General features: G+C 33.1%; 4 protein-coding genes across 4 annotated transcripts in view; all 4 read left to right on the forward strand.

Moving 5' to 3' along the window:
* The first annotated feature begins 3,387 nt into the window (after window positions 1-3,387).
* LOC134710245 (uncharacterized) lies at window positions 3,388-12,902 on the forward strand. Its single transcript, XM_063570520.1, has 11 exons — window positions 3,388-7,003; window positions 7,280-7,615; window positions 8,032-8,197; window positions 8,790-8,974; window positions 9,266-9,516; window positions 9,845-9,947; window positions 10,306-10,426; window positions 10,702-10,871; window positions 11,145-11,475; window positions 12,031-12,230; window positions 12,554-12,902. The coding sequence occupies exons 1-11, from the start codon at window positions 3,389-3,391 to the stop codon at window positions 12,842-12,844; spliced, it is 5,769 nt and encodes a 1,922-aa protein (XP_063426590.1). The 5' UTR covers window position 3,388; the 3' UTR covers window positions 12,845-12,902.
* A 17,980-nt stretch (window positions 12,903-30,882) lies between these two features.
* LOC134710458 (uncharacterized) lies at window positions 30,883-47,994 on the forward strand. Its single transcript, XM_063570821.1, has 20 exons — window positions 30,883-30,890; window positions 31,365-31,524; window positions 31,696-31,944; window positions 32,222-32,374; window positions 32,555-32,750; window positions 33,584-33,836; window positions 34,233-34,398; window positions 34,643-34,816; window positions 34,951-35,097; window positions 35,430-35,999; window positions 36,251-36,594; window positions 37,129-37,311; window positions 37,593-37,854; window positions 38,075-38,222; window positions 38,463-38,711; window positions 39,174-39,431; window positions 39,825-40,059; window positions 40,250-40,466; window positions 40,671-47,804; window positions 47,974-47,994. Exons 1-20 carry the CDS (start codon window positions 30,883-30,885, stop codon window positions 47,992-47,994), a joined length of 11,127 nt encoding a protein of 3,708 aa, XP_063426891.1.
* Window positions 47,995-48,028: 34 nt separating this feature from the next.
* Window positions 48,029-56,768, forward strand: LOC134710246 (uncharacterized). Its single transcript, XM_063570521.1, has 11 exons — window positions 48,029-50,789; window positions 51,064-51,399; window positions 51,823-51,988; window positions 52,581-52,765; window positions 53,053-53,303; window positions 53,632-53,734; window positions 54,093-54,213; window positions 54,489-54,658; window positions 54,932-55,262; window positions 55,818-56,017; window positions 56,341-56,768. The coding sequence occupies exons 1-11, from the start codon at window positions 48,069-48,071 to the stop codon at window positions 56,629-56,631; spliced, it is 4,875 nt and encodes a 1,624-aa protein (XP_063426591.1). The 5' UTR covers window positions 48,029-48,068; the 3' UTR covers window positions 56,632-56,768.
* Window positions 56,769-69,120: 12,352 nt separating this feature from the next.
* The window catches only part of LOC134710459 (apolipophorins-like), a 9,115-nt gene continuing 6,146 nt past the window's right edge, over window positions 69,121-72,089 (forward strand). The window contains exons 1-6 of the mRNA XM_063570823.1: window positions 69,121-69,172; window positions 69,601-69,648; window positions 70,131-70,291; window positions 70,463-70,711; window positions 70,993-71,145; window positions 71,327-71,522. Of these exons, the coding sequence (XP_063426893.1) occupies window positions 69,121-69,172; window positions 69,601-69,648; window positions 70,131-70,291; window positions 70,463-70,711; window positions 70,993-71,145; window positions 71,327-71,522 (859 nt within the window). The remainder of the gene's footprint in view (window positions 69,173-69,600; window positions 69,649-70,130; window positions 70,292-70,462; window positions 70,712-70,992; window positions 71,146-71,326; window positions 71,523-72,089) is intronic.

Consider the following 72,089-nt stretch of genomic DNA (forward strand, 5'->3'; position numbering starts at 1 on the left):
ATATCCTAAAGGAAATATATATTCTATAGACACTTCCGTTAAAAACGCCGAAAGGAAAGACGCTTCCATCACCGTCAAAAGTCCATACAGCAAACCAGTAAGTCTGTCAGTCTATCATCAAGGAAAATATCCGTCAATGGAGACACACGGTGAACTACAGTACCAGGGCAACCAGAAACACATATTGGACATAGCATTTAATAATAAAGCTAACTTTAAGTCATCTGTGTCATACAAGTGTCCATCTATGGACAAAATATCTTTGGAGATAAACCATAAAGGAAGCATGAAACAATTCAATTCTCTCCTCAAAGCACAATACAAGAAGGGCGAGCCACATCAAATCGAAATAATCTTTAAAAATCTGGCTAAAATGCAAGGATCTTTGACAGTCAAATCAGCGTTCATGGATGACTTTAAAGCATCTTTCCATCATACAGGGTCCTTGAGGAATCTTAAATCTCATGTTCAATATGCTTACGGTAAAATGACTCCAGCCTCTGCTGATGTAGCACTTATTTCTGGAAAACGTATCAAGGGATCCGTGAAATTGTCTGCACCAATGTTTGAGGATATTACCATGACTCTTATTCACAAGGGAAATCTGAAAAGCTTCAGAAACAAGATGAACCTAATCTACAGCAAGAAACAGAAAATCAGTACCGATTTTAATTTCCGTCTGGCTAAAGTAATGAAAGCTACATTTATGTTTGTTTCTCCTTTTAAAGGATATAAGAAAGTCATTGCCAACGTGAAACACGAAGGAACATGGAAGAGCTTCAAGTGTGATGCCAATATCAAAAAAGGAAAAGACGTTGTTAAAGCCAACATGAAAACATCAATAGGGTCTAAATTCAATTTGGAAGCAAGTGTAGAAACTCCAGTTGCCGGTTGGAAGAAAATGAATGCTGCTGTATCGCACGAAGGATCACTTTCTAATTTTAAATGCCATGCCGAGATAGGTCGAGGTAAACAAGACATGGTCGCTGCAGACATACGATTTGCAATTACTCCATCCATTGATATTCTGTTGGCTGCACAGACACCTTTTGTTGGCTACAGCAATGTCAAGGCATCTTTGTCACATCAAAAATCAGACAGCAAGATAAAATCTCATGCTGAAATAACATACTTCAAGAAAGATACAATATCTGCAGATATCTTGATAAACAAACCAACAAGAAGTGCTGATATTTCCATAAAGACTCCATTCAAGAAATATGAAAAGATGGCAGGTTCCTTCTCACACACTGGTTCATTATCAGAATTCAGTACAAAGATGGATTTGGCAGCAAACAAAGATAAGTACTCAGCTCAGATCAATTTGAAGACTGTAGGTCAACTGTCAGCAGAGATGAAAATATCAACACCCATCGTCGGCTATCAAGAAACCGATCTTTCCTTTACTCATAGTGGAAGCTTAAACAATTTCCGTTCACGAGCAAATATTCTTTTTCACAAGAAGAAGAGTGTCGCTGATGTCTCATTTAACTCACTCAGTGGTGTAGAAGGACAATTGACATTGCAGACACCCTATACAGAAACTGTAAAAGCTACAATTATGCATAGCAATGAGGGAAAAATGAAATCTTCTTCAAACATTGCATATGGTAAACAGACCATTTTTGATTTTGATGCTTTGTTCAGTCAAAGAGGACAAACATTTGGAACCGTCTCCATCAAAGCATTGAAGGTGCCAAAAATGGCAGCAACTTTTGAATACCAGGGAGTTATATTCAACAATAAAGCAACCATACAGGCATCACTTGGGAAAGATAAGATCATTGTTGAGACACAAATGGAAACCAAATCTGATGTCTCAGGAAGAATTTCCATTTCAACTCCATTTGATTCTGCAAAGACGATGTATATGGTATATTCTAAAACTGGACCAATGAATAAAATGAACGGCAACATTGAAGCTGGAATCAACGAACAGAAGATTACGACTGACATAACTATTTCATCTGATGACGTAACAAAGGCATCTGTCACACTCCGAACACCATTTTCTGAACTACGAAATGCTGATGTATCCATTAGATTTTCTGGCACCGCTAAAAACTTTGATAGCCACAGCGAAGTGACTGTTAACGAAAAAATGGCTGAAGCTGATCTGACAGTCATTGTGAATGATCGTCTTGACATTAGAGGGTCTATGAAAACTCCATTTACTAAAGACTTTGTCATCCGAATGAACCATGATGGTGCATTGAACAGTTTCAAATCTTCTTCTGATGTATCATACGGATATGATAAAATTAGTGGACAAATAACAACTGATTTGACCAATGGAGTACAAATTGACATCACCCTCAAAACTCCATTTTCAAATGATGTGATCTTTGCTACATCTTCTAACTACGATTTCAAAGACTTCCGATCACTTTCTCAGTTAACATACAGTGGAGCCAAACAACACGAATTAGAAGTCACCTTCTCTGCCGTTAAGGAAAGAAAATCTCTGAAGTCAAATGCACAAGTTACCTACAATGGAAAATCAGTATCAGGAAAGGTTGACTTTGAAGGTGGAATGAGAAACTTCAAATCTGCAGGAGAGGCTAAATACAATAACCAGAAAATAATGGCAGAAATCCAATTCCAGTCACTGAGAAGAATAAATGGACAATTTTCATTGAAAACACCATTTTCGTCCGATTTTCTCCTATCCTTCAACCATCAAGGTCAGATACCAACTGCTTTTACATCAGCTGCTTCGATGTCATACGGAAAGATATCCCATGATATTCAGGCATCATTTAACCATGATGGGTCATATAAGAAGTTCTCTACTAATGGTCAGATTAGTTACAATGGCAAGAGAGTATCTTCAGACATTTCCTTTGATGCTACTAGTGACATAACAGGAACAGTGACATTGAAGTCACCCATGACGGATGACATAATTGTTTCTTTCTCCCATAATGGAACACCATTGACATTCAGGAGCATTGCCAAAATTACTTACAGTGGATCAATGAAACACGATGTTCTCATAACATTCAATCATGCCGGATCAATGATGAATTTTAACACTAAAGGCGCTTTAACATACAATGGCAAAACCACATCAGGGGAAATCGTATTTGATGCTATTAAAGACATTGAAGGTAAATTAGAATTAAAAACTCCTATTACAGGTGACATAATTGTAGCAGTTTCTAACGAAGGATCCTTAAGGAATTTCAAATCTTGTCTCAAAGTCACATACAAAGGACAGTTACAACATGATGCAAGCCTTAAATTTAACTTCGACGGATCAATGATGCAGTTTGGAACAAAATCATCTTTAATGTATAACAGCAAAAACGTATCCTTCGATGTTAATTTTGATGCTACCAAGGATATTGAAGGGAAAATTACTTTGAAATCGCCATTTACCGAGGATATGATTGTGGCCTTCTCACACGAAAAGACGATGAACAATTTCAAAACCTGTCTCAAAGTTACTTACAGTGGAGAACTGCAGCATGATGCCAGTCTTACCTTTAATATGGATGGAACATTGGTTAAGTTTACAACTAAATCAGTTTTTACCTACAACAACAAAATGGCCTCTACTGCCGTCAGTTTTGATACAACAAACATTCTTGAAGGCAGAATAACAGTCACAACACCATGGACAAATGAAATCATTGTAGCTTTTTCAAATGAGGGATCTATACAAAATTTCAAAACCTGTCTTAAAATTACATACAGTGGTTCTTTGAAGCACGATGCCAGTGTTTCATTCAGTTTGGATGGATCAGTCAGAAAGTTCTTTACACTGGCTTCAGTGAAGTACAATGACAAAATAGCTTCCGCTGAGGTAACTCTTGATTCTAGAAAAGACAGTGTTGGAAAGATCACCTTGAAAACACCAATGTATGATGACGTTATCATTGAGATCGCCCGCAACGGTAACTGGAAAAACTGTTTGTCCTTTGTTCAAATCACCTACAATGGCGCTTTGCAACATAACGCAAGAGTAAGCTTCAAGTTGATCAAGAAACCAACAAGTATCCAGGCAAATACTGAGGCAAGTTACAATGGCAAAACAGTATCCGGAGACATTTCTATTGAGACATCATCTGGAATTGATGGAACCATGACTGTTAAATCACCATGGAGCGAGGACATTACCACAATTGTTAAATACAACGGAGAGCCAAAAGATTTCACTGCCCAACTTCAGCTGAATCACAAAGGCTCTCGTCAATATGTAGTAAATATAAGACATACAACAACTGGTGAAATGAAGAAACTTTCAACTGCTATCTCTGCGTCCTACAACGGCAAAGAAATATCGTTTGATGGTTCATATGACTTAAAAGACAACAAGAACGCTCAAATGACTTTCAAATCACCATTCACCAAAGATGCATTTGTGAAAATATCTTTAGAAGGAACAGTTCAAAGATTTAGCTCAAATGTAGAACTATCATATGGCGAGAAGACCCATGTTATGACTTCAAAATTCAATATGATCATGACTGATTCCAAATTAGGTTCTGCAGTTGAAATATCAGTCGACAACCAGAAAGGATCTATTGACCTCCTTGTTGAGTACTCGGATGAATACAAAGTTAAAGTATCTGCCAGTTCTCCACTTACTGACGACATTGAACTAATGTCTTCTGCAAAAATAAACCGTAACAATCTAATTGGTTCATTACTGATTAAACTCGCAGGAAAAACCATCCACGACAGCAGTTTCAGCCTGACAAGAAGAATGGGAGAAAACCAATTTGTCGCGAATTTAAATGCTGTATACAACTCTAAAAATGTCAATGGGGGATTTTCAATTGTTACATACAATGGAATTGACGCCAAAATGACACTAGAGACTCCAGTTGCAGGATACGAGAAGATTGCAGCCAATTTCTTATACGAAACTGACAGGGATACAATTACGGCACAAGTCAATGGAAACGTTGGATCTAACAATGTAGAATTTAATGCAGTTTTTGATAAGACTTCACCATTCAATGGAAAAATTAATATCAAAACTCCAGTCAGTGGATTAACCGAAATGTCAATGAACGTAGTTTTCAACAATAATCCTTCAAACTTTCGTCTCACATCTGATTTCGCTATTGAAGGTCAAAACATGTATGACCTTAGTTTTGAGCATATCTCCTCAACAAGAAATATACAAGGAAGTCTAGAACTGAAAACAACAATTTTAGAAGACATTGACATCAAGTATGACATCTCTGGAAGTTTAACAAAGTCTTCATCTTCGTTCAGTGCCTCCGTTGGAAGTAACAACCAAATTTCATTGAACACTTTGACCAACATTCAAGGCAGGCAAATGGGAGAAGTAAAATCAACCTTAAATATCAACATTGCTGGTTTCACAAAATCAGCTGAATTAGAATTAAAAAGTGGAAGAAGCTTCAGCGATTTCACTTCTAAAATAAGTGGAAAAATTGATAACGATGAAATCTCTGTAGAAACCATATTTAAAAGTCAACCATCTTATGAGGCATCGGTTAAGGTAGAAACACCTTTCAAATCAGCTAAATCAATGTCAGCTACGATCAAGAATGTTCGTAAATCAAATTTTGTCAGCACATCAGCTGTTGTTGCACTTTCCCCTGAAAAGGTTTACGAAATAAGTCTTAATTATCTCAACCAGAACTTCAGAAAGATGGATATCAAAGCCGAAGTAAAAACTCCAGTGAAAGGACACGAGTTGATGAGATGGGTATACAGGCACGGGACTGACCAGGTTCTATCTGTATTTTCGAACTACGAATGCTCAATTGGAATTCAAATTACTGGTGATATTAAACTGTCACCAAGATCGATCAACATGGATGTCAGGACTCCGTTTCAAGCAATTCGATCATTGTCTCTTAAGGGAAACTTAGAAAGACAAAATATGATCTATAGTTTAGACACTTCTTTTGAGATAAATAAGAAATCAGTTAAACTATCTGGTTTAGTAGACTTAGAAAGCAGACCAATGACAACTAGAATCGAGCTGAAGACTCCATTTAAGGGACTTGAATCTTCCGAGATCAATTTGTCATGTACAGGAGACATCAAAGATTTGCGCGCCACAGTCGAAATTGTAACTCCTTTGATTAAACCAATCAATTCCGAAGTACATATCCGTTACGATTCTCTTTTGGACATGGAAACCACTGCAATTCTTACCACAGGGTTTAAGTCCTTCGAACGATTGAGTGTTTCATTGGTCAACAAGAAATACAGAAATGAATACCAAACACATGTTGAAACCTCGTGGAATAGAGAAAAGACCATTTCATTTGATGCTTCATGTGATGTTTCGGAGATATCTAGTGGAAAGCATATCAAGACATCCATGTCAATTTCTACACCTTTCGAAGCCCTTAAAACTATAACTGTCAATATGGGACATAAATATTCCACTGGTAACTACATGCAATCAGTCTTCTTGGAATACAACGGGAAACCTCTACTAGATATTGACACATCTTATTCAAATATTGAGCATCACACAGTATCCATAGTAACAAGACACCCTAGACCTATGAACTTCAGAATCGGAGGTAACATGGAAGCCGAAAAGATAAACAGCGATATCAGCTTAAACTGGAATACAGACAAAACAGACAGCAATATGAACATGGAAGTCTTTTATAGTCATAGCAATAATAAGTGTAACTTAGCAGTTAGATTTGTACATCCGTCTAAAACCATCGGATTTAGAGGAGAATTAAAACGTTCAACAAGTCATAACTTAATTTCGCTTGATGTAAACATAGATGAAGCCAATGTATTTGGATATACCTATGATTGTAAACACGGCAATGATGACAGAGATACAAGTATGAAATTCCGTTTCCCAAACAGATCTATCATGTTTACAAACGCAATTCAGAACCGTCTTGGATCTAAAATGGTAACTGGTGCCTTCTTCTGGGATGCTGATGGTGACCAGACAAAGAAAGTATCTGTAAAAGGGGATATAACTCCAAGTGAAAATGGTGTAGATGCAAATGTTGTTCTAGAAATGCCAAGTATTGGACAGGTAATGCAATATTTTAAGTAACTTTCTTGTAACTTAGTCAATGACAAATTGAATTGTTCAATTTCTGTAATCGTATTTTCCTTACCGCCCCTGATGATCAAGTTGAAAGAAACATTGTATTAAGAATCTTATTCTTATCGATGAATGTTAAAATAAACAACGTTTTTTCTGGTTATTAAAAAAAACCTATTCTATTTAATCTATACTGTATGGATAAGTCTCATAACTTTTTTTTAAACATTAACCGATATTCATTTACTTTTTTTTTATAAATAGGATGTAAAGCTTGATTCCAAAGTGAAATTCAACAAGGGATCTGTTCTGTTTGATGGTAAAACTGCATTCCAGTATTCTAAAGATTCAAGGAAGACACTAATTCTTTCCTCACGACTGGAAGATCTTTCATCTGGTACTGACACCAACTACAGCTTTAACCTAGGAATCAAACATCCGTATACTACTGTTGACGTTGAGGTTACTTCACTCCTAGAATCATCAGTTTACAAAAAGATGGCTTCTGTCGATGTTAAATACCAAACAGCAAACAAAATGGCAAAGAACTTTGGAATAATGGGAGAAATCGATAACTTGAAGAAGAGCATCAAGATGGATGTAAGTTATTATTTTACTAACATGTTTGGGGATGAATCATCAGCAAAAAAGCGTTATTTATAATGCCATATAACACCCGAATAATGCCATATAACACCCGAATAATCAGTAGAGCTTGTAGTATGTAGAATAGAGAATTACTTGAATTAAGAAAGATGAAAAGAGGTCAACAAAAGGGCGGAACTCGAAGAATAATAAACAGAGAAAACATTTTAATGTCCATGCAAGATTACAATTTTAGAGAATAAATATAACAAAATACATTAAATAATAAAAGAAGTAGCTAAAAATCCTGTCAACTAGCTATGTTTTGTTAAGAGAAAAATTTGAAATGTGTAAGCAAATATAATATAGAAAAGATATGTTTTATCATAATGTATACATGTATTTAAAAACACATATATGTTCATTTACAGCTGACCACGCCTATTAAATCAATCAATATCCAAGGAAATGTGCAAACTACAGCTCCATACAAAGTGTCAATTAAGAACCTGTATGATAATGCCAAACCAGTCAGTGCAGATATTGTTTTTGACCCATCAGATGTCAGTATTGATTTCAACATGAACTATGATATTGGTAAGAATGAAAAGCTGACCCAATTATTATTAATATTTAAACTAATATGTAAATTTTCTATCAACTAATGTTTCAACTAAGTATGTTTTTAATTACAAAGATTTCTCCTCTTTTAGGCAAAGTATGTTTTAATAGTAAAGGTTGCAGCTTCTATAGGCAAAGTACTTTTCAAAGCAAATGTTGCAACTTTCTCAGACAAAATATGTTTTTGAGCTGAAGTTGCTTCTGCCTCAGGCAAAGTTGCCCTTCGATGATATTGCCTGCTATGTTTATGGTTAATTGTTTTTGTCTAAACAGAAAAGCCTTCTATGTTTTTTATTACACAAACTTGGATAAAAGTTTTTTCGAAGACAGTTATTACAAAGCACGTTGTCTGTTCTATTTATCCGGTATACTACATCTGCAAATCTCAGACTTTTATACGACGATTAAAGATAACGATCTGTGTACTTATTATAGAAATAGGTCATGATAAAAATATGTAGCATTCGGATTGAGCTCAATATAAGAAAGGTATACTTCTTAAATATCGAAGTAACAAAAACTATAAGCATGTACAACATTTTAGTATTTTACCCTGATATTGTTTCAGACAATCCACAAAACATTCTTCATGTGAATGCTAAAATGTCAGACGAAAGTGGAATCACAGCCGAAGTTTTCAGAGATGTGGACAGTAAGAGAGTTTCCGATACGCTCATCAACCTGAAACTGAAGACTTCCAAGATACTCCATACACGTGTACATTGGAACCCAGATCTTTTGAAAACCGTAAAGGTTTGTTGTACATTAAAAATTATGGGAAAACATTCATCAGTGTTAAACATGAAATTCCTTAATTACAAATTAAGCAAAACATTTATCTTTTTTACATCAGTAACTTGTTAAGGTGGAAATAATAAGATAAACTAATCAAACAAAATAACAACTTCATTAATATTACAATTATGAATAGAAATTATATAGAAACAAATTGAATTTAAAAAAAAAGTCTTTTGGTTTTTGCATTATTTTTCTTTTAAATAATACGTCCGTTGTTTAAGCTAATCATAATGTCTTCTTTTGTAGTCTGTTGGTTTGAACAAGATTCATAAATATGGCAATGGCATTAACAAAGCACTTCAAACATCATGGATTGCTGTAGAACAGGAGGTCCAATCAAAACACAGATTGATCATATCTGCTATCAAAGAAGACATGAAACCATACATCAATTTTATGTCAGCTAGAGTTACCGAACTTCAAAAAATGAGACGCAATAATGATTACTACTTAAATGATATCGTAGGACATTTCCAAACAACACAAACTGTTATCAGGTAGTTAAAACCAAATCATTATCTTTAATTTTGTTTCGTTAATTTTCACTATTATTGGAATTCAAAGTTTTGTTACTTCTTTAAATATAATACAAAATAAAGATGTTACTATAACAATAAGTAAAAAATATGCACAGTAATACCGAAAGTTAAATCTTAAACAGTTATGTGTAAAACATGTAGAGAAGTCTAAAAACTAATAGAAGGAGTGTCAACAAATGGTGAAATATCAAAACGAGCTTAAGAAGTTAAATACTTTTAATTAAACACTTTTAATTTCTATGAAAATGTTTGACTATAATTCTGACAATTACCTTTATTATTTTAGACATCAGATGAAATCACTTGAGAATGAAATCAACAGACTAACAAAAGATATGGACTGGACACTATATAATTTGTATCTTGCTGAAATTACTGAATTAGTAAAGGTATATTTATTTCTGTGATTTTGTTTTAAGTTTTGCACTCATATTGTTTTATAGCGTTTCTATTTGTATATGATTGCTATTCCTTGTCTTAAACATTTTACAACAATAACAACTATGAATTATAACATTTTACTACAATAACAATAATGAATTGTAACATTTCACTAAAATAACAACTATGAATTGTAACAGTTTATAACAATAACAACTAAACAACTTTGAATTTGAATATTTCACTAGAATAACTACGATTTGTAACATTACACTACAATAACAACCATGAATTGCATCAACAAACTTTATAATATTTTTTCTTCTTTAAGAAGAATAACACATTAATATTTTATTTACATTACAGTTAATGGAAGACATGTCATTACAGTACTACTCTGAAGTTTTAGATTTTACACAGTCACAGACAACACAGCTGTCAAACACCATTGAAGGAGTATATACAAAATATGGAAAACAAGTAACAGGTATACATCAATATCAATGATTAATTGATACTCAGGATATAAATATCAGATACTACTCAGTAAATAGAAACAATGAATTAAACCTAATATAAAGTACAAAAGTATGTAAAAGGAAAACATTAATACTGAAGTCCAATTTAAAAGCTTTTTATTTTGCCATTTAAATTAGGGACTTTCCTTTTAAAAAATTTCTCGGAGTTCGGTATTTTTGTTATTTTACTTTTTTACGATTTGATGTATTTTCAAGTTTAAACTATTTCTTATCTATCTTTCAGATTCAGTTGCATCTATTTCAAGCAATAAAATTTTGGAATCAGTTCGTTCAAGATTACCAACAATTCCAATGAAACAAATGGCTGACAGATACAACACAGTTATCTACAATGCAAGAGAATCAATCAATACTGGGCTAATAAAAACACTTCCAACCCCAGTATATCATATGGTGAGTTATACATTTGAAATATACTCCCAACCCCCAGTATATAATATTGTGAGTTCTACATTGGAAATCCATCTTTAACTTGTAGACATCTTCAAACTATATCATTAAAATGCTAAAAAAATTATCAGCAAAGCAAAATTTGATTATAACTTAAATGAAACCTATTTTTTGTTGAATTCTATCATTTTTTTTATAAGTTGGTTATCTTTTATTGTGTTGAAAGTTAATTCGATAAACTAAGTGTTAATTGGATGTTTCTTCTGTTCTTTTCAGGCTTCATCAGCATATAAATACTGGGAGATTGAAGAAAACATCAGATCTGTTTTTATCAAATTCGTCAATTTTATTAAAAAAGACATTGGAGACGAATTCAGTAATATCAAAGACTTAATTACTGATGTTAAGAAAACAAAAGTCACAGTATATGACCCAAAGAAAGGTCACTTTGAAATGGACATTTATCTTCCACTAGAAATGAAATCTTTAACAGAAGTTAAAAGGATAGCCAATCCAATTGAGAATCTCAGATCTTACATTCCACAATCAAATCCACTCCCATCCTTGGGCGATATTTGGTCTCATGCAGTTATTCCATCGTTTGGTGGTGAGTAAAATAAAGAGATCGACGTACCGTTTGAATGCAAACCAAACATTTTGTTTTATAAAACTCCCAATTTACTAAGAGTTCTAAATGACTAACCCTTATGCTACTTTTGTAATACTATGCACTGCATACATATGAGTTTAATATGTTTGAATTTAAACTTCATTTTTCATGTATATTGCATTCTTTATTCAGATTCATTTAAGTCAATTTGAGGCTGCGATCATTGCATTGGTATCATATTCAATTATATGATATTTTAAAGTTCAAATATATGATAAAAAATAATTATGAAAATTTCATGCATACGAGAGACGAAAGATATCAGATGAACAATTAAATTCATAAGTCGATAATTATCTTACAACGTCATTACAAATAACAACAACACCGGAACAAAACAATCACAACATTTAACTTAAAGCAACAAATAAGAATAGGCAAGTTTGCGCACATGATCAAATTCGTATACTACTAATTAGTTATAATAGTTATAAATATGTTCCATACCTTCATTTACAAAAATGTATACCAAATTAATTGAATATATTTCAGCTCATGCTTACATCAAGGGAGATCATTTCACCACCTTTGATGGCCAAGAATTCGATTTCAATGGAAGATGCAGCTATGTCCTTGCACGTGACTTTGGCAAAGACAAGTTCAGTATCATTCTTAATTACATGGGACGAAAGAGTAAAAAATTGGTTGTCATGACCCCCACACAAAATGTTCAAGTTGCTCCAAATGGAAAGGTAAGAATTATTCGGATCTTATGTAATTAAGTTTCTTAAAGTTGAAGGGATGCATTTAAATTATCAAACTTAGAAAATAAATGAATTTTGTAAAACTTTGCCATACAAGATATGTTCTTTTCTGCATGTAATGAATTCATTGTATTGCTAATTCATGATGAGTGCTTTCCGTGTAAAATTTAGAATTTGATGTTCGATAACAAATATTTTTATCAAATTAATTAAACGATTTTCTTTCTTTTTAATGTTTTCTGCTTTCTTAAAAACAGCGTATGAGTATTTTCTTCGCAATCCTTATTATGTATGTTTTATATTATTTTCAGGTCCGTGTTGATGGAGTAGAGAGCAAACTTCCATATGCATCAAACGAGATAAAAATTTCACAAGTAGGAGACAACATTTACGTCGATGGAAATGGTTTTGGTGTTGTCAACAATATCAAATCCGCGTCATATGACATTGAACTCAGCCATTGGTTCCATGGAAGAACAGGTGGTCTGCTTGGTGTCCATGACAACGAGAGATTTGACGACATGATGATGTCTAACAAACAAATCACATCTGATGCCAACGCTCTGGCCACTTCATGGCAAGTCCAAGAAAAATGCCGTTAACTATAGAACGTTTACCGAAAGAGATTCAATTTTGTTTTTGTTGATTATTTGTTAATTGTTAATTTTTGGTTCTTATTTATTTCTTTTTTTATTTCTTTTTGTGTATAGAAATTCGATTATAATAAATTAAGAGCAGCATTTCTTTTGTTTGTTTCACTCATCAATGAACCATTAAGAAAGTAACGTTTATTGCAGCAATTTAAACTAGACTACTTAAAAGTTTAAATAAGGATGACAAACCGAGATATGCAACAAAAGCACTATTAAAAAACGAACGGTAATATATCATGTCTGACTTCGTCTAGATACTTTCCAGAAGAAAGTTTATATACAGCTTAAAATGTCTTTTTGTTTTTGCTGTCTATGGGTTGATGGTACATTGACGTATACCAGACATTTCCTTTAACTCAATACGTTTCATACAGTATTTAAAACGTATGGGCTGTATGCTTTTAACATGATTTGGTCTAGAATTAACTGATTGTAATAACTCTGTGTACCTTTTGATATTCAGATAATGACGTAAAAAAAGATGAGATGCTTAGGGCTCAAAATTATGTTAAACCCCGACGCATGTTAACTTGACTGTCCAACGACAGAAACCTCATCAGCCGTTCAATTTTTTCATAACTTTTTTGTGATAGAAAAACAAAAGTTATGGGGTAACCATTCATTACACAACATCAGTGCATATATTTAAAGCAAAGGAGAGCTTTTGTGTTGCTGTTCTACATCTCAAAGTCAAAGTGAGGTCTTCAACACGGTGTTAACAAATATCTCATCTAATTGAAAGTATAAGACGCCCCCAAACACGTTGTGATTTGTTTTAACATATGAACATAATAGCGATGACCGACCTCTTAGTAAACACATACTCTTTAATACATTCACAACTTGGCGAAACGATTTACATGAACCACTGTTGGTAGAGTTTGTGTATCCGATGACATCATTCTACCAGTAGTTATGTATGGTTCTTCAATCTCGTGGCAACGAACATGCGGTAAAAAGATTATTAGACTAACTGTCGAGATGTGCATATGGTGTAGTAATACTAATATTGCTATATAAATGAGAGACGGGAAGATACCACAAAAGTATTTATATTCAAACTCATGTCAAAGAAAAACTTACAAAGTCAAGGTGAAAAACGGGTGTTGATTTCTGAATAACGAGACAACTGTCCATCAGAGTTCAAATGACCAATATACTAGTAAAAGAAATTTTAGGTCACGCGATTTCTTATTTATCTTTTAGTAATTTAAAATACATTTTGTAAGCATCGATTTCTCATAATCTGTCTAACTTATAATGTGTTGTCTCTTTTTCGTGGTTTTCCTTCATGAGCATGATCTTATTCATTTCATTTTTTAAGTAATTTGATAAACGTCACTCAAATGAACGCGATCGAGAGTTTGAATATATTTGATAAATAACCAAAAACACAACATTGACGATAAAAACATGTTTTGGGAATGACTGATGTCATCATTACGATAAATAATAACGGAAGGTTTGAAAAACATTTGAAGTAAGAAAATGGGATTTGATAACGAAATCATAATGTTTCAGTTCTAATCTTTATATCATTCTTACTGTACTTGCATGTCTTTGATTTTCAAATACAAACGGCAATATTCTAGAAGGTATAATCTGAACAACCTTGTACAAACTAGTGTTATACAATAATTAACACACATATAATACAATGATAGTGAGCAGAAAACATTGCATTAAATGCCTGCTAACTTTGTTGACGGAGATTTATCAGATTTTGGGAAGGAAACCAATGTTACGAATTACTATGCAGCAATATGAATTCGTCCCAATGATAATAGTCCCATGCTGAATATTATTGATTTAACTAATTAACTTGACAACAGTTGCTATTTAATTTCTATGTAAAGCCCGAAAAAAAATTGGAAAGAGAGATTACAATGTTTTACAAAACAAAATACATTTTTGTTCAAAATTTGTAGCTATTCATAGACTTTCAGGCTATAAAATTTACCCTTACGTTTTAAATGTACACTTAAATGCGTTTCTACTACGAGTTTTTTTTACATGTCATGGATATTCATATTGAGCATACGAAAAAGTTACAATAAAAGAGGGGCAAAAGATACCAGAGAAACATTCAAACATATAAATCGAAAATAACTGTATGTAATATATGTTAACTGTTCTACTAGTGTAACAATCACAGTATAGTAAGTTTATCAATTGACTATTTATTCTTCTTAAGCGAGCTAAATTAAAAATTACAGTTTATAGTCTACATAGAAAATGTTTATGTACGTTTGTGCTCATATGAAACTTGTTAAGCCAACCACATTCGTGACTTTTAAATCATAAAATTGAGAATAGTTGGAAATGGGGAATATTTCAAAAAGACAACAACCCGAGCAAAAAGCCGACAACAGCCGAAGGCCACCCATGGGACTTAATCGCAGCGAGAAGATCCCGCACACGGAGGTGGTCCTCAGCTGGCCCCTAAATGAAATTGTGTACTAGTTTAGTGCAAAGGGACGTCACTTTAACCTCCAAAACATATAAATGAGATCTCGAGCCTCCCCCTTTGCATCTAGCCAATGTAGAATAAAGAAACACATAGCAATACGCACATTAAAACTCAGTTTAATAATAGGCCAAGTCCGATGTACGATTAGGTAACATAGGAAACTAAGCAAAATGGCAATGATACATAAATGACAAAGGACTTAAGTATACTAGCAGTAACTTAAAACCAAGGTCAATATCTCAATTAAACAGATCATAAATGACCTGACAACAGTATTATAACTATATCCTTTAGGAATAAGACTATGTTAAGTTTGGGTCAGCTTTAGGGATAAATGCCAACATTTTAGTGCTTGGTAAAGAATATTACCATAAAGTCATTGAATGTGAAATACCTGAACTTATGAAGTATTTCGTTCAGTGACTATGAGCTCTCTTCGACTGGTACTATTTATGCATAATATGAGATAGTTGTTAGTTGTGTGTGCCGGTTTGCTGTTGATCTGATGAGCCAGGCGTATATTACAAAAGTGTTCTGTTCTTCTATTTTTTGTCACCCCACTTACTGTCCAAAGTAAAGGCGAGGACCGGTTACGCTCCAAAAGCTGCTTCATCTTACTCTAAAACCGTTGCATTTGTACAAATTGACAATTCAAAACCGATATTTCAGACTGGTGAATAGTGATTTATTTACTAGTTGTAAAATCTTTGCTCGTTGTTGACGGTGATCAATGGTTGTTAACTTGGAAGTTATTTGGTCTCTCGTGGGATCATACCCTATCTTTTAGTATTATTATAAACTTGCTTTGAATAACTCCGAGTAATACTCTTGGGTCAGTATTCTGTGTTTCATGACTTTTTTAAGTACTAGTAGTTTTTGTTTTGTTCATGTCGATCTGAATAGTCTAACAGACTTGCTTCTACATCACCATACCTGTTTTGAAGGATAAAAAATGCTCTCAAAATTTGGTTACTCCTATGAAGTCAGAAGCTTGCCATTTAATGGGTTTTTTTTGTAACTTGCTGACTGCAATATGATTTTTGTTTTCACATCTTGTCATGCCAGGACCTTTTATTGTTTTCTACACGATGCTGTTTCAGTTTAACTAGTTGTTGAGGTCGCATACATGGAATGAGTTGTCTCTATCGACAGTCTAAGTAGTCTCAATGAAAATTGCGAGTCGCTCGCTGTATAGACTATCCGATTTTTGTTCGGATCGAGTTATCTCGTATCTGAGTGTGGCTTGTTTTTGTTATAGTGTTGGCAAAGAGTACTACCAGGGCATTTCATAGTTTCAAATGCAAAATACGTATTGTTTTCTAAAATAGCCTTTTTCATGAAAAATTATAACTTTATAGTCATTTAATGCGCACGTACACATATGTCCCTATTAATATGGAACAATGATATTATTGTTTCTCTCTTGATACATGTAAAAGGAGCATAACATAGTATACGACAAGACATTTAGCAAGCGTTTTACTTGACAGGCAACAAAACTGTCTAATTCGACCGTCCTGCGAATTTCTCATACTGAGTAGATTTAAATGAATTGTTATATGTAAAAACAATCAAAAAGCAAATGCATATGCACGTTCACCGCCTTCACAAAAATTAAAAGCTTAATATTTTAGATGACCGATATACTTTATACGTTGAATATATGCCTTATGTTATAACGTTTCCGTCTGTCTTTTATGACTACTTGACAGATTTTCGGTAAAGTTAATTTCTCCCTTGTTAGACAGGCGCGTAGCTAAAAAGAAACGATGTGGAAGCAACTACTGCTAATATTTTGTGACCCTTTTATGCAGGAAAATGTTTGTTTGTTTTCGGTTTTCGGTCATAGGACAGTTGAAAGAGGAGCTACATATAGATAGGACTTATAAACAATTTATGAATGTAGAACTATTCATAAAGCTTCGGAATAGAGTAAATCATGGTTACTACACATTTTTCAGATACAGAATTTACTCATAATTGTCCAAAATCTGCTCTTCGGGTCTAGACAGTGACGAGCTTCTCTATTTATTTGTCAATATTCACACTGAAATCCCGATGAATATGCAGTAATGCAAGCGATGATAACCTGTCATTGTTCATTGTTGATCGTACATTTGATTTCAACAGACGCAGTACATTGATAGATCTCCACGGTAGCACTCGCGATATGTTATAAACCAGGGTACGTGTTCGCAATCGAGCGACCTCCCAATCGAATCTGTCAAAATTACATACCAGGTCAGTTTCGTATGTCTCAGACAATGTTGAGATTTTTTCGTTTGTTATATTTCCCACAACACGAGGAAGCAGATACGGCACAAAGAAGCGATTTTCTGATAATACCAGAAGCGACTCAACTCTCCAGTTCCATTATCATATGGTCTATAAACGCAAATTATAAAGATACTTTCCAATACTGTTTTGGCGTGTTTGCAGGAAGAGTTGCTCTGGTAGTCCGTCGAACACATCGCCGTGGCACAATTTCAACGATAACGAAGGGTTCTGATAAATCTAATGCCGATTGGTACGTCTCATTCCAAACATATAAACCGTACTCTGTAAAGTGTGCTTCGAAACTACATGTATTAGACTGAGTATAACACATACAAATCTTGTAAAAGATACAAGTTACTGTCCGATTTTGTCATGCATTATCTCCAATTAAACTTCTATTTTGAAAACAAATGCCGTTATTTAATGACATTTCATCAATTAAAAAAGTGACAACATATGTGTTTCCTTTTAAGTTTGATTTATAAATTTTTAATTTTGCAATAATATTTTTTAGATGCCGAAACGATGTGCACGCAACTGCGTATTAGCGTACAGGGAGCTACGCGCCTTGGTAGGATGCCGATATTAGGGATGTGCGTACCTTGCAAACACATTTCACTTGATCTCGCCCTTATTTCATGGGTCAGTGAACAAGTTAAAGTTTACGTGGTCAGTTATTTTTTCGGTTAATATAAGTGATAGGTCTACTAAAATTCTTAAAAATTCCTAAATGATCCGTTTATAAATTTTGAAATCATTTAGAAACTAAGGTTTCAACTCCCTCAGGCAAAGTTGACTTTAGATTAATTTGGTTATTCATTTTGGGTATTTTTTGTCATAAATGTTTCAAATGTTTGGCTTTCAGCTTTCCTTGTGAAGGTAAATCCAGAAAAGCACTTCGATCGGACGCATGAAATTAGTGCACTATATTTGGCATATTGAATATCTGTAGTGTGTTTATGTCTAAGTGGCTGGTGTAATCTGACCTTTATCCTCAGTTTCATGGTTCAGTGGTTACAAATTAGTTTTTGTGTTTTGGTCTGTTTTTCAAGTAATAAAATTGAGAATGGAAATGGGGAATTAACAAAGAGACAACAACCCGACCATAGAAAAAACAACAGCAGAAGGTCACCAACAGGTCTTCAATGTAACGAGAGTTTCCCGCACCCGGAGGCGTCCTTCTGCTGGCTCATAAACAAATATATACTAGTTCAGTGATAATGAACGCCATACTAATTTCCAAATTGTACACAAGAAACTAAAATTAAAATAATACAAGACTAACAAAGACCAGAGGCTCCTGACTTGGGACGGGCGCAAAAATGCGGCGGGGTGAAACATGTTTATGAGATCTCAACCCTCCCTCTATACCTCTAGCCAATGTAGAAAACTAAACGCATAACAATACGTACATTTAAAATTCATTTCAATAGAAGTCCGAGTCTGATGTCAGAAGATGTAACTAAAGAAAATAAACAAAATGACAATTATACATAAATAACATATTGTATTGTACATATAACATATGTATTCAATGTGTCAACTATATTTGGTGTATGGAAATATCATTGTATGATGTATTATGTCAGTGTTGCATACGTCATTTGACATTGACATCATATTCACGTTCATTACTCAATGTAAAGTTTTTTGTGTGTCTTTATTTGTTTTTCTTGATATATACATATGCAATAGGTTAACTATCTTTTGGTGTGCGTAATGTTTATAAGGTGTACATGTCTGTCTGGCAGGGTTCATTTACCTTGACGTCTTTTTTTTTTATCATATTAAATATATGTGATACTTGTAGTAAAACTTTAAATTGAATACTTTCAACTTTATATTAATGTTCTGTAAAGCAGGCAAGACATTTCACAATATGCACTCTTCAAATCAATTTGATATACAAATAGGAAGATATGGTGCTTTTTCTCATGCTATTATTAATAACATGTACATTTTCAATATTAGTATGGAAATTGAAATTGGGTTTTGATTCAGCGTTGATTCAAAGATGAAATATTTGTTATGATAGTATGATATCTGTCTGTATTTATTCGTTGAAATATGAAATATCCATGTACAATTTGACATATCTAATAAGACTTTATTTACAAAATATAACACATTGAGTAAAAGAAGAGCAGCTTGTAAAAAAAATTATTTAATAAGTGGGACACTAAACATAAATGATATTGCATGGTAGATTTTGACTTCAAAATAACAAATAATAACTTATTGCAATACAAACAAAACATAACTTTAGAATTACAATGTTTACAGAAGCTCCCATTGCGCCTATGTTAATTCTTATGTACCTGAAAATTTGTACTAAGGCAAACTGGGATGAATTTTATATAATTATTTTGACAGCTAAGGCGAAAAGAGAATAAGCCTACAATTGCCAACGTGAAAACTCTCCTCCTTTGGGATATGCATTTGTAATAAGATTATGGGGTTAGCTTTAGTAAGACTAGTCAACTAGTTCAGTCATTTTTTAAAGTTTTTAACGATAGGTATATTGTTACCGTGCTTCAGGTTTATGCTCTTATAATATACTAGATTATGGAGTGTGTGTCCGTGCGAGAACTTCTCTAGTTCTTTACTTTAGGAATATTTATCAAAAAGAAGAATTTCAATACCCAGCCCCATTCTAATATTTAGTCAGCGGTCAGTCGCTTCCCTGATATACCCTATTTTTTTCAGGGTAATTAATACAAATAGCGTTTGACATTTTTAGGGAGCTACCATTTGATTTTTATGGGGGGGGGGGGGGGCTAGGATGAAAAATGTCGTCCTGCTTTTTTTTTTAGTTGTAATCTCTGTCCTGCCTTTTTATTATTTACTCTATTCGGTCCTGCCTTTTTTTTTACTAGTCTATCCTGACTTTTTTTTACACAAGTTGTCATCCTGCCTTTTTTTTTTACCAAGTAGCTCATCCTGCCTTTTATTTTACTCAAAACTCCTGTCCTGCCTATTTTTTTCAAATTTCATCCTAGCCCCCCCCCCCCCCCCCCCCCCCCATAAAAATCAAATGGTAGCTCCATTAGCCGAACATATTTTTCACTTTTACATAACTTCATTTATTGTATGCTGGTTCAAATTCTGGACGCCAGTCTTTGCTCCTTTATAATATACATTTGTATTTCACAAACAGAAAACAAATATGAAGCTTAGAAATGGTAATTTATTTATATGGTGCACTTTCAGTCGGCTTCACATAGTTGATAGACGAAATATTTAATTTAAATTTCAACTAAAGCTATTTTAAAACTGAAGTAACGATTTGTTAATTGCATGTCATTTAGTTCAGCGACATTTATTTCATACTTATAATATACAGATAAGGGGATGTGGTTTAACTGCAAATGAGTATGATGAGACAGCATCAACTACGTTGAAATGAAGTAGATGTTAGCAATATTGCAGGCAATAAATAGTACGGCTTTTAACAACGAGACAAAAAAAACCAACACTAGTCGCTTACAGAAGACCTCGAAATGTAAAATGTGAAAAAATTCAATTGAGAAAATGCATAACCTAATTCATGATAGTATATTTTGCTTATTCATACTCGTGTGCAAATATAACATAAGTTTAATCATTTATTTGAGAGAAAAAAAATGAAAAATTACTGAATTTTAACCTTTACGGAGATGCAACGGTTTCTGTATTTCTATTTCCAATATGATTTCAACTTCAAGGAGATGGTATTGCTGAGTTATGAGCTGGGTTTATTCATCTATATTTAGCATCAACTCAATTAACGTCCATCATGTCCATATAGACCCTTTACATTTTTTTACATACAGGTTCATAAAATTATTTTGGTAATTTTTGGCCATGTATGCACCATCTGTATCTCGCTTGAATTGTTAAAGGGACCAGCCTTTTTTTTTTTGAAGTCTGACTGTTTCGGATTAAACAGAAGCTAGGGATTTGAATTTCACTAAACGGATACATATACCACAGATCTGATCATGAAATATTCATAACCAAATTATAGAGAATAAACTGATGAAACAATATGTTCTTCGAGTGTTCGACATTCATTTTTGTAATTTAACTCAAAAGGATCTAGTCGATAAAATTATTCTCTATTTCTCTGTGCGATGATTCACATTAAAAAATCTAAAATGAACACCCATTTTTTGTCATTCGTAAGAAGAGAAACGAAAAGAAACATAAGAGGAGACACATTCTACTGGCATACTTTCATTACACAAAACAAGCTGCGGTTATTACGGCCTCTAAAATCTGGACCTATTTTTAATCTTTTGATTCGGTTAATGATGTAACATATACCATTTAGTAATAATATATTAAGTTGTTTTGCAAGTGAAGAATACAAGGAGTATAGATACTAAAATTATTTTCGATAATACTTCCTTTCATACTGTTTTGTATTTGCTATGCTTTTGAAATTGATGTGGTTCTACAAAAATTTTAACAAAAGGAATCTCGTGACCTTCAATTTAAAACAAAATGATATTTGCCTACACCAAAAGACGCAATAAATTAAAAACTAAATACAAATAGAGGTCGACAAGCATTCAATACGCAATCCCATCTACGAAATGTATATAACTTCATAAGGTAAATAGTCCCGTTCATGTCGAGACGAGTTAGGACAAATCTAAGCCAGTCTTCTGAATTTATCCTTAAACATTAAATGCAAGAAACAAATGTTCTTACATGTACATTTAATACACAAAAAAACTACTGCTCACATCGTTCATGTATTCAGACATAATAGGACAATGATGGGTTAAAATAAGTACATCGGACTACTAACACAAAGGTTCCTGGTTCGATTCCCGTTTGGGATGAAAATTTCAGGAACTCAGTTTTCGGCTCTCCCTTGACACCATTTGCGATTATGGTCTTGAGGAAACGATGATAGTCCGTCGGACGGGGACGATAAATGGCTGACCCGTGTTAAGAGAGAGCCACATCTCTTGCACGTTAAAGACACCCTTGTAGATTTCGAAAAAGAGTAGGCTAATGCCGCTACAAGGCAGCACTCGCACCCGCAAAGTGGAGAGGGATTAATATAAGTTGGAAAACTTGTTTCCCAATCCACTATAGATAAATATGTTTAAACTAAAATATCGCGACATTACTCGCCTCCTTTTGTATATTCAGTAATTGTAATATCAAAGTGTTACTTATAGAAAAATAAAAGTTATTGAACATGGGAAATCACATGATTATAACTGACCTTTCATTACCCTTTTAGAGAAATTATTTACGATTCCAGTGGCAGGCAGTATATTTCACGAACAACTTTGGGTTGTATATTACATTTTTTAAATAAATTTTATAAAGTTATTTCTAATTGGATTTTAAATGCGTATTGCGTAATACTTTACAATTTTATCTTGCAATTCAAAAGAACTTTTTATAATTTATAATTGCACGAATTCAACAGCATCTCAAACAAATATTAGTTAACTTTACATTTATGAATCTCATTGGTACATTAAGATGCAAATTTGTATGGAAAAATTTTAATCAGTCAATATAGCATTATCAAAATATACACCAAGTCACAGCCGTTGTGAATGCCGTTCGCGTAGAAAAAAACTACTTTAAAAATCAACATGAAATAAATAACACCAAAAAAGACGACGTCAAATTGTTATTACTTATTTGCAACGTCGAAACGTTGATTTTTTTAAAATCTGGCATCATGGAAGCACTGACTTAATTTTTTTAATTTTCATTCGAAATGGGGATGTTAAATTAATAGAAGACACAATGATTTCTATTTCTATCATAGATATTCTTTTCCAGTGACAACCTCTTTTTTCTGACATTCAACACAGGTCTTTTACTTTTTTAGGACCCACTGAGAAATAGATTTATTGTATATTGAATTTCAGACGTCCTTAATATTGCATGAAATACTTGCCACTGAACGTTGAGAAGAGAACAATTTATCAATTAACAGATTTTAAAGATATTTCGTGCATGTCAATTACAGTGTGTACTTATCATAGTAAATGAAAATGAATTATTATTGATTCAGATTCACTTGTAGACAATAGAAATTCATTTTAGAGAATTTCTTCCCTCGTTTTTACTATGTTTTTTTATTCGTATTCTCTAAAATTTTGACCAATAAGTGGTCAACGAAAGAATAATAAACATGATTAAAAAATAAGCAAAATGAATATCGATAATAAATTTTATGTAAAAAATATATCCTCGCCTTCCGAAACAAGGATTGAAATCATGATAATTTTTATCTGACACGTTTGATACTTTACAACAAGAAGTAGTTACTAGAATCATAGAGCAGCTGCTCGGAGATTTCATTTATTTTTATTAATTTGTACACGCTTTGTTTTTATTTTCATTTCATTGGGTACCGTTGTTTTGCCGTTTATATAAAGATTTGAGAGGGTTTTTTTTCAGTATAATTCAATTACCCATTAAAAAAACGAGAATAAATATTTTAGTATTTTATAGGTGGTTAAGAATCGTTTATGAATTTCACTTGACAAAGATAAAACAAAGTCGCCTTTCACAAGAGTCGCCTTCAAAGCTAGTATAGACGTTGGTATATTATTTTCAATTTATTTTAAGACAAGATAAAAAAAAATATATTCCAAGGTTGAAAGTTGTATTTTCAAATAATGTTTTATTAAAAACATCGTTTATGACAATGAATCTTAGTGCAATAATTTCCGTAAAATTACTTATACATCGCTTTTCATAATTACGGCTACATTGACGCGGGAAAAACTATGGACGGCGGGAAAGCGCAGTTCTACAGAGAGGCACAAGTTTTGCATTGTCACAGCTAAGAAACGTCAAGATGCTTTTGGCGCGACAAAGCCAGAAAAATCTCGGCAGCAAGAGGGTTAAAAGACCCAATAAATTCAAAAGTATCATTTATCAACGTAAGAAGCACAATCATCCTATTAAATGTATGTATGCGCTTCATACTAAAAATGTGCGCACGGTCAACGCTTTTACAACCCTATAAAGACCCAATAAATTCAAAAGTATCATTTATCAACTTAAGAAGCACAATCATCCTATTAAATGTATAGATGCGCTTCATACTAAAAATGTGTGCACGGTCAACGCTTTTACAACCCTATAAAGTTACAAAAAGAAGCATTTAATACTTATAATTACATTTTTAGCTACATGAATGATCATGAAAACACGAATTTTCTAATTTTTGTACATTATTCACCTGTGCACTTTATTGTAGGACCACGTGTTATCATGAATGAAAAGTTTTATTCAGTGATGCAATTACCTACGGAATAACACGTGATGTGCAGTTAGCCAATCAAAATAAAGTATTATATAGACAATAACTGTTTAGTGTCTTTAAATATCAGCTGTATTTGTACGAGGCATAGGAAACAAGGTGTATGCGAGCTTTTAGCGAGCTACTACACCTGTTTCGAGCCGAGTACAAATACAGCTGATATTTAAAGACACTAAACAGTTATTGTCTTTATCCTGCAATTAATTCTGTAAATTGTTTGTGTTTTGAAAAACACAAAAACTTACATATTTAGCATTTATTTTCGATTTGTAATCCCTTGAGGCCCGCGTAGTAATATCAAAATCACACATTACGCTGAGGAAGGATTCGCAAAAAAAGAATCTCGAATGGTCAATAATAATACATCGCTCAAGGTGAATAAATATCTATTTTAACATAACAACTAATTTCAACAGTAAAAATTAAAAACAAAACATTGTCCAATTTGAAACAGAAGTGTGCGAGTTGTCCTACGCTTCAGACTTGACTTTCATTAAACATGCATGCTGAAATTGACATGGCTGATTTTGTAACACAATCATACACATTCAAGTTTTGAAATCGACAATTGTCATCGTCATTGGAATGCAAGTGGAATACACATTCTGAGGTCACACAGGTTCAAACAATACTCAGTCCGGCAGTGGGCGGAGCTTGAAAGCGATATCTGTATAGTATACAGATACAGCATAGCGATATCTGTAGGGCTGTATCTGTATAGTAGGACACCCAATTACAGGACAAAATGAAACATACATCCAATGTAAAGGACCTAAATATCGTCCCCCGTCAGTTATTAATTGAAATGAGTGTCGTAATATCATCCACGACTCACTCCGTACTTACTATTTGAAATGAATAAAACGGGAAAAGGCTGACAAAAATCTTAGGACTCATTCTTTAATTCAGTAATGTACATAGTTGATATACGTATTCAACATTTTAAAGAACATTTTATTATTAACAATAACCACAATAAACCTATTTTTCGTATCAAACATAAACTAAAAGAACTAGCCAAGGAATTTGTTTTTGTCCCGGCCGATAAAGCTTTTTATAATATTATTATTGTTTGAGGTAAATTTTACATTGAGGTTCTGAAAAAAGAAATAACCAATTCACCAACATTCAACTGACTCCATTTTCAGAAATCGACATCTGTAATAAACATAAACTTTTAGCTACCGCTTTACAAGCATAACCAAATACAATGAAACTAAATTGTCTATTCTTCTTACCAGTACACTAGGTACAATCAAAAACCTGATAATAAACTGTTCACATAAGGCGTTCGAAAATAGTGGAATTAATTACTTTTAGAGTGTCAAAAACTCGTTGGAAGTACTTGATAAATTGCATGCTTATATTGGTGATTTTGAATCTGTTCAAAGTTTTGATTTTTCTACCCTGTATACCACATTGCCTCACATTCTCATTAAGAAAAAAATCACCCACCTTATTAACTGGGCATTTAAAAGGTCAGAATGTGAATATATATGTTCAAACTCTTTTATGTCATTTTCAGTAGCAATAAATAAAAAAAACTATGCCAATTGGACATGCTTTGATACTATATATGCCCTTGAATTTTTAATAAATAACATTTTTGTTCGCTTTGGAGATTCCGTATATCGTCAGGTTATTGGAATTCCAATGGGGACTAACTGTGCACCACTTATTGCGGACCAGTTCTTGTATTGTTATGAGTTACAATTTATATCAAAAATCAACAGAGACCCATCGAAACAACATCTCGTAAACAAATTTATTAATATTTATAATAATTTAAAATGATATTTTGGCTCTCAATAATGACGACTACAGTATGTATACTTTAGAAATTTATCCTGTTGAACTTACTTTAAATAAAGCTAATACTAACAATGACCACTGCCATTTCCTCGATCTTGATATCTATATCACAAACGGAAAGCTAAATACTAAAATTTATGATAAAAGAGATGATTTTTCATTTCCTATTGTTAATTACCCATTTTTAGATGGTGACGTTCCTTTGTCACCATCTTACGGTGTTTATATATCTCAACTTGTACGATTCGCTCGTGTATGTGACAATTTTTATAGATTTTAACGAGAGAAATTTATGTATTACTGAAAAATTATTACACCAGGGTTTTCGATATCACAAACTAGTCAAAAAATTTACTAAATTTTATCATCGGTATAAGGACATTATTCGTAGATATAGCTCAACATGCAGACTTCTTATACGTTCAGGTATTTCACATCCAATTTTTTATAGAAATATTCTTTATAAAGCAAAAAAATGTCAGTATTCACCTCAGAAACTAACAAAACCTATAAATAAACTTATCAAAAAGGGATATAGTTACGATACTGTTGTCAGGTCATTAAAGATTGCTTATTTTGGCGTTAATATTGATTCACTTATAGGGTCTTTGCATCGGAACTAAACACATTTATTTAAAAACCAGTTGCTGGCATGACACGGATTATGTTCTTTTCATATATGTTATGATGGTATGATACTAAACCCCTAACGGGAAGGATTGTGCCTGATATTCATATGATGAAATCATAATCTTTCAATCAGTTTAACTGAAGTCTGGAGCTGGCATGTCAGTTAACTGCTAGTAGTCTGTTGTTATTTATGTATTATTGTCATTTTGTTTATTTTCTTTGGTTACATCTTCTGACATCAGAATCGGACTTCTCTTTAATTGAATTTTAAATGTGCGAATTGTTATGCATTTACTTTTCTACATTGGTTAGAGGTATAGGGGGAGGGTTGAGATCTCATAAACATGTTTAACCCCGCCGTATTTTTTGCGCCTGTCCCAAGTCAGGAGCCTCTGGCCTTTGTTAATCTTGTATTTTTTTAATTTCAGTTTCTTGTGTACAAATTGGAAATTAGTATGGCGTTAATTATCACTGAACTAGTATATATTTGTTTAGGGGCCAGCTGAAGGACGCCTCCGGGTGCGGGTATTTCTGGCTACATTGAAGACCTGTTGGTGACCTTCTGCTGTTATTATTGTTTTTTTTATATGGTCGGGTTGTTGTCTCTTTGACACATTCCCCATTTCCATTCTCAATTTTATATATAAATCTTTGTTATTTTGCAAAATGTTTTTTTATTAAAAAGTAGATGTGGTATGATCGCGTATGAGACAACTCCTCTTAGGAGACCAAGAAAAATATTTAATACAGCAACGACCGACAAACACTTTATCACAGGCTCCTGATAGGCACATACATACAAAATATGGCGGGATTAAACATGTTGCCTTTTTGTCTTATAATATTTTCGTGAAATAAAAACCGCAACAAACAGTTTTGACCATCAAACCATTTTCTCCTGGTGGATAACAATTATGGTTTGATGGTTACGAACTTGTGATGTTTTGTATAACTTTCAGCTGTTAAAGCGAGGTAAATAACAGTAAAAAAATGTTTTAGTATTTACATTTGTAAATCAGGTATTAAAGGCCTGTCTTTGGTTATTTACTGTGTTAATGCACAATTCATGGGCATTATGTTTTCTGGTATGTGCGTCCGTTCGGTCGTCCGTCTGTCCCATTTTTGTTTTTGGTTCAGGTAGTTTTAATGAAGTTGAAGTCCAATCAACTTGTAACTTAGTACACATGTTCTCTATGATATAATCTTTCTTATTTTAATGTCAAATTAGAATTTTGACCCCAGTTTCACGGTCCACTGAACTTAGAAAAAGATAGTGCGAGTGGGGCATCCGTGTACTATGGACACATTTTTGTTATTCACTATTTCTGTTTGATAAGGGACGATTGAATAGGATGAAGACACTTTTATTTTATTTCATACTTAAAATGAGGAGCTGGATTTGTATTTTGAACGTGGAGTTGGGGTCATTAATTTCTGTAATCTTTTTTATTTGTTAGGTCATTCATCTTTGTTTTTTTGTTATTTATGCACACTATCCTCTGATAAAATATTCTCTTTTCATTATGTTTATGTCCTATTTTTCTCTATTCTTTATCAGTTGGGTCCTGGTTGTTTTTTGTAGATTCGGTCTATTAATCGGTATTCTGTAAACCCCGTCCAAACCTTTTAAATTGACCTCTAGTTCACTTCATGATTTCTTTTTCGTTAGGTTGTTGTCTCATAGAAGTTTATCGCGCATTTTTGTACTTTCGTAATAAATCTAATCAAGTGTGAATTCCTCTGTCCTTAGTTAATTATACAAACTTCTGTTTATTTTAGATATGGAAAAGATAATGTTAGATATGATAAAATTATAAATCGAAATATTCCGATGAAATTGAATCTAACGAATACAATTAATGCTGTTGTAAATGCAAAATATATATACCTTTCTTGAGGCAAATCATCAATTTCATGTCAATAATAAATATCAGAGAGCACTGTTGGTCTAGCTTCCTAAAATATCATTCTCTTTTCAATAATCAGGTAGAATTTATTTCTCAAACTTACAATTTCCGTGCTTTTATTGGGTTTTTTTTCTAGTCATCTTGCGCCTCGTTATTTTGCAAGCAGTTGTATAAGTTTGTATTAGCTTTTTTATGTACCAATACAATAAAATGTTTATCCGATTTCCTTTATCAGTTGAAGAGTTGAGACCATATAGTCTTTTGATAATTTCGAGATGTATCAATAGAGAAGTAAAAAAGCTTAATGATAAAGTCAATATGACTGCAGCATGTCCAAAATATGCCATTTTATTGATTAATTGATGTTTGCTTAGCGTCCAGTGGCAAATATTTCAGGCATTTTTTATGACGTCTCTTACTTGAAAAATATAAATGGTACCTTACTTTGGTCAAATATCATTAAATAGAACCTAATAATTAAAAGAGAGTGACGAAAGATACCAGAAGGAGAGTCAAACTCATAGACAAAAATCCAAATGACAACACAATGTCTAAAAATAAAATAACAAACACAGACAAATAAAAGTACAGAAGACACAACATAGAAAAGTAAAGACTAAGCAACACGAACCCCACCAAAAACTGGAGGTGATCTCAGGGGTAAAACATCTTTTTCTACCATCAATATATTTTCAGATTTATACAACAAACAATAAAGTGGACGATGCAGTTGAATCAACTAAGAAGATAACTTTTCTGATTGTTCATCAATATTTTATTTTATTTATTTGTGCCTACAATTTTTTTTTTCTTACTTTATACCGACAAAAAATTCCTTTGATTGTCTAAAATAAATTGAAGTGAATAAGAAATGGTTGTGCAATATTATACTTGAACTTTCTATTGATATTTGACCAATGATTACGAAAGATATAATTGATAACTTTTAATGAACCTAACAAAGTACAGATAATATTTAATTATAGATCTACTATCGAGGAATTTACCCTGCACCCCTATCTGTGTCAGCAACTTGTTATCACATATTTAGTATAAAAGACACAGTCCAATTGGAACACCTCAATTAGAAACGAGACATTACACAAGCTCCATAATGGGGCTAAAGTTACTTATATTATGTGTCCTTGTGGTACTTAATCAAGCAGGTTTGTTAAAGACTAAATTGTTAAATTATAAATAATTATATATTTCTAGTTTTGATTCAAATAAGTAAAGATAAAAATAAATAACTTACTATTCAACCACACATGTGTATTTCTTAATATTGAATGATAATGAGAAATTTATATTGAATTAACGTTTTATTGTAAAATTCGTTTAAAAACATAATGGAGTGAATGTCATTGTTGCTAAAATCATATCATACTTTCTTTTCGTTTATTAGTTTGTTTGTTAATAAGATCGTTAGTTTTCTCGTTTGAATTGTTTTGCATTTGATATTTTGGGCTTGATAATTATTCAAGTCTGGTTGAGAGATGCTTCATTGCCAGTTATACCACATCTTCTTATTTTTATATTAACTATGATATTCGTTTTCAGCTAAACTACCTAAATCACAGACTGCTACATGTGCAAGACAATGTACAGGTAAGTCACGTGATTCATATTCACCCCAGCTTCTTTGTTCTACCAAGGGTAATCCGTCTCAGATCACCCTAGTTTGAGTTTCTTTGTTTTGCATCCTTTCCTTTGTTTTGTAACATTTTGACGGGAATGCCTAATCTAGCGTTATTTTATAATATGAACATCAATGTATTCTTAAGATTATGGAGCTTTAAAGCCCACAAATAGAAATCCGCATGCATTTTGATAAGATGCATCTTTTATTTCCTATATAATAGTTGTATCTTTTACAGTCATGACAATAATCTCTTTTCCATAAAACCAAAATTATTTTAATCGTTCTATTAATAAAAGGTTTACTTCGAACAGGGACAGTCTATATTTATCCTTGTATTTTAAAAAATATAAACTTCCGTTGATATACGTTCACTGTGTAACAGCATATATTGTCTTTTTTGAAAAGGAGGATTTTTTATGGTAATTTTTTTTATTTTGCAGAATCGAAAAGTTTGGATACGAAACCGGAAAGACATACGACTATGACTACACATCAAAGGTATCAACGACAATACAAGGGGCTTCCGAAGATAAAGCGGAAATTGACATGGCTGCAAAAGTTCACATCGAGGTTCAGTCAAAATGCGATCTTGTGCTTAAGGTAATAAAGAAGAAAACAAGTTAATTTAAGTTCAATTACTAATCGTCATTAATTTTGTTGTTGTTAAAACTATAAGTAAACATTGTGTCATTAATATAATAAGTCTCGATAGATTGAATTCATATCGATACATTTTCGTATTCAGAATCCAAATGATCTTTCCATTTTCAGGTTTCTGATGTAGTACTTACTGAATCAGACCCTAAATCACCAAACACAAGACGCAATGCTGACGTCACAGGGGAATTCAAGAAAAGTCTTGAACAGAACCCATTGATGTTCTCCTTCCAAGATGGCCGTGTTGATGAACTATGTCCTTCTAACGACGAACAGACATGGGCTCTTAATATCAAACGAGCAATCATCTCTGCTTTCCAGAACTCTATGGATGATTTCAGTCAAGAACAGAAAACCAAAGAGGTAAAATTGTGTAGCACAATCTATGGAAAACCGATCATTCAGTTTTAAAATAACTCTATTCGTGTTTTTGTGTAGCTATTCGTTTTGCTCTATTTTGATTTTTTTTTCTATTTTTCGATTATAACAAATAAGTCACCTCCTCCCGTAAGTGGGGCCAAGTCGTTATTCTTAACATTAAAAAAGAAAGTTATCATAAAATCTATTATTATACTAATTATTTCAATTTTTAACATTTACCGTATGTGATGAAATAAAAAAAAAATGAAATACTTTTCAGATGGATGTAACCGGAAGTTGTGATGTAAATTACTCTCTGGCTTCCAATGGATGGTACACAATGACAATCAAGAAGACAAAAGACACATTAGGATGTGTAGATCGTCATGGTTACAAAACAGCCATGCAAGGAACACCATATAGAGTACCATCTGTAAGTTATTATTCTATATGCCATTTTTTTTAAATTAAGGGTATCGCAAATTATACATATTCTGTAGTTGGATTCACTTTCAAAACAATATTGTATCATGTTAAACAAATAGAGTAGATTAAAAACCAATGACTATGTTTAACTAAAACGGTTTTCATTATTTTTGTATTATTGTTGTAGGAAATCCAGTCAATGCCATTGGTTAAAAGCACTCACGAATGTCAACAGGGAATCAGTAAAACTGGTATCCTTCAGAGCAGCAGTTGTGAGGAACAACATGTTCTCCGACCATTCTCCAGAGAATCCAGTGGAGCTGTTACAGAAACAAAACAGACATTGAAATATATTACAGAGAGTCAAAGCAGATCTACAAAAGGTGAAATTGAATCAACAGAAACTATTATTATACTTCATGTCAAAATGCCAGATTTTGATTGGCTAATACGAGGGTGTCAATTTACCCTATTACCCTTCATGGACACGCTTGATCAAGTGTGCGCTTTATTAAATACGACTCTATCCTATGACAAATACTCTATCACCCTTCACAGAGACGCTTGATCAAGTGTGCGCTTTATTAAATACGACTCTATTCTATGGCAAATACTCTATTACCCTTCACGGAGACGTTTGATCAAGTGTGCGCTTTATTAAATACGGATGTTTATGTACAATTATCATAGTTTATTACTTTGAATTTTAAATTTAATCGACAGTAATAACAGAACATTCAGTAACTGTATAATAAATTAAATAACACATATCTGAGAGGGTGATAGAGCAGATTGTTACCCCTCGAAAAAACATTGTCAACCTTGGCTTCGCCTCAGTTGACAATGTTTTCTCGGGGTAACAATCTGCTCTATCACCCTCTCAGCTATGTGTTATATATATATTGATATATGCATCGCGAATCAAATAAATACTATTAAGAACTTTTTATCTACAAAACTCTTCCAAATATAGACGAAGTCCACACGTCATTTGTTTCCTTGTAAAGAAATTTTAATACTAGAGCTTATATGACCTGTTGTTCACTACTTAATGGCAAAGTTGACAATAGATGAATTTGTCTGTTGTGTTTACGTTCCCGATCAAGATAAGACCATAAGAGATATTACACAAATTAATAACAATTTTGTTTATCACATTAACGTTCAAACGATATATAAATAATTTCCTAATTTAATATTTCATGTTCAATTTTAGTGTCTACTGAAAAGAGAACAACACTGGCATTTGAGCATGCTTTTGACAACTCCAATTCTGCAAACGCACAGAAGGAGGTTCTGAACAAACTGACAGATTTTTGCGAATTATCTAAAGATGCCGTGAAAGTATCCACAGCCAAACAATTTACTGAGCTTGTCAGACTTATGAAAACGTTAGACAGTGATAGCATGGAAAGTGTCCACAAGAAAGTACATTCAGGAAAAGTATGTCCAAAGAATACAAAAGTCAGGTATGTATAATATATAGGAAATATAGTATATATGTGATATTTTTTCAGTGCAGCGTTTGCCATTTACGACCTCAGTACTGTATGCCAATTACGACCTCAGTACTGTACAATATTACATGATCGGGTAAATATGAGGTCAAATAATTCAAATTCTGCTTTCTCGTAGCTTTTATGGTTGTTTTTTTTTATCACATTATCTTACATTTAACGTGATTTCAAGCATGACACCGGTCATTTGGTCAGAGTTTTAAACACATTTTCTTTTTCTTCAATACTTTGTAAAAATTTACCATTCCAATCTAATGAGAAGTCTTAAATAATTGATACCGTAACTGCAAAAGAGCCTTTACTTTATTTAAAGTTTAAAGTGTAAAACAATTGTTTTATAATTTGCAGGAAATTCTTCCTTGACGCCATTCCAATGGTTGGAACTAAAGCTTCTTTGAAAATGATGACACATTTGATTAATACCGACGAAGTTACCGGAGCTGAAGCTGATATGTGGATGACAAGTCTATCTTTTATTCAACATCCAACAAAAGACATGCTATTGGAACTGAAGGTATATATAACTCTTTAATTATTAACTGGAAACAAAACATTAAATGAATCGATTTCGTTTTCAAGATGTTAAAATGTAACGGTTCTTTGTAAATATGTAAATATATGTATACGTAATGATAAAACCGGTTCTTTCAAATGTGTAAATATCTTTATACATATAGACAGTGACGGCTCTTTTAAATATAAAAGTTTATGTACATACGTTTCATCATAATGTATGGTGTTCATGCTTTTCGTTTTAGCCTTTGTTGACTAACACAAAGAACGGACAAGCCATGCTTGCAGTTTCATCCCTTGTGTACACCTACTGTAAAACATCTTCCTGTGCTAACGACATTGATATGGTAAACCTTGTTGCCAGCTTAGAAGACAAGATAGGTGTTGGATGCTATGCAGACAAGAACAATGTTAACAACGTAAGCAGTTTCATTCATTTCTTAAAACATGTTGATTGTTCCTCGGAAAATTTACGTTTAAATTGAATTTGTCATATTAGACAACAGTATTTTCAATATAGGATAATTCACTAATCTTTTATGTTTCGTTTCAGATTATCCGTGCCTTACGTGCCTTTGGAAATGCTGGTTTCTCTAGCAGTATCACAATGGTAAACAGTTGTTTGACGAGAAAAGAAAACCCGACAGAGGTTCGCCTTGCTGCAGCTCAAGCCTTCCGCCGAATGGCATGTGATGCAAACGTAATTAAAAACTTATAAATTATTTCTTATGATAAACAAATCTATAATTTGACTTGTTAAATTGAGGACATTATATCTTGAACTATTATCAAAATTGCCTTTATATATTTGTGTTGTTATAAGAGTCTGATCACTGTTATGCAAAACTGTTAATTTGGATGTTACTGTTATCAAATATCATAATTGATTTATCTTATAATTTAAGGGTAGGAAATGAAAAACAATAATTAAAAACGTTGTATTTTAGACAAATATCGAATGTATTATTAATGCAAAATAATATACTTACATGCAAGAAATATATCTTCAAAATAGGATTTGTTTTCTTTCAGAGAAACGAGTTGATGACCATTTACTTGAATCGCGATGAGGATTCCGAAATAAGAATTGCTGCTTACCTAGGACTGATGACCTGTCCTTCAAAGTCTATCCTCAACAGAATCCAGACAACACTGGAATCAGAAGAAGTAAATCAAGTTGGCTCCTTCGTCTGGACTCACCTTACAAATCTAATGGAAACATCAAGTCCACTGAAACAAAGCATAAAATCAATTTTATCTAATGACATACTGAAGAAAGAATTCAACTTAGAAAAAATGAAGTATTCCAGAAACTATGAAGCTTCATTTTTCCTAGAAAAGATGAACACAGGTGCAGCAATTGACAGCAATCTCATTTGGTCTTCTAAGTCTTTCCTTCCAAGATCAGCCATGACTAACCTCACCGTTGACCTTTTTGGTCACTCTGTCAACCTGCTTGAGTTTGGAGGAAGAGTAGAGGGACTAGAGTATTTCCTAGAATCATACTTTGGACCTGAAGGATATTTTGGCAAGTCAAAGGATGTTGTCAAACAATCTGTAAAAGGAATTAGCAACAAAGCAATGGATAAACTGAACGAAGAGGTTAGCAATAGATTGAAAGAAGTTAATAGCCGTTCTTTTCATATTGTATTTGAAATCCATTCACATTTGCATTTATTCATATTTTGTTTGTTATACATTAAGTGTCTACTCGTTTTATTTAAAAAGCAAAACTTATATAAAATAATCAGAAATGTAGTTCTTAACATAGTTTCGTACTTTTCTTCTTTTTCATCTTATAAATTACAGTATTTTTGATTAATATTAATATTCTTTATTTTTGCAATTTCTAGTTTGGATCAACAATGGAAGAGTTCAAAGGAAGCATGTATTTGAGAATATTTGGCAATGAATTACAGTACATCAACACCGACGATATCAAAAGTCTGATTGAAGGACAAAACTTCAACATTCTGGATTTCATCATCAATCTGGCCAAAGAGCAAGACTATTCTTTCACACAGAGCTTCATGTTTCTAGATACCAGTATCATAATTCCAACAATGTCTGGTTTCCCACTTAACATCAGTTTAGACGGAAGTGCTACAATTGACGTTCAAGCTTCCGGTAAAATGGACCTTAGACAAATTCAGTCAAATCCCATGACAGTTTCCATCGATGGAAAAATTCGACCAAGGTAATATTAGATACTCAGATACACAATTTTAGTATAAAGATCAACCAAAACAAAAGACGCAAAAACAACCAAACCAAAACCAAATGTCAGCTTGAAATACAACCTAAAACATCAGCAAATAAGCACATATCAGTCAACAACAATATTTTGAATGGAGTTTTATGATTGTCTTCGCTGTTCATTCAAACATAAAATTTGCCATAATTTTTCGCAATAAATATCCTGTGGTTGATGATATCAAAGTAATGAAAAACTATATCAACCAACAAATTTCGAAACTATAAAGTAATGATAATTGCTTTAAACAGTGAATACATAGAATCAAACAAGTCTGATGTTATTTTTTTTCTAGACAAAAATAAATAAATGAAGGACTATGCATGCTTATACGCCAAAAAAACAAAAACAAACCCGTATACCACAGTTGCGAAAGAGTGTAGATCTGAAAAGATATATATTCATACGCACGATTAAGAAATGCATATTTTCTAGGTAAATTTGTATATTGATCAATAAAATATCTTTTTAATTCAGTGCTGCTTTGGAAGTGACAAGTCTAATGAGTGTTGATGCCTTCGTAACTAAAGCTGGAATGAAAATGGTATCTTCAGTGAACTCTGCCTCTGCTGTTGAAGGTCATCTGGAAATAAAAGGTGGACAACTCTTTAGTGCAGAATGGAAGACACCAGATGCAAAGACAGAAATATTTGAAGCAAAGTAAGTATGAAAATGTTTTCATAATAAAATATTTAGGTCATGAAAAAAAAATTCTTTTATATAACCAGTCTGGGTTTTTCTTGCACTCGAATGACAACCTTAACTTACCTCGTTCCATATCAACAGCATGGATTTTTAGAATAATTGACTGTTCTGTTCTTTTCTATCTGTTACATATTTATTAATCTAAAAAGAAGAAAAGGGATTACAGTCTCTTATCCATATACATGTTAACTTTGTTACATATAAACCTTGCATAATTTATATAAATCTTTTTGCAGAACTTCATTCTTTACTGTTCATCGTGATGAGACCCGTGAACAAAAGATGGTAACACAAAACAGACAAACAAAGAAACTATGCACTGGTGATGACATTTCACACGTGACTGGACTTGAACTATGTGGTGAAATTTCCTACCCTAATGCTTCTCTAAAGGCTGATTCTCCATATTTCCCCCTAACTGGACCATTGACAGCTGGTGTTACACTCTACAAGAGAGACAGCCATACTGGTTACAAAATGGAGTATAAATTTGGAAAGGTAATTACCGCTTTTTACAGCTTACTTCTTTGCTTAAGACTAATGTTTAAAAATTATGGATTTATTTTTGATCACTGAATGTTAGTCTTATTTTTCAATTAGGTAAAAATACTTCCACCAAACATATCATAACAGGAATATAAATTATATATCATTATTCTTATTTTTTGTATTTTTCCGACGTGAGGTATAATGGTTTTATTATTATAATTTATTTTAGACAAAATCTTTAGTGATTGCCAATGTAGGATTTAACACACCAGGGTCAAAGGTTGATAGAGAAATGAGACTCGGTTTCAATCTGAATATGAAGAAACATGATATTGAAATGATGATGCTGTCACCATGGAAAAAGGCAACCTTCAATGGTAACTTTTAATATATAAAGAATTATGCATTTTTTGTAATAACTTAAATATTATTTTTTATTGACAATGCTATCAATTTTCACAGTAAAATTTAATTTAGTATTAAGTCATGATTTTAAAGTTTGAAATCTTAGATAACATTATATTTATCAGGTATTGTGGACTTCTTCCTTTTTATTATTTAAGTAAGAGATCAATACTTTTGTTAATACTTAATACAAAAAATAATCTATTTTATAGGAGCTGTCGATACCAAACAACGTCAATTAAATGGTAAATTACTTATTGACCAATCAGAATACTCAGTCAATGCAGCTTTAGCTAGTCAGAAGAAGTCTTCTAAAATGATATATACACCATCTGTAGAAATAGTCATACCAAAGAAGGATAACATTAAACTTGATGGAACTATTGAATATTTGGCGGGAACAACTTTGGATTCTGCATTTACCATTCGCGGAGTTTCAAAAGAACCAATCAACATGAGATGTGAGTTATACATCAATATTCATAGATGTTTAAATCACACCCCCTTGCAAAGAATACCAAAATAAATAAACAATAAATCAAAACGAATCAGCATGCCAGATTTAAAAGAGGGACGAACATTACCAGAGGGACAGTCAAATACCCAAAACGAAAATAAACTGACAACGACTGGCTAAAAATGAAAGAAGAAAGACAGACAAACAATAGAACACATGACACAACATAGAAAAAGTATTACATCTTTTTCATGAAATTCAATGATCCGATATACTTTAAATGTTAAAATAAAAACCAGCAAATGAATGCTTTGAAGTATACAAAACAAATGTATTATAGGCATAGTTTCAATTTATGTTTATTTTCTTCATACTTTACATATACATATTTTTAATTTAAATACTATATTTAATTCTACATAAAAGAGAAGTTTAAGTGTATGGTTTTTGCTGTTTTTTTTTGTAGTGAACATGCTAAACAAGAAGGTTATAAAATCAATCAAGGGCAGTTTTGCAATGGACAAAAAAGAAGAATATAGTTTCGAGACCAGAATGCAGACACTAGTAACTAAACAATCTTTGAGATACAGTCCATTTATCTCAGTTAAAACCCCAGCGAAACTGTTGATGGGTCTTGGCGGTTCAGTGGAAATGAAATATAAAAAAGCTGCAAAGGTTGACCTGACTGTTACCGGATTAACAAGTTCTCCAATGAAATATTTTGGTTAGTAGAATTATTCTTTTCTATAAATATTCCATTTATCTCCCTTTGTTTAAGAGTATTTTACAAAATGTATTCAAATTTGATGGATGAATTTACTTGTGGGTTTTCAACTTAATTTAAAACAGATAATAGAATTTGTTTATTATCTTGGTCTGGAAGCTATATTTATATATTAAACATTTCAATTTTGTTAGCATGTATGCATAGGAAATTTGAAAAAGTTAACGTATGAGGAAAATTTCAAAGTTTAGTAGTGGTATAGTAACACACAAGGGCTGTTATCTTGCTGACTTGAAACAGACTATTTCAATTGGTGATATTTGGTTGTTTAGAATTATGGCCAAACTTTCCACTTTTGTTGATGTCATTTTTAAATATGATTTTTGTTTTCAGTTCAAGTAAGAGATACAGGAAACGCAAAGCAAGCCCGTTATCAGACAAAAATGAACATCCAATCTCCAATTCTGACTACTAAAGGCAGATCCAACATTATGATTCGACCTACATCTGTTATAACCAGAACCACATTCGATTATATCATTCCACGTGTTGCCCGTGATAAGGTTACCATGAACAGCAAGATTGTCATGAAATCAACAAAGAAAGCTACATCAATCAAAGGAAATGGGTGAGTGTTATTTTATTTACTAGAGTATCTATAAGTCAAACATAGTCAGCAAATAAACATAAGTAGCCTAAAACATAGTTTACAATATCATTGTTGAAATGTTTAGCCATCGATTTAATTGATTAGACAATTTTGTAATAGTATCAAACAATGTACATATATTTAAGAGTCTCTTTGTATTTCTTTACAGTGTTTTGACTTTGAAGAAAATGTCACATTTGAACCTTAACCTTGGAATTAATTTTTTGACCAACGCTAAACTGACCACTAGCAACTTCAATGTCCAGTATGGTGCCAATAAGAAAGATATGAACAAACAGATTAGCTTTTCATCAACAGTAAAACACACGTTAGCATGGCGAGCAAGCGATGTCAGAGTCAGCGCACAACTGCAGCACCCTGAATCAGTAAGTTATAACAACACTTTGCAATGTACGGGTGTTATTCTATGTTTAAAATACAGAATATTATTGTCTTAAATCACAGATAATATTCGATCAATAAAGCCTTCAAGTAAGTCTACATTAAAGAATAAAATAGAAAGTTTATATTTAAACTGATTTTGTTTTGAAGAACGATGTCTATATGGTACCAAATATTTTGTTTTCTAGGCAACAGACTTGAAGATAAAGGGAAGTCACATTCATACCAAAAAGGCACTGGATACCAGCATTTCGGTGTCAGTTGGTAAAAAACACACCTTGAGCACATCAGTCTTCCTGAAAAATAAATCAAAGAAATTGACATCTGTTTCTGGTGGAATTTCCCTTTCATTGAATGAGAAATCCCTTTCCATATCAAATGTCTTCATCCAACAGAACAACCAAAAATATACCAACGACTTCGCTGCCACTATCGGTAAACAAAGAACAACGATAAAATCTGCCATCAAGAGCATGTCAAATATTGAATTCGAAATATCCAATGATGTAACACTTCCAGAAAGAAAACCTTTTACCATTGCTGGTCAGATAAACGGGAGCCCTAGGGATTTCAGAGTAGGAGCACAGATTGGAAAATCATATGTTTTGGCATTTACTTCCCAATACAAACCAAAGACCTTGATCAAGATGTCTGGGGATGTGAAGGTTAACAGCAGACGCGTGACAGCTGAAATTGAAGCAATGAACAACAATCCTCAGTATACCGGAGCATTTGATGTTAAGTGGGATGCTGATAAAGATGAATCAAAAAGAATAAAGTTTGTAGGAGATTTGACATACAAAAACTCCATGGATGTAAACGCTAGACTAGAACATGTCAACCCATTCACTAGTGTCTTATCGAGTTATAATCATATAGTTGATATAAATACCCAGGGCCATTTTGATATCTTTGTGGGAGGGAAAGAGGAAATAGCTTTGGATCTTAATCTTAAAAACAAAGATGAAGGAAGAGCTGGAACCCTTAGAATGCAGACACCGGTCACTGGATTAGTACAAATGAATTATGATTTGATGTCAACTACCAAACAATATCAGAACTCAATGGATATCACATGGCAGAAATCAAACAAAATTGGAGTTTTAGTAAATTTGGACAAACCATTCAATGCCAATAAATTTCATGGAATAGTTACAGTTAAAACACCATTCAAGGGTTTCCAAATGTCCTCAGTAGAAGTGGACCATGAATACAGCGGAAAGGTAAAAAGTATGCTGAAAACTGAACTCAACAACGAGAAAGTAAAAGTTGATATTAACTACAGTAACGATGACCAGGATGTAAACGGTGTAATTAGTGTCAAATCGTCATTATCCAGTTTGAAAACAGCTTCTGTAAGCTTCCACCATAAAACAACAGACAACAAATACCAGAACGCTTTAGCAATGGAGCACAATGGCAAAGTATACCAGTATGAAGGTCAAATGAATCACAGATTTACAAAAGGAGGACTGAAGAATAAAGGAAAAATTGTCTTTAATCTACCAAACAACAAATACGATGCAAATTGGGATCACAGCATTACCAGCAATGAACTCATTTCTAAAATGCAGTCAAATATTAATGGTAAATCTTATGAATTGGACGTAAATGGAAGACAAGCCATAACATTTAGTGAAGGGGGAGTATCATTTAACCTGAAGATTAAATCTCCACTTATGGACGATATCCTTCTGCGTGTTGACCATCAACACAGACCATCATTGATAGACAGTTCAGCAACCTTATCTATTAATAGTAACGTTATGATGTCTGGTCATGTAGACTACAAGAGAGAAGCTGGCAAGGTGATGTCAAAACAGTCTTTCAAAATGTCTGATATCACTTTTGAAACTTCAATTATATCTGAATATGCCCGTTTTCCAATGTCAGGACAAATTAATATGAAGTTGAATGATAATGAAATCGATGCAAGTGGAACCTTTGATCGTCAGCAGAACAGCCAAAACGGTAAACTTAAATTTAGGTCACCATTTACCAAACCTATTGTATTAAGTATTGATCGAGCAATTGATGGGGAACAGATCATTTCATCGTCTATTGAGTATGGAAAAACTGAAATTATGGCCATGGAAAACAGATTCAGATGGGACAACACAAAAATTGTCAAGATATCAGTTGTAACACCAATAAAGTCAGTCAGGAAATTTGAAACATTACTCAAGTTTGATGGAGGTATAACTGCTTTCAAAACAGTCGCAAGTTTAGAAATTGAACCTACTTTTAGACCAATCCAGATGACATCAGAATGGAACTCTGTCAATGGGCTCAATGGAAAAATTCGTTTGGAAACTCCATTCCAACAAATACCATACAGTCAAATAAGTTTGGTTTCTAAACCCACTTCTAGAATGACATCATCAGATCTAGTTATTGAATATCTCCCAAGACGAGAAATAATCATGAAATCAAGCTACATGGTGCAGAAAGATCACGTTGAAGGCAGTTTAGACATAAAAACTCCCTTCCATGACATGCAAACAATGTCAGCATCAGTTAAACATGTAACTCGAAATAACGCCCTAAATTCTGAGATGACCTACACCTGTCCTAAAGGCACAAAATACTTCGCTGACATCAACTATAAATCTGGTATCAAGAAAGAGGGGTCAGTCAGTCTGAAAATGGATAAGAAAAGAATAAGCGTTAATGGTATGGTCGACATGACGTCTGGATACCCAGCTGGTTTCTTGAAGACATCAACACCCTTTACAAAGGACATTATTGTTGATATTAAGCAGACGAATCAAGCTGAAGTAATTGTGACGTCGGGCTCGCTGAGATACGATAACGGAAAAGAAATATCATTGGAAAACCGATTCCGTTGGAATGATGCCTTTGTGTTCACAACAGCTCTTGCTACACCATACGAATCCATGAAAACAATTAACTCTGTAATAGAGGCTAAAGGAGACTTACGATCTTTCTCTCTTTTAAGCAGTATTGAAGCAGAACCAATCACAAAGAAGTTCTTAATATCCAGTGCCGTAAACACAAATGGTGGATTCGATGGTAACTTCCGCATTGAAACCCCATTCGAGGCCATTCCATATAGTCAGATAACCGTCTCTAGTCAAAGAAGTAGCGGATCCACAAGAACAGTTGCTAATATAGAATACCTTCCAGCTAAATATATCAGTGTCAAATCAAGTCACACAATGGATTTGGATAACATTGATGCAACTTTTGAAATTCAGACTCCATTCGCCAAATTTCAACATGCATCTGCTTCAATAAAACACACAAATGACGACAAAGGCATTTCATCTTCTGTAGGAATCGAATATCCTAAAGGAAATATATATTCTATAGACACTTCCGTTAAAAACGCCGAAAGGAAAGACGCTTCCATCACCGTCAAAAGTCCATACAGCAAACCAGTAAGTCTGTCAGTCTATCATCAAGGAAAATATCCGTCAATGGAGACACACGGTGAACTACAGTACCAGGGCAACCAGAAACACATATTGGACATAGCATTTAATAATAAAGCTAACTTTAAGTCATCTGTGTCATACAAGTGTCCATCTATGGACAAAATATCTTTGGAGATAAACCATAAAGGAAGCATGAAACAATTCAATTCTCTCGTCAAAGCACAATACAAGAAGGGCGAGCCACATCAAATCGAAATAATCTTTAAAAATCTGGCTAAAATGCAAGGATCTTTGACAGTCAAATCAGCGTTCATGGATGACTTTAAAGCATCTTTCCATCATACCGGGTCCTTGAGGAATCTTAAATCTCATGTTCAATATGCTTACGGTAAAATGACTCCAGCCTCTGCTGATGTAGCACTTATTTCTGGAAAACGTATCAAGGGATCCGTGAAATTGTCTGCACCAATGTTTGAGGATATAACCATGACTCTTATTCACAAGGGAAATCTGAAAAGCTTCAGAAACAAGATGAACCTAATCTACAGCAAGAAACAGAAAATCAGTACCGATTTTAATTTCCGTCTGGCTAAAGTAATGAAAGCTACATTTATGTTTGTTTCTCTTTTTAAAGGATATAAGAAAGTCATTGCCAACGTGAAACACGAAGGAACATGGAAGAGCTTCAAGTGTGATGCCAATATTAAAAAAGGAAAAGACGTTGTTAAAGCCAACATGAAAACATCAATAGGGTCTAAATTCAATTGGGAAGCAAGTGTAGAAACTCCAGTTGCCGGTTGGAAGAAAATGAATGCTGCTGTATCGAACGAAGGATCACTTTCTAATTTTAAATGCCATGCCGAGATAGGTCGAGGTAAACAAGACATGGTCGCTGCAGACATACGATTTGCAATTAATCCATCCATTGATATTCTGTTGGCTGCACAGACACCTTTTGTTGGCTACAGCAATGTCAAGGCATCTTTGTCACATCAAAAATCAGACAGCAAGATAAAATCTCATGCTGAAATAACATACTTCAAGAAAGATACAATATCTGCAGATATCTTGATAAACAAACCAACAAGAAGTGCTGATATTTCCATAAAGACTCCATTCAAGAAATATGAAAAGATGGCAGGTTCCTTCTCACACACTGGTTCATTATCAGAATTCAGTACAAAGATGGATTTGGCAGCAAACAAAGATAAGTACTCAGCTCAGATCAATTTGAAGACTGTAGGTCAACTGTCAGCAGAGATGAAAATATCAACACCCATCGTCGGCTATCAAGAAACCGATCTTTCCTTTACTCATAGTGGAAGCTTAAACAATTTCCGTTCACGAGCAAATATTCTTTTTCACAAGAAGAAGAGTGTCGCTGATGTCTCATTTAACTCACTCAGTGGTGTAGAAGGACAATTGACATTGCAGACACCCTATACAGAAACTGTAAAAGCTACAATTATGCATAGCAATGAGGGAAAAATGAAATCTTCTTCAAACATTGCATATGGTAAACAGACCATTTTTGATTTTGATGCTTTGTTCAGTCAAAGAGGACAAACATTTGGAACCGTCTCCATCAAAGCATTGAAGGTGCCAAAAATGGCAGCAACTTTTGAATACCAGGGAGTTATATTCAACAATAAAGCAACCATACAGGCATCACTTGGGAAAGACAAGATCATTGTTGAGACACAAATGGAAAGCAAATCTGATGTCTCAGGAAGAATTTCCATTTCAACTCCATTTGATTCTGCAAAGACGATGTATATGGTATATTCTAAAACTGGACCAATGAATAAAATGAACGGCAACATTGAAGCTGGAATCAACGAACAGAAGATTACGACTGACATAACTATTTCATCTGATGACGTAACAAAGGCATCTGTCACACTCCGAACACCATTTTCTGAACTACGAAATGCTGATGTATCCATTAGATTTTCTGGCACCGCTAAAAACTTTGATAGCCACAGCGAAGTGACTGTTAACGAAAAAATGGCTGAAGCTGATCTGACAGTCATTGTGAATGATCGTCTTGACATTAGAGGGTCTATGAAAACTCCATTTACTAAAGACTTTGTCATCCGAATGAACCATGATGGTGCATTGAACAGTTTCAAATCTTCTTCTGATGTATCATACGGATATGATAAAATTAGTGGACAAATAACAACTGATTTGACCAATGGAGTACAAATTGACATCACCCTCAAAACTCCATTTTCAAATGATGTGATCTTTGCTACATCTTCTAACTACGATTTCAAAGACTTCCGATCACTTTCTCAGTTAACATACAGTGGAGCTAAACAACACGAATTAGAAGTCACCTTCTCTGCCGTTAAGGAAAGAAAATCTCTGAAGTCAAATGCACAAGTTACCTACAATGGAAAATCAGTATCAGGAAAGGTTGACTTTGAAGGTGGAATGAGAAACTTCAAATCTGCAGGAGAGGCTAAATACAATAACCAGAAAATAATGGCAGAAATCCAATTCCAGTCACTGAGAAGAATAAATGGACAATTTTCATTGAAAACACCATTTTCGTCCGATTTTCTCCTATCCTTCAACCATCAAGGTCAGATACCAACTGCTTTTACATCAGCTGCTTCGATGTCATACGGAAAGATATCCCATGATATTCAGGTATCATTTAACCATGATGGGTCATATAAGAAGTTCTCTACTAATGGTCAGATTAGTTTCAATGGCAAGAGAGTATCTTCAGACATTTCCTTTGATGCTACTAGTGACATAACAGGAACAGTGACATTGAAGTCACCCATGACGGATGACATAATTGTTTCTTTCTCCCATAATGGAACACCATTGACATTCAGGAGCATTGCCAAAATTACTTACAGTGGATCAATGAAACACGATGTTCTCATAACATTCAATCATGCCGGATCAATGATGAATTTTAACACTAAAGGCGCTTTAACATACAATGGCAAAACCACATCAGGGGAAATCGTATTTGATGCTATTAAAGACATTGAAGGTAAATTAGAATTAAAAACTCCTATTACAGATGACATAATTGTAGCAGTTTCTAACGAAGGATCCTTAAGGAATTTCAAATCTTGTCTCAAAGTCACATACAAAGGACAGTTACAACATGATGCAAGCCTTAAATTTAACTTCGACGGATCAATGATGCAGTTTGGAACAAAATCATCTTTAATGTATAACAGCAAAAAAGTATCCTTCGATGTTAAGTTTGATGCTACCAAGGATATTGAAGGGAAAATTACATTGAAATCGCCATTTACCGAGGATATGATTGTGGCCTTCTCACACGAAAAGACGATGAACAATTTCAAAACCTGTCTCAAAGTTACTTACAGTGGAGAACTGCAGCATGATGCCAGTCTTACCTTTAATATGGATGGAACATTGGTTAAGTTTACAACTAAATCAGTTTTTACCTACAACAACAAAATGGCCTCTACTGCCGTCAGTTTTGATACAACAAACATTCTTGAAGGCAGAATAACAGTCACAACACCATGGACAAATGAAATCATTGTAGCTTTTTCAAATGAGGGATCTATACAAAATTTCAAAACCTGTCTTAAAATTACATACAGTGGTTCTTTGAAGCACGATGCCAGTGTTTCATTCAGTTTGGATGGATCAGTCAGAAAGTTCTTTACACTGGCTTCAGTGAAGTACAATGACAAAATAGCTTCCGCTGAGGTAACTCTTGATTCTAGAAAAGACATTGTTGGAAAGATCACCTTGAAAACACCAATGTATGATGACGTTATCATTGAGATCGCCCGCAACGGTAACTGGAAAAACTGTTTGTCCTTTGTTCAAATCACCTACAATGGCGCTTTGCAACATAACGCAAGAGTAACCTTCAAGTTGATCAAGAAACCAACAAGTATCCAGGCAAATACTGAGGCAAGTTACAATGGCAAAACAGTATCCGGAGACATTTCTATTGAGACATCATCTGGAATTGATGGAACCATGACTGTTAAATCACCATGGAGCGAGGACATTACCACAATTATTAAATACAACGGAGAGCCAAAAGATTTCACTGCCCAACTTCAGCTGAATCACAAAGGCTCTCGTCAATATGAAGTAAATATAAGACATACAACAACTGGTCAAATGAAGAAACTTTCAACTGCTATCTCTGCGTCCTACAACGGCAAAGAAATGTCGTTTGATGGTTCATATGACTTAAAAGACAACAAGAACGCTCAAATGACTTTCAAATCACCATTCACCAAAGATGCATTTGTGAAAATATCTTTAGAAGGAACAGTTCAAAGATTTAGCTCAAATGTAGAACTATCATATGGCGAGAAGACCCATGTTATGACTTCAAAATTCAATATGATCATGACTGATTCCAAATTAGGTTCTGCAGTTGAAATATCAGTCGACAACCAGAAAGGATCTATTGACCTCCTTGTTGAGTACTCGGATGAATACAAGGTTAAAGTATCTGCCAGTTCTCCACTTACTGACGACATTGAACTAATGTCTTCTGCAAAAATAAACCGTAACAATCTAATTGGTTCATTACTGATTAAACTCGCAGGAAAAACCATCCACGACAGCAGTTTCAGCCTGACAAGAAGAATGGGAGAAAACCAATTTGTCGCGAATTTAAATGCTGTATACAACTCTAAAAATGTCAATGGGGGATTTTCAATTGTTGCATACAATGGAATTGACGCCAAAATGACACTAGAGACTCCAGTTGCAGGATACGAGAAGATTGCAGCCAATTTCTTATACGAAACTGACAGGGATACAATTACGGCACAAGTCAATGGAAACGTTGGATCTAACAATGTAGAATTTAATGCAGTTTTTGATAAGACTTCACCATTCAATGGAAAAATTAATATCAAAACTCCAGTCAGTGGATTAACCGAAATGTCAATGAACGTAGTTTTCAACAATAATCCTTCAAACTTTCGTCTCACATCTGATTTCGCTATTGAAGGTCAAAACATGTATGACCTTAGTTTTGAGCATATCTCCTCAACAAGAAATATACAAGGAAGTCTAGAACTGAAAACAACAATTTTAGAAGACATTGACATCAAGTATGACATCTCTGGAAGTTTAACAAAGTCTTCATCTTCGTTCAGTGCCTCCGTTGGAAGTAACAACCAAATTTCATTGAACACTTTGACCAACATTCAAGGCAGGCAAATGGGAGAAGTAAAATCAACCTTAAATATCAACATTGCTGGTTTCACAAAATCAGCTGAATTAGAATTAAAAAGTGGAAGAAGCTTCAGCGATTTCACTTCTAAAATAAGTGGAAAAATTGATAACGATGAAATCTCTGTAGAAACCATATTTAAAAGTCAACCATCTTATGAGGCATCGGTTAAGGTAGAAACACCTTTCAAATCAGCTAAATCAATGTCAGCTACGATCAAGAATGTTCGTAAATCAAATTTTGTCAGCACATCAGCTGTTGTTGCACTTTCCCCTGAAAAGGTTTACGAAATAAGTCTTAATTATCTCAACCAGAACTTCAGAAAGATGGATATAAAAGCCGAAGTAAAAACTCCAGTGAAAGGACACGAGTTGATGAGATGGGTATACAGGCACGGGACTGACCAGGTTCTATCTGTATTTTCGAACTACGAATGCTCAACTGGAATTCAAATTACTGGTGATATTAAACTGTCACCAAGATCGATCAACATGGATGTCAGGACTCCGTTTCAAGCAATTCGATCATTGTCTCTTAAGGGAAACTTAGAAAGACAAAATATGATCTATAGTTTAGACACTTCTTTTGAGATAAATAAGAAATCAGTTAAACTATCTGGTTTAGTAGACTTAGAAAGCAGACCAATGACAACTAGAATCGAGCTGAAGACTCCATTTAAGGGACTTGAATCTTCCGAGATCAATTTGTCATGTACAGGAGACATCAAAGATTTGCGCGCCACAGTCGAAATTGTAACTCCTTTGATTAAACCAATCAATTCCGAAGTACATATCCGTTACGATTCTCTTTTGGACATGGAAACCACTGCAATTCTTACCACAGGGTTTAAGTCCTTCGAACGATTGAGTGTTTCATTGGTCAACAAGAAATACAGAAATGAATACCAAACACATGTTGAAACCTCGTGGAATAGAGAAAAGACCATTTCATTTGATGCTTCGTGTGATGTTTCGGAGATATCTAGTGGAAAGCATATCAAGACATCCATGTCAATTTCTACACCTTTCGAAGCCCTTAAAACTATAACTGTCAATATGGGACATAAATATTCCACTGGTAACTACATGCAATCAGTCTTCTTGGAATACAACGGGAAACCTCTACTAGATATTGACACATCTTATTCAAATATTGAGCATCACACAGTATCCATAGTAACAAGACACCCTAGACCTATGAACTTCAGAATCGGAGGTAACATGGAAGCCGAAAAGATAAACAGCGATATCAGCTTAAACTGGAATACAGACAAAACAGACAGCAATATGAACATGGAAGTCTTTTATAGTCATAGCAATAATAAGTGTAACTTAGCAGTTAGATTTGTTCATCCGTCTAAAACCATCGGATTTAGAGGAGAATTAAAACGTTCAACAAGTCATAACTTAATTTCGCTTGATGTAAACATAGATGAAGCCAATGTATTTGGATATACCTATGATTGTAAACACGGCAATGATGACAGAGATACAAGTATGAAATTCCGTTTCCCAAACAGATCTATCATGTTTACAAACGCAATTCAGAACCGTCTTGGATCTAAAATGGTAACTGGTGCCTTCTTCTGGGATGCTGATGGTGACCAGACAAAGAAAGTATCTGTAAAAGGGGATATAACTCCTAGTGAAAATGGTGTAGATGCCAATGTTGTTCTAGAAATGCCAAGTATTGGACAGGTAATGCAATATTTTAAGTAACTTTCTTGTAACTTAGTCAATGACAAATTGAATTGTTCAATTTCTGTAATCGTATTTTCCTTACCGCCCCTGATGATCAAGTTGAAAGAAACATTGTATTAAGAATCTTATTCTTATCGATGAATGTTAAAATAAACAACATTTTTTCTGGTTATTAAAAAAACCTATTCTATTTAATCTATACTGTATGGATAAGTCTCATAACTTTTTTTTAAACATTAACCGATATTCATTTACTTTTTTTTATAAATAGGATGTAAAGCTTGATTCCAAAGTCAAATTCAACAAGGGATCTGTTCTGTTTGATGGTAAAACTGCATTCCAGTATTCTAAAGATTCAAGGAAGACACTAATTCTTTCCTCACGACTGGAAGATCTTTCATCTGGTACTGACACCAACTACAGCTTTAACCTAGGAATCAAACATCCGTATACTACTGTTGACGTTGAGGTTACTTCACTCCTAGAATCATCAGTTTACAAAAAGATGGCTTCTGTCGATGTTAAATACCAAACAGCAAACAAAATGGCAAAGAACTTTGGAATAATGGGAGAAATCGATAACTTGAAGAAGAGCATCAAGATGGATGTAAGTTATTATTTTACTAACATGTTTGGGGATGAATCATCAGCAAAAAAGCGTTATTTATAATGCCATATAACACCCGAATAATGCCATATAACACCCGAATAATCAGTAGAGCTTGTAGTATGTAGAAGCACAAATAGAGAATTACTTGAATTAAGAAAGATGAAAAGAGGTCAACAAAAGGGCGGAACTCGAAGAATAATAAACAGAGAAAACATTTTAATGTCCATGCAAGATTACAATTTTAGAGAATAAATATAACAAAATACATTAAATAATAAAAGAAGTAGCTAAAAATCCTGTCAACTAGCTATGTTTTATTAAGAGAAAAAAATGAAATGTGTAAGCAAATATAATATAGAAAAGATATGTTTTATCATAATGTATACATGTATTTAAAAACACATATATGTACATTTACAGCTGACCACGCCTATTAAATCAATCAATATCCAAGGAAATGTTCAAACTACAGCTCCATACAAAGTGTCAATTAAGAACCTGTATGATAATGCCAAACCTGTCAGTGCAGATATTGTTTTTGACCCATCAGATGTCAGTATTGATGTCAACATGAACTATGATATTGGTAAGAATGAAAAGCTGACCCAATTATTATTAATATTTAAACTAATATGTTAATTTTCTATCAACTAATGTTTCAACTAAGTATGTTTTTAATTACAAAGATTTCTAATCTTTTTAGGCAAAGTATGTTTTAATAGTAAAGGTTGCAGCTTCTATAGGCAAAGTACTTTCCAAAGCAAATAATGCAACTTTCTCAGACAAAATATGTTTTTGAGTTAAAGTTGCTTCTGTCTCAGGCAAAGTTGCCCTTCGATGATATTGCCTGCTATTTTTATGGTTAATTGTTTTTGTCTAAACAGAAAAGCCTTCTATGTTTTTTATTACACAAACTTGGATAAAAGTTTTTTCGAAGACAGTTATTACAAAGCACGTTGTCTGTTCTATTTATCCGGTATACTACATCTGCAAATCTCAGACTTTTATACGACGATTAAAGATAATGATCTGTGTACTATTATAGAAATAGGTCATGATAAAAATATGTAGCATTCGGATTGAGCTCAATATAAGAAAGGTATACTTCTTAAATATCGAAGTAACAAAAACTATAAGCATGTACAACATTTTAGTATTTTACCCTGATATTGTTTCAGACAATCCACAAAACATTCTTCATGTGAATGCTAAAATGTCAGACGAAAGTGGAATCACAGCCGAAGTTTTCAGAGATGTGGACAGTAAAAGAGTTTCCGATACGCTCATCAACCTTAAACTGAAGACTTCCAAGATACTCCATACACGTGTCCATTGGAACCCAGATCTTTTGAAAACCGTAAAGGTTTGTTGTACATTAAAAATTATGGGAAAACATTTATCAGTGTTAAACATGAAATTCCTTAATTACAAATTAAGCAAAACATTTATCTTTTTTACATCAGTAACTTGTTAAGGTGGAAATAATAAGATAAACTAATCAAACAAAATAACAACTTCATTAATATTACTATGAATAGAAATTATATAGAAACAAATTGAATTTAAAAAACAGTCTTTTGGTTTTTGCATTATTTTTCTTTTGAATAATACGTCCGTTGTTTAAGCTAATCATAATGTCTTCTTTTGTAGTCTGTTGGTTTGAACAAGATTCATAAATATGGCAATGGCATTAACAAAGCACTTCAAACATCATGGATTGCTGTAGAACAGGAGGTCCAATCAAAACACAGATTGATCATATCTGCTATCAAAGAAGACATGAAACCATACATCAATTTTATGTCAGCAAGAGTTACCGAACTTCAAAAAATGAGACGCAATAATGATTACTACTTAAATGATATCGTAGGACATTTCCAAACAACACAAACTGTTATCAGGTAGTTAAAACCAAATCATTATCTTTAATTTTGTTTCGTTAATTTTCACTATTATTGGAATTCAAAGTTTTGTTACTTCTTTAAATATAATACAAAATAAAGATGTTACTATAACAATAAGTAAAAAATATTCACAGTAATACCGAAAGTTAAATCTTAAACAGTTATGTGTAAAACATGTAGAGAAGTCTAAAAACTAATAGAAGGAGTGTCAACAAATGGTGAAATATCCAAACGAGCTTAAGAAGTTAAACACTTTTAATTAAACACTTTTAATTTCTATGAAAATGTTTGACTATAATTCTGACAATTTCCTTTATTATTTTAGACATCAGATGAAATCACTTGAGAATGAAATCAACAGTCTAACAAAAGATATGGACTGGACACTATATAATTTGTATCTTGCTGAAATTACTGAATTAGTAAAGGTATATTTATTTCTGTGATTTTGTTTTAAGTTTTGCAGTCATATTGTTTTATCGCGTTTCTATTTGTATATGATTGCTATTCCTTGTCTTAAACATTTTACAACAATAACAACTATGAATTGTAACATTTTAATACAATAACAATAATGAATTGTAACATTTCACTGAAATAACAACTATGAATTGTAACAGTTTATTACAATAACAACTAAACAACTTTGAATTTGAATATTTCACTAGAATAACTACGATTTGTAACATTACACTACAATAACAACCATGAATTGCATCAACAAACTTTATAATATTTTTTCTTCTTTAAGAAGAATAACACATTAATATTTTATTTACATTACAGTTAATGGAAGACATGTCATTACAGTACTACTCTGAAGTTTTAGATTTTACACAGTCACAGACAACACAGCTGTCAAACACCATTGAAGGAGTATATACAAAATATGGAAAACAAGTAACAGGTATACATCAACATCAATGATTAATTGATACTCAGGATATAAATATCAGATACTACTCAGTAAATAGAAACGATGAATTAAACCTAATATAAAGTACAAAAGTATGTAAAAGGAAAACATTAATTCTGAAGTCCAATTTAAAAGCTTTTTATTTTGCCATTTAAATTAGGGACTTTCCTTTTAAAAAATTTCTCGGAGTTCGGTATTTTTGATATTTTACTTTTTTACGATTTGATGTATTTTCAAGTTTAAACTATTTCTTATCTATCTTTCAGATTCAGTTGCATCTATTTCAAGCAATAAAATTTTGGAATCAGTTCGTTCAAGATTACCAACAATTCCAATGAAACAAATGGCTGACAGATACAACACAGTTATCTACAATGCAAGAGAATCAATCAATACTGGGCTAATAAAAACACTCCCAACCCCAGTATATCATATGGTGAGTTATACATTTGAAATATACTCCCAACCCCCAGTATATAATATTGTGAGTTCTACATTGGAAATCCATCTTTAACTTGTAGACATCTTAAAAACTATATCATTAAAATGCTAAAAAAATTATCAGCAAAGCAAAATTTGATTATAATTTAAATGAAACCTATTTTTTGTTGAATTCTATCATTTTTTTATAAGTTGGTTATCTTTTATTGTGTTGAAAGTTAATTCGATAAACTAAGTGTTAATTGGATGTTTCTTCTGTTCTTTTCAGGCTTCATCAGCATATAAATACTGGGAGATTGAAGAAAACATCAGATCTGTTTTTATCAAATTCGTCAATTTTATTAAAAAAGACATTGGAGACGAATTCAGTAATATCAAAGACTTAATTACTGATGTTAAGAAAACAAAAGTCACAGTATATGACCCAAAGAAAGGTCACTTTGAAATGGACATTTATCTTCCACTAGAAATGAAATCTTTAACAGAAGTTAAAAGGATAGCCAATCCAATTGAGAATCTCAGATCTTACATTCCACAATCAAATCCACTCCCATCCTTGGGCGATATTTGGTCTCATGCAGTTATTCCATCGTTTGGTGGTGAGTAAAATAAAGAGATCGACGTACCGTTTGAATGCAAACCAAACATTTTGTTTTATAAAACTCCCAATTTACTAAGAGTTCTAAATGACTAACCCTTATGCTACTTTTGTAATACTATGCACTGCATACATATGAGTTTAATATGTTTTAATTTAAACTTCATTTTTCATGTATATTGCATTCTTTATTCAGATTCATTTAAGTCAATTTGAGGCTGCGATCATTGCATTGGTATCATATTCAATTATATGATATTTTAAAGTTAAAATATATGATAAAAAATAATTATGAAAATTTCATGCATACGAGAGACGAAAGATATCAGATGAACAATTCAATTCATAAGTCGATAATTATCTTACAACGTCATTACAAATAACAACAACACCGGAACAAAACAATCACAACATTTAACTTAAAGCAACAAATAGGAATAGGCAAGTTTGCGCACATGATCAAATTCGTATACTACTAATTAGTTATAATAGTTATGAATATGTTCCATACCTTCATTTACAAAAATGTATACCAAATTAATTGAATATATTTCAGCTCATGCTTACGTCAAGGGAGATCATTTCACCACCTTTGATGGACAAGAATTCGATTTCAATGGAAGATGCAGCTATGTCCTTGCACGTGACTTTGGCAAAGACAAGTTCAGTATCATTCTTAATTACATGGGACGACAGAGTAAAAAATTGGTTGTCATGACCTCCACACAAAATGTTCAAGTTGCTCCAAATGGAAAGGTAAGAATTATTCGGATCTTATGTAATTAAGTTTCTTAAAGTTTAAGGGATGCATTTAAATTATCAAACTTAGAAAATAAATGAATTTTGTAAAACTTTGCCATAGACGATATGTTCTTTTCTGCATGTATTGAATTCATTGTATTGCTAATTCATGATGAGTGCTTTCCGTGTAAAATTTAGAATTTGATGTTCGATAACAAATATTTTTACCAACTTAATTAAACGATTTTCTTTCTTTTTAATGTTTTCTGCTTTCTTAAAAACAGCGTATGAGTATTTTCTTCGCAATCCTTATTATGTATGTTTTATATTATTTTCAGGTCCGTGTTGATGGAGTAGAGAGCAAACTTCCATATGCATCAAACGAGATAAAAATTTCACAAGTAGGAGACAACATTTACGTCGATGGAAATGGTTTTGGTGTTGTCAACAATATCAAATCCGCGTCATATGACATTGAACTCAGCCATTGGTTCCATGGAAGAACAGGTGGTCTGCTTGGTGTCCATGACAACGAGAGATTTGACGACATGATGATGTCTAACAAACAAATCACATCTGATGCCAACGCTCTGGCCACTTCATGGCAAGTCCAAGAAAAATGCCGTTAACTATAGAACGTTTACCGAAAGAGATTCAATTTTGTTTTTGTTGATTATTTGTTAATTGTTAATTTTTGGTTCTTATTTATTTCTTTTTTATTTCTTTTTGTGTATAGAAATTCGATTATAATAAATTAAGAGCAGCATTTCTTTTGTTTGTTTCACTCATCAATGAACCATTAAGAAAGTAACGTTTATTGCAGCAATTTAAACTAGACTACTTAAAAGTTTAAATAAGGATGACAAACCGAGATATGCAACAAAAGCACTATTAAAAAAAGAACGGTAATATATCATGTCTGACTTCGTCTAGATACTTTCCAGAAGAAAGTTTAAAATACAGCTTAAAATGTCTTTTTGTTATTGCTGTCTATGGGTTGATGTTACATTGACGTATACCAGACATTTCCTTTCACTCAATACGTTTCATACAGTATTTAAAACGTATGGGCTGTATGCTTTTAACATGATTTGGTCTAGAATTAACTGATTGTAATAACTCTGTGTACCTTTTGATATTCAGATAATGACGTAAAAAAAGATGAGATGCTTAGGGCTCAAAATTATGTTAAACCCTGACGCATGTTAACTTGACTGTCCAACGACAGAAACCTCATCAGCCGTTCATTTTTTTCATAACTTTTTTGTGATAGAAAAACAAAAGTTATGGGGTAACCATTCATTACACAACATCAGTGCATGAACTTAAAGCAAAGGAGAGCTTTTGTGTTGCTGTTCTACATCTCAAAGTCAAAGTGAGGTCTTCAACACGGTGTTAACAAATATCTCATCTAATTGAAAGTATAAGACGCCCCCAAACACGTTGTGATTTGTTTTAACATATAAACATAATAGCGATGACCGACCTCTTATTAAACACATACTCTTTAATACATTCACAACTTGGCGAAACGATTTACATGAACCACTGTTGGTAGAGTTTGTGTATCCGATGACATCATTCTACCAGTAGTTATGTATGGTTCTTCAATCTCGTGGCAACGAACATGCGGTAAAAAGATTATTAGACTAACTGTCGAGATGTGCATATGGGATAGTAATACTAATATTGCTATATAAATGAGAGACGGGAAGATACCACAAAAGTATTTATATTCAAACTCATGTCAAAGAAAAACTTACAAAGTCAAGGTGAAAAACGGGTGTTGATTTCTGAATAACGAGACAACTGTCCATCAGAGTTCAAATGACCAATATACTAGTAAAAGAAATTTTAGGTCACGCGATTTCTTATTTATCTTTTAGTAATTTTAAATACATTTTGTAAGCATCGATTTCTCATAATCTGTCTAACTTATAATGTGTTGTCTCTTCTTCGTGATTTTCCTTCATGAGCATGATCTTATTCATTTCATTTTTTAAGTAATTTGATAAACGTCACTCAAATGAACGCGATCGAGAGTTTGAATATATTTGATAAATAACCAAAAAAAACAACATTGACGATAAAAACATGTTTTGGGAATGACTGATGTCATCATTACGATAAATAATAACGGAAGGTTTGAAAAACATTTGAAGTAAGAAAATGGGATTTGATAACGAAATCATAATGTTTCAGTTCTAATCTTTATATCATTCTTACTGTACTTGCATGTCTTTGATTTTCAAATACAAACGGCAATATTCTAGAAGGTATAATCTGAACAACCTTGTACAAACTAGTGTTATACAATAATTAACACACATATAATACAATGATAGTGAGCAGAAAACATTGCATTAAATTCCTGCTAACTTTGTTGACGGAGATTTATCCGATTTTGGGAAGGAAACCAATGTTACGAATTACTATGCAGCAATATGAATTCGTCCCAATGATAATAGTCCCATGCTGAATATTATTGATTTAACTTATTAACTTGACAACAGTTGCTATTGAGTTTTCAATGTAAAGCCCGAAAAAAAATGGAAAGAGAGATTACAATGTTTTACAAAACAAAATACATTTTTGTTCAAAATTTGTAGCTATTCATAGACTTTCAGGCTATAAAATTTACCCTTACGTTTAAATGTACACTTAAATGCGTTTCTACTACGAGTTTTTTTTTTACATGTCATGGATATTCATATTGAGCATACGAAAAAGTTACAATAAAAGAGGGGCAAAAGATACCAGAGAAACATTCAAACATATAAATCGAAAATAACTGTATGTAATATATGTTAACTGTTCTACTAGTGTAACAATCACAGTATAGTAAGTTTATCAATTGACTATTCTTCTTAAGCAAGCTAAATTAAAAATGACAGTTTATAGTCTACATAGAAAATGTTTATGTACGTTTGTGCTCATATGAAACTTGTTAAGCCAACCACATTCGTGACTATTAAATCATAAAATTGAGAATAATTGGAAATGGGGAATATTTCAAAAAGACAACAACCCGAGCAAAAAGCCGACAACAGCCGAAGGCCACCAATGGGACTTAATCGCAGCGAGAAGATCCCGCACACGGAGGTGGTCCTCAGCTGGCCCCTAAATGAAATTGTGTACTAGTTTAGTGCAAAGGGACGTCACTTTAACCTCCAAAACATATAAATGAGATCTCGAGCCTCCCCCTTTGCATCTAGCCAATGTAGAATAAAGAAACACATAGCAATACGCACATTAAAACTCAGTTTAATAATAGGCCGAGTCCGATGTACGATTAGGTAACATAGGAAACTAAGCAAAATGGCAATGATACATAAATGACAAAGGACTTAAGTATACTAGCAGTTACTTAAAACCAAGGTCAATATCTCAATTAAACAGATCATAAATGACCTGACAACAGTATTATAACTATATCCTTTAGGAATAAGACTATGTTAAGTTTGGGTCAGCTTTAGGGATAAATGCCAACATTTTAGTGCTTGGTAAAGAATATAACCATAAAGTCATTGAATGTGAAATACCTGAACTTATGAAGTATTTCGTTCAGTGACTATGAGCTCTCTTCGACTGGTACTATTTATGCATAATATGAGATAGTTGTTAGTTGTGTGTGCCGGTTTGCTGTTGATCTGATGAGCCAGGCGTATATTACAAAAGTGTTCTGTTCTTCTATTTTTTGTCACCCCACTTACTGTCCAAAGTAAAGGCGAGGACCGGTTACGCTCCAAAAGCTGCTTCATCTTACTCTAAAACCGTTGCATTTGTACAAATTGACATTTCAAAACCGATATTTCAGACTGGTTAATTGTGATTTGTTTATCAGTTGTAAAATTTTTGCTCATTGTTGACGGTGATCAGTGATTGTTAACTTGGAAGTTATTTGGTCTCTCGTGGGATCATACCCTATCTTTTATTATTATTATAAACTTGCTTTGAATAACTCCGAGTAGTACTCTTGGGTCAGTATTCTGTGTTTCATGACTTTTTTAAGTACTAGTAGTTGTGTTTGTTCATGTCGATCTGAATAGTCTAATATATTTGCTTCTACATCACCATACCTGTTTTAAAGGATAGAAAAATGCTCTAAAAATTTGGTTACCCCTATGAAGTCAGAAGCTTACCATTCAGTGTTGGTTTTTTTTATAAATTGCTGACTAGAATATGATTTTAGTTTTCACAGGACCTTTTATTGTTAACTACACGATGCTGTTTCAGTTTTACATGGAATGATATGTCTCAATCGATAGTCTAAGTAGTCTCAACTATCGACAGTCGAAGTAGTGTCAACTATCGACAGTCGAAGTAGTCTCAACTATCGACAGTCTAAGTAGTCTCCACTATCGACAGTCTAAGTAGTCTCAACTATCGACAATCTAAGTAGTCTCAACTATCGACAGTCTAAGTAGTCTCAACTATCGACAGTCTAAGTAGTCTCAACTATCGACAGTCTAAGTAGTCTCAACTATCGACAGTCTAAGTAGTCTCAACTATCGACAGTCTAAGTAGTCTCAACTATCGACATATCGACAGTCTAAGTAGTCTCAACTATCGACAATCTAAGTAGTCTCAACTATCGACAGTCTAAGTAGTCTCAACTATCGACAATCTAAGTAGTCTCAACTATCGACAGTCTAAGTAGTCTCAACTATCGACAGTCTAAGTAGTCTCAACTATCGACAATCTAAGTAGTCTCAACTATCGACAGTCTAAGTAGTCTCAACTATCGACAGTCTAAGTAGTCTCAACTATCGACAATCTAAGTAGTCTCAACTATCGACAGTCTAAGTAGTCTCAACTATCGACAGTCTAAGTAGTCTCAATGAAAACTGCGAGTCATCTCGATGTATGGACTATCCGATTTTTGTTCGGATCGAGTTATCTCGTTTCTGAGTGTGGCTGGTTTTTGTTATAGTGTTGGCAAAGAGTACTAGCAGGGCATTTCATAGCTGCAAATGCCAAATACACATTTCTAAAATAGCCATTTTCATGAAAAATGATATCTTTATAGTCATTTAATCACGGCCAACACTCGGCTAACCGTGAGATTGGTCGGTTAATCTATATTGAGTATGCGGCTTTATCGGCAGTGGGTCTGTTAATCGGGTTGGCTAAAGTCTGTTAATCAGGTGTTATCGAGAAAATCATTGAAAACTCGGAATGTTTTATTGTATAACCTTTTAAATATATGTTTATCATAAAAAATATTTCTGTCTGACAAAACTATTATCCAGTGGTGTACTTATTATTTTTCTAGCCTCTATGTACGATCTTTAAAATGAAAAGGCGAATTACTCATCAGTAAATTTATACACATTTTACACACACAAAAAGTACACAAAATGACACTTGGGTTGAATTTACTTGCATGCAATATTTTGAACATCGAAAAAAGACAAGCATTATGTGTGTTAACCAAATTGATATCATTGTGTGAAAAATCTACACGAAAATCTCTATTTTGGTGACATAAATCAATCTTTATTTAAAACCTGGTCTGTTAATTGGTCGGATGTATACAACCCGGTCTGTTAATTGGTCTGTTAAGAGTTATGAATGGCAATAAAAGTATAATTTTATTACTTTCTGGTGTGTTAATTTGGTACGCTGAAGACGAGCGGCTAAAATATACGGAAACAACACTCGAGCCATGGAACATAAAATATATACGGAAACAAAATATGAGCAATGGAATATAAAATATACCGAACAAAACACATGAACAATAACAATGTAGGCAATGGATATTGAAAATTGATAAAAAAGTGTTTTATTAGAGTAAAATTTATTTTATCCGAGAATGGACGCATATATCATGTGGATTCTGTTTAGTTATCACACGCATGGATGACACCAATTTGTCGTCTACATTAATAACCAGTATATAAATCAGAGATTAACGTCGTAATGTAACTAAACATCAGTATAGTTGGATGCCTAAATATAAAGAATAGAGAAAGAATAATGGGTAAGATAAATAAAATGTAGAGAAAAGTAACATAACCATTTAAAGAATACAGAAATAAACAAAACAAAAAACAATCCGTACCCTCATGGTATACACGAGAATCTGGATGGAGATACAGAATATAAATAAAAGATAAGGACAGTAGAGAGTGATGCATTGCTAAAAAAGATAGAAAAAAATTGTTTAATAATAAAGACATGAAACCCCCTGGGTGTTGAAACAGTAACGGATTGCGATGTACTCATATTGGTGACAAATGCTTGACGTGTACATGTGGACACCTGCAGTTCTCCTCTGCACATATGTAGAAAAGGAACTAAACGGAATAAAATGAATTAAAATTTAATACAACCAAATGTAGCTGCATTCGCTCCTTTCCTTTTACTTCTTTAGAATGATTTGTAAACAACAGATGATTAAGTAATAGAAGAAAAACAACAATTGGATGATGCTGACGAATTAGGATTAAGGTGGTACCTAACACTTTCACTAGAATCAATGTGGCTCGTTTAATTTGGATAAAATTTTGACAAAGTATTTAATTTGACTTTTTAACAGAAATATACAAAATTTCTAAAAATTTGAACCAACCGTTTTGTCAGAAAAATAACACTGGTTATATAGCAGTTTAACAAACACCAATTTTGATCTTCGAGAAGCTCATTATTCCCTTTACAACACAACAAATGTCATGTGCATATGAGAACGACAACACGTTATATGTACCCTGTGTTGTATTAGAAAGACACTTTCAGTCGGATTCGAGAACATGCTACTTTGAGCAGACACAAAAATTAAGGCTGATTGAAATCGTTAATAATAAATTCATGCATTTTCCAGCGGCCAACCCAGATCACGCTATATTGAAGTGACCATCTCTTGAATAAAATGCAAAGAGAGTCAAAATAAAAATGCTTTTACTGGAAGGATAGTGTTGCACCGTATTATTATTTTTTGTCGAGCCTTCGACTTTAGTCGAAAAAGCGAGACTAAGCGATCCTATATTCCGTTGTCGTCGTCGTCGGTGGCGGCGGCGTCCACAAATATTCACTCTGTGGTTAAAGTTTTTAAAATTTTAATTACTTTCTTGAAATATACTGGATTTCTAACAAACTTGGAAAGAAGCTTGTTTATTATCATAAGATAGTATCCAGAAGTAAATTTTGTAAAAATAAAATTCCATTTTTTTCGTATTCTACTTATAAATGGACTGCGGAAAACCATTACATTAACTCTGTGGTTAAAGTTTTAAAAGTTTTAATAACTTTCTTAAACTATCCTTAGTTTGTACCAAACATGGACAGAAGTTTGTTTATGATCATAAGATAGTATCGAGAAGTAAATTTTGTATTTAAATAAATCCATTTTTTTCCGTATTTTATTTTTGAATGGACTTACTTTTTCTGCGGGGAAACATTACATTCACTCTGTTGTTAAAAGTTTTTGAAATTTTAATAACTTTCTTAAACTATCCTAGGTTTGTCCCAAACTTGGACAGAAGCTTACTTATGATCATAAGATAATATCCAAAAGTAAATTTTGTAAAAAGATAACTCCATTTATTCTGTATTTTACTTTTAAATGGACTTAGAATTTATTCAAGTTAACATTACATACAGTCTGCAGTTAAAGTTATCAAAACATTTATTAGATTCAATCACTATCCTAATTTTTTACCAAACTTGTACAGAAGCTTCAGATCTTACAATCATAAGATAGTATCAAGAGGAATATTTTTATTGATTTTTTTCCTCATTTTTGTTGAGCCTGCGATTTACAGCAAAAGAAGGCGAGACACTTGGTTCCGCGGAACCCTTACATTTTTTTTTACTCAAGAACATCTCATTCTTAACATTTTCAATGGGAAAATATAAAGGTAGCAAAACTATTTTCGTGGCTAAATAACTCTTAACTGACACAATTTCAATTGTCCAACCCATTTTAAAACAGACTTTATTCACATAATTTTCACTAAAACGTGGTATTACTCACGTTATATTACAATTTTGAAATATTTACCAATGTCAATTTATATTTAAGAACCAAAGTAGTATTTTGTGTCTTTTAAATGATATCTAAAATTGTTTGTTTCGCCTTTTATAAAAAAAAAAATGCTATGTGTGTAATCATAAATAGTACATACTTGCGCGACGCCTTTTACTTTTACTGAAAACTGCGCAGACTATGAAATGTTTATAAAGGTGGAAAATGTTCTTTGATAGATATCATTTTGTCAGACACTTTTCTTTTTTTTATTTGATTTTTATAATATGCCAAAAATCTGTATATTTGATAGAGTTTAACATTAAATTGTGCGTTTGACTCTTAAGAGACGTATAGCCAACCCGATTAACAGATCCACTGACGATATAGCCGCATACTCAATATAGATTAACTGACCAATCTCTCGGTTACATAGGTCCCTATTAATATGAAACAATGATATTATTGTTTCTCTCTTGATACATGTAAAAGGAGCTTAACATAGTATACGACAAGACATTTAGCAAGCGTTTTACTTGACAGGCAACAAACCTGTCTAATTCGACCGTCCCGCTAATTTCTCATTCTGAGTAGATTTAGAAGAATTGATATATTATGTAAAAAAAAAAACATATGCATATGCACGTTCACTACCTTTATAAAAGATTAAAATAATGATTCAGTGTTAAAAATTGAAAAAAAAATCTTTGAGGTTCACATCTTCGTTACAAAATTGAACATGCAGTTTTAAAAAAAAGAGCTATTACTTGGCAATCCCCGATATTTTCCTTCTGGTTTTAAAACATTAAATGCATTTTATTTGCGTCAAGTATTTGTCTTAACCTCAGAAATCTGTCATCAGACTCGTTCAAAAAGTTAAGATTCAAAACACCTTGTAACCGCCAAAAAGTAGTGTTTTCGCTGGATATTTCTCTCCATTCATTTTTTGAACTTTTACTACAAGTTTTCCTAAAATGCTGTTAATATCTTGAACAGACAAATCCTTCAGGTTTGGTATAATTAAACCACTACCAATTTTAGAATTCTTCCAGTCTTCAATTACATTAACTGCCCATTTTGTGGCTTTCTTTGCATTTTTGTTCTCATCAGCTTCAATAAGTGTATCAATTTCATTGTCTGTCATTTCTGCAAACCTTGATTCGACTCATTGTCCCTGTTCTTTATGTTTTTCATCCTGAAATAAGATAATATCACATAATTTAACACATGGCAGAGGCAAAAATCCGGCAGTGGCAAATATTTCATGAATATTCCGGATGAGAACAATTAAACGATAAATCTAGTCAGAAGTTTCCGCAAATGATAATATCTCAGGTCCAAGTAGCGGATCAAGAACTTGTTATTAAAGATGAGGGCTAACTGACCAAAAAGGAGGGGACGCTCGTCGTGCTTCAGTGATTCCCTATATAATTAACCAATGTTTTCCCACAAAAGAGGGACCCGGGACCCCATCCCTTGTGTCCGTCTACGGGTCCATACCTCAAACTATGCAATAATGGGTCTGTGCGTGGCAGATAATTCTAAAACAAAGACGTACCTTGACGTTGTTGATCTATCTGTTTTCTCAAGGATCTTGCAACCATAGATCTAAGTCTAGTCCTAGGTCAAATGAAACAGCTGAGGTGTCGATTAAATCTACAGATGCATTCTCATCCATCAAATTACTAGGAAACTCTCCAAAAAGTCCTCTATATTTTTTTAATTTCTCAGTTCCATTTCATCCTCCAATGTTTCTAATACTTGGGATAAAATCATATCGTCCTCCGATATTTCATGACGAAATCCGTCCATTTCAGTCTCTTGTTGGGCGGATGTGATTTATGCGGGAAAATTGTTGACGTCATTTGTTAAAACAGTTATTGGCCGATCAAATCGGTATATCATGTAATTTAATTTGCGCAGCACGAGATGACACAATAACCCGAACTCCTTCGTCGTTCGAATTAAACAGGGTCACTCGACCTGTGCAGATTAAATCCCATTTATCGCTATTTTGTGCATTTTTCATTTGATCTTTTTTTGTGATAATTTTCATATCATGCTTCTCGTTTGAGATGAAAAAATTATCACTAGAAACTAAGGAGGCCACGTGGCGTTGCTAACGAAATTGACATTGAAATTGACGACGTCGTCATAGGTAAAATAGCGATAAACAGATTATCATTGGTCATCTCAACTCGATTGCTTTTCTCACTTTCGCTGTTCCAGCTCAAGCGAGAAAATCAATCTCGTTGAGATAATCAACGATAATCTATAAATATCGACTTTCTTGGTCAATAACTATAACTTATTTTGACAGATAAGGCGAAAGGAGAATAAGCAGTCTTACTAAAGCTAACCCCATAATCTTATTACAAATGCATATCACACAGGTGGTGTTTTCACGTTGGTAATTGTAGGCTTATTCTCATTCTCTACAATTGCCAATGTGAAAACCTCCAGCTGTGTGAAATGCATTTGTAATAAGATTATGGGGTTAGCTTTAGTAAGACTAGCCAATTAGTTCAGTCATTTTTTTAAAGTTTTTAACGATAGGTATATATAAATCTTTGTTATCATGTGAAATGTTTTATTAAAAAGTAGATGTGGTATGATTGCAAATGAGACAACACCTCTCAGGAGACCAAATTACACAGAAATTAACAACTATATGTCACCGTATGGTCTTCAAAAATGAGCAAGGCCCATACCGCATAGTCAACTATAAAAAGCCCCGAAATCACAAATGCAAACAAGTAAAACGAGAAACTAGTGATCTAATTAATGTACAAATAATGAACGAAAGACAAATATCTAATAAAGCAACGACTGACAAACACTTTATAACATGCTCTTGACAGGCACATACATACAAAATATGACGGGGTTAAACATGTTGTCTTTTTGTCTTAATATTTTCGTGAAACAAAAACCGCAACAAACAGTTGTGACCATCAAACCATTCTATACCGGTGGATAACAATTATGGTTTGATGGTTACGAACTTGTGATGTTTGGTATAACTTTCAGATGTTAAAGCGAGGAACATAACAGTAAAAAATGTTTTATGAATAATTTCCTTTTAGAATTAATAGAGTATTCGAAAAGAAAACTGCAAAAAAATGACATACTTAGTTTTTATTGTCCATTTGTAAATCAGGTATTAAAGGCCTGTCATTAGATATTAAATATGTTAATGCACTATTTACGGGCATTATGTTTTCTGGTATGTGCGTCCGTTCACCCGTTTGTGCGTCTGTCCCATTTTTTTTTGGTTCAAGTAGTTTTTAATGAAGTTGAAGTCCAATCAACTTGTAACTTAGTACACATGTTTCCTATGATATGATCTTTCTTATTTTAATGCCAAATTAGAGTTTTGACCCCAGTTTAACGGTCCACTGAACTTAGAAAAAGATAGTGCGAGTGGGGCATCCGTGTACTATGGACACATTCTTGTTATTCACTATTTCTGTTTTATAAGGGACGATTGAATAGGATAAATACACTTTTATTTTATTTCATACTTAATATGAAGAGCTGGATTTCTTTTTGAAAGGGGAATTGGGGTCATTAATTTTTGATATCTGTTTTATTTGTTAGGTCCTTAATCTTTGGTTTGTGTTATTTATGCACACTATCCTCTAATAAAACATCATCTTTTCATTACGTTTATGTCCTATTTTTCTCTATTCTTAATTAGATGGGTCCTGTTTTTCTGAAGATTCGGTCTATTAATCGGTATTCTGTAAACCCCGTCCAAACCTTTTAAATTGACCTCTAGTTCACTTTATGATTTCTTTTTCGTTAAATTGTTGTCTCATAGAAGTTTATCGCGTATTTTTGTTCTTTCGTAATAAATCTAATCAAGTGTGAATGCCTCTGTCCTTAGTTAATTATACAAACTTCTGTTTATTTTAGATACGAAAAAGATAATGTTAGATATGATAAAATTATAAATCGAAATATTCCGATGAAGTTGAATCTAATGTATACAATTAATGCTGTTGTAAATGCAAAATATAAATGCCTTTTTAGAGGCAAATCATCAATTTCAGGTCAATAATAAATATCAGAGAGCACTGTTGGTCTAGCTATCTAAAATATCATTCTCTTTTCTATAATCAGGTAAAATTTATTTCTCAAACTTACAATTTCGGTGCTTTTATTGTTTTTTCTAATCATCTTGTGCCTCGTTATTTTGCAAGCAGTTGTATAAGTTTTTATCAGCTTTTTTATGTACCAATACAATTAAATGTTTATCCGATTTCCTTTATCAGTTGAAGAGTTGAGACCATATAGTCTTTTGATAATTTCGAGATGTATCAATAGAGAAGTAAAAAAGCTTAATGATAAAGTCAATATGACTGCAGCATGTCCAAAATATACCATTTTATTGATTAATTGATGTTTGCTTAGCGTCCAGTGGCAAATATTTCAAGCATTTTTTATGACGTCTCTTACTTGAAAAATATCATTTTGTTAAATGGTACCTCACTTTTGGTCAAATATCATTAAATAGAACATAATAATTAAAAGAGAGTGACGAAAGATACCAGAGGGAGAGTCAAACTCATAGACAAAAATCCAAATGACAACGCAATGGCCAAAATTAAAATAACAAACACAGACAAATAATAGTACAGAAGACACAACATAGAAAACTAAAGACTAAGCAACACGAACCCCACCAAAAACTGGGGGTGATCTCAGGTGTAAAACATCTTTTTCTACCATTAATATATTTTCAGATTTATAACAATAAAGTTGACAATGCAGTTGAATCAACTAAGAAGATAAGTTCTTCAATGATTTTTTTTTATTTATTTGTGCCTACAAATTTTTTTTCTTACTTTATTCCGACGAAAAATTCCTTTGATTGTCTAAAATAAATTGAAGTGAATTAGAAATGGTTGTGCAACATTATAATTGAACTTTCTATTGACATTTGACCAATGATTACGAAAGATATAATTGATAACTTTTAATGAACCAAACAAAGTACAGATAATTATTAATTATAGATCTACTATCGAGGAATTTACCCTGCACCCCTATCTCTGTCAGCAACTTGTTATCACATATTTAGTATAAAAGACACAGTCCAATTGGAACACCTCAATTAGAAACGAGATATTACACAAGCTCCATAATGGGGCTAAAGTTACTTATATTATGTGCCCTTGTGGTACTTAATCAAGCAGGTTTGTTATAGGCTAATTATATATTACTAATTTTGATTCAAATAAGTAACGATAAAAACGAATAATTTATTATTCAAACACACATGTGTATTTCGTAATAATTTATTATCCAAAAACACATGTGTATTTTGTAATATTGAATGATAATGAGAAACTGATTATGATTATTGTAAAAATCGTGAAAAAACCCAATTCTGTGTATCGCATTTTTACTTCATATTATACTTGTTTTTTCGTTTATTGTTTTGTTCGTAAAACTATATAAGATCGTTCGTTTTCTTGCTTGAATTGTTTTGCATCTGTTATTTTGGGCTTAATAATTCTTCAAGTTCGTACTATGAAATACTCGTGTCTGGTTGAGAGATGTTTCATTGTCAGTTATACCACATCTTCTTATTTTTATTATTAACTATGATATTCGTTTTCAGCTAAACTACCTAAATCACAGACTGCCACATGTTCAAGACAATGTACAGGTAAGTCAAGTGAAACAATATTCATCCCAGCTCCTTTGTTCTACCAAGGGTAATCCGTCTCAGATCATCCTAGTTTGAGTTTCTTTGTTTTGCATCCTTTCCTTTTTTTTGTAACATTTTGACGGGAATGCCTAATCTAGCGTTATTTTATAATATAAACATCAATGTATTCTTAAGATAATGGAGCTTTAAAGCCCACAAATAGAAATCCACATGCATTTTGATAAGATGCATTTCTTTATTTGCTATATAATAGCTGTATCTTTTACAGTCATGACAATAATCCCTTTTCCATAAAACCGAAATAATTCAAACGATCTATTAATAAAAGGTTTTCCCCATTACTTCGAACAGGGACAGTCTATATTTATCCTTGTATTTTAAAAAATATAAACTTCCGTTGATATAAGTTCACTGTGTAACAGCATATATTGTCTTTTATGAAAAGGAGGATTTATTATGGTAATTTTCTTATTTTGCAGAATCGAAAAAATTTGGATACGAAACCGGAAAGACATACGACTATGACTACACATCAAAGGTGTCAACGACAATACAAGGGGCTTCCGAAGATAAAGCGGGAATTGACATGGCTGCAAAAGTTCACATCGAGGTTCAGTCAAAATGCGATCTTGTGCTTAAGGTAATAAAGAAGAAAACAAGTTAATTTAAATTCAATTACTAATCGTCATTAATTTTGTTGTTGTTAAAACTATAAGTAAACATTGTGTCATTAATATTATAAGTCTCGATAGATTGAATTCATATCGATACATTTTCGTATTCAGAATCCAAATGATCTTTCCATTTTCAGGTTTCTGATGTAGTACTTACTGAATCAGACCCTAAATCACCAAACACAAGACGCAATGCTGACGTCACAGGCGAATTCAAGAAAAGTCTTGAACAGAACCCATTGATGTTCTCCTTCCAAGATGGCCGTGTTGATGAACTATGTCCTTCTAACGACGAACAGACATGGGCTCTTAATATCAAACGAGCAATCATCTCTGCTTTCCAGAACTCTATGGATGATTTCAGTCAAGAACAGAAAACCAAAGAGGTAAAATTGTGTAGCACAATAATCTATGGAAAACCGATCATTCAGTTTTAAAATAACTCTATTCGTGTTTTTGTGTAGCTATTCGTTTTGCTCTATTTTGATTTTTTTTTTCTATTTTTCGATTATAACAAATAAGTCACCTCCTCCCGTAAGTGGGGCCAAGTCGTTATTCTTAACATTAAAAAAGAAAGTTATCATAAAATCTATTATTATTCTAACTATTTCAATTTTTAACATTTACCGTATGTGATGAAATAAGAAAAAAATGAAATACTTTTCAGATGGATGTAACCGGAAGTTGTGATGTAAATTACTCTCTGGCTTCCAATGGGTGGTACACAATGACAATCAAGAAGACAAAAGACACATTAGGATGTGTAGATCGTCATGGTTACAAAACAGCCATGCAAGGAACACCATATAGAGTACCGTCTGTAAGTTATTATTCTATATGCCATTTTTTTTTAAATTAAGGGTATCGCAAATTATACATATTCTATAGTTGGATTCACTTTCAAAACAATATTGTATCATGTTAAACAAATAGAGTAGATTAAAAACCAATGACTATGTTTAACTAAAACGGTTTTCATTATTTTTGTATTATTGTTGTAGGAAATCCAGTCAATGCCATTGGTTAAAAGCACTCACGAATGTCAACAGGGAATCAGTAAAACTGGTATCCTTCAGAGCAGCAGTTGTGAGGAACAACATGTTCTCCGACCATTCTCCAGAGAATCCAGAGGAGCTGTTACAGAAACAAAACAGACATTGAAATATATTACAGAGAGTCAAAGCAGATCTACAAAAGGTGAAATTGAATCAACAGAAACTATTATTATACTTCATGTCAAAATGCCAGATTTTGATTGGCTAATACGAGGGTGTCAATTTACTCTATTACCCTTCATGGAGACGCTTGATCAAGTGTGCGCTTTATTAAATACGACTCTATCCTATGACAAATACTTTATCACCCTTCACAGAGACGCTTGATCAAGTGTGCGCTTTATTAAATACGACTCTATTCTATGGCAAATACTCTATTACCCTTCACGGAGATGTTTGATCAAGTGTGCGCTTCATTAAATACGGATGTTTATGTACAATTGTCATAGTTTATTACTTTGAATTTTAAAATTAATCGACAGTAATAACAGAACATTCAGTATAATAAATTAAATAACACATATCTGAGAGGGTGATAGAGCAGATTGTTACCCCTCGAAAAAACATTGTCAACCTTGGCTTCGCCTCAGTTGACAATGTTTTCTCGGGGTAACAATCTGCTCTATCACCCTCTCAGCTATGTGTTATTTATACGTTGATATATGCATCGCGAATCAAATAAATACTATTTAGAACTTTTTATCTACAA

This window comes from Mytilus trossulus, chromosome 3, assembly GCF_036588685.1.
Source record: "Mytilus trossulus isolate FHL-02 chromosome 3, PNRI_Mtr1.1.1.hap1, whole genome shotgun sequence".
NCBI lineage: Eukaryota > Metazoa > Mollusca > Bivalvia > Mytilida > Mytilidae > Mytilus > Mytilus trossulus.

Coding starts and splice junctions, on each gene's coding strand:
- LOC134710246 (XM_063570521.1), top strand. CDS start 48,069: ATGTCGTTTGATGGTTCATATGACTTAAAAGACAACAAGAACGCTCAA. Junction 51,400..51,822: donor AGAAGAGCATCAAGATGGAT/GTAAGTTATTAT, acceptor GTACATTTACAG/CTGACCACGCCTATTAAATC. Junction 53,304..53,631: donor ACAACACAAACTGTTATCAG/GTAGTTAAAACC, acceptor TTATTATTTTAG/ACATCAGATGAAATCACTTG.
- LOC134710458 (XM_063570821.1), top strand. Junction 37,312..37,592: donor ACAGAAATATTTGAAGCAAA/GTAAGTATGAAA, acceptor ATCTTTTTGCAG/AACTTCATTCTTTACTGTTC. Junction 38,712..39,173: donor AGAACCAATCAACATGAGAT/GTGAGTTATACA, acceptor TTTTTTTTGTAG/TGAACATGCTAAACAAGAAG.
- LOC134710245 (XM_063570520.1), top strand. CDS start 3,389: ATGATTGTGGCCTTCTCACACGAAAAGACGATGAACAATTTCAAAACC. Junction 7,616..8,031: donor AGAAGAGCATCAAGATGGAT/GTAAGTTATTAT, acceptor GTTCATTTACAG/CTGACCACGCCTATTAAATC. Junction 9,948..10,305: donor AAATTACTGAATTAGTAAAG/GTATATTTATTT, acceptor TTTACATTACAG/TTAATGGAAGACATGTCATT.